Consider the following 72,089-nt stretch of genomic DNA (forward strand, 5'->3'; position numbering starts at 1 on the left):
AATTAAATAATTATTAAATAATTATAAATAACTAATGCAAAAATATTATAAAGATGTAGCTAATGCAAAAATATTATAAAGATGTAGCTAAAATATGAGTGTAAAATGCTCATATCAGGAAGACAAGGATGGAATCAAGAGGCAATGTCTGATAACTATTCATTTTATAATGGCTCAAAACTCTAGGAGAATCAACAATGATTGGTGGAGGGCAAAATGGTAATTTGGTGGTTGTTCTAAAAGTAGCAGACAAGGGTGGAGTCTTGTGGTTCACCAAGCTACATGGACAAGGTCTAGAATTATAGTTTTAAATGGTTTTGGAGTCAAAATACATTTTTCCAAAAATACTTTCTAGATAACCAACCACTTAGTTTAGGTTTCTCATATTTCTCCCGATTTTACCCAGATTGACTTTTGGACCAAAAACTTGGTACGCAATGTACCCGAGAATTTAGGATCTTAGAATTAAAATAAGTCACGATATTGAATTCATTTAAAATATCACTCAAAATAGTTTATTCAACCACCGTTTTCTCATAAAAATTTTGGAAGGATGAAAAATGGCTATTTTGGAATTCCTTAAAACCGAATTTATAAAATTAAATTTTGGGTTGTCACAACTTCATTACTAAATATCCTATATACAGAATGGCTAATATATCTTCTATCACAGAAACACGTTTGTTTTTTTTTTTTTAAATTTATTGAATGATAAGAGAATCTTGTAGCCACTATTTGAGGATGTAAATTAGATAAATCCTGGCTCGCTCTCGTGTAATAGTTCAAAAGTCACACATAAAAGGTAAATTATGTTTTAAAAAAAAAAACATAAAATGACATTTTAAGTGTTTGTGGTACAAATATATGTGGGACCACTTTCAATTTGGGTTGTATCAAAGTGGATTCGGGTTCTTCATAGTGAGATAAAGAAATTGATATATTGTACGCTCAAAACAGATAATAGGTGAATGAGAAATTGAGTTTCAACATAAACCCATTTGAATTGAAAAATAAAGGTGGAAAAGGCTTTGAAGAAGCATTTGTCCCACTGCACATTTGAAAAAAAAAAGAAGTAGGCTTGCACAACTATATATACAATACCCTTTTAAAAGAGTTTTATTTGTATTGCTTATGGGCTCTTTTTAAGCTTGACTTGTCTGAAAAATTTCGTGTACATACTTTGGACTGACAAGCTAAGAGACATGACTCGATTTTAAAGAAAGTGTTAATGTTATTCACATGTACGTCAAAAATGTTATTTTTCAACATACATTAGTAGATTCACAATCATATAGGAACTCATCTTTAGGTAGGAACCTAAGAAGTCATCTTAGTATGATCAATGGATTAAATTTAAAGTTGATTTATTAAAATTATTGTATTTTTAAGAAACTAAGGGTGTTTTAGTCTTTATAGTTGAGCAATATCTTCTCTCCTAGGCGTTTCTCTCTTATTTTCCTTCTTCTTCTTCGAAGGTTCTTTTTTCTCTTGTTTTCCTCTTTATCGGCGCCACCACCAATCGCTAGCCCAGCTTTTTTGACATTTGGAGAGCAGTGGAGTCTTCCACGAAATCTCTCTCCTTTTTGACATGGATAATTATTGCAAATTGAATTTCCAGTGAAACTGAATCTTTTATGTTCTTGATGTTTCAGGAACGCCATTGGACTTCTCCTGCCATGGCTGCAACATTGCATGTAGTAATTAATGCTCCCTAGTCTGATAGATTGAAACAGGCTCTCAGAATTGCACCTAGGCTTCTTGATGTCTATTTTGCTATACCAATCCATGATGTCAATGATTGTATGCTCTGGGAATTTCAGTAATTAATATTTGCATAAAGATATGTTTTCCTCTACAATTAATGAAGTAGTTTTAGTAAGTGCTTATATCTGAATGTGATATTGATATTTGACTCATGTACCATATCTTTGCAGCGCTCTTATGTGCTTTTCGTTTGGTTGGTTCTCGCTTTTACTGTTATTGAACTTCTCCCAAAACTAGCAACTTCGAATCTCCCTATGGTGCTCATTGGAGGAAATTCTAGTTCTACACCAAAAACCAACCTGAGGATTATGAGTAGACTAGAAGAGATGATGAGAAGAGCCAGACTCGCTTCTAAGTGCACACACAGCACAATCTAAGTGTGACACCCCAAAAATTTATTCTAACTTCCGAACCAATTCCTACGAATATTTTTCTAAGGGAGAATTTATCCTTTTTTTTTTATTTAAAAACCCAAATTCTGCTATTTAAAATAATCTTAGCCTAGCATTTTCCTTAAGCCCAAATATTTTTAAGTCTCATATATATATATATATATATATATATATATATATATATATATATATATATATATATATATATATATATATATATATAGGGAAGGGATCAAGTGCATTTGTTGCTTCCCGTGCGGTTGTGCGGTGGATTAATGTGCATGGGGTTTATACTTAATGTGCGTGAGTGTTGTGCTTAATGTGCCTGAGATTTGTACTTAATGTGCGTGATGTTAATATGCGTGAGTTTTGTACTTAATGTGCCTGAGTATTGTGCTTAATATGCGTGAGATTTGTGCTTAATGTGCGTGAGTAGTTCAGAATTACGATCTCAGAAAGAAGCATAACAGAAAACTCACGCACATTAACGACCAAGCTTCTTGTTACTTCTTCCTTCAATTTGTCCATGGATTCTGGATTATCAGCTACCTTCAGTACAGTTAAATGTTTATATATATGACTCACGCACAGCAAAATTTGCACACTAGCTAAATGTGAATTTCCGTTGTATTATCATCATAATTCTTAATCACCATAGCTCGCCTCTGCATCATCATCATCAGGGAAGGGGGCAATGGCTACTGGGGATGGGGAAGAAGCTGATATCCATATTTTCTGCTACATTTTACACATTCACGCACATTAAGTACAAATCTCAGGCACATTAGACACAACACTCACGCACATTGAGTACAAATCTCACGCACATTAATCAACCGCACGGGAAGCATTCACCCGCACGGGAACCTTTCACTATATATATATATATATATATATATATATATATATATATATATATATATATATATATATATATATATATATATATATATATATATATATATATATATATATATATATATATATATATATATATTTTTTTTTTTGGATCTTTCTAAGACTATTCTAAAATATGTCTTTCTTGCATAGATATATTTAATCCTTCTAGCCAAGCTCATGTAAATATTAATAAATCTATAATGAATCCAACCATATAATGAAAGCCCATTATCCTAGCCTTGCATTCCTTATTATATACACATGAATACATATACATATTACTCCTTATCTACAAGACTTATTACCCTAGATATTTCCTTACACACACCCACTCTCCCTCTCACTACTCCCACATGCCATTTTCCCCTTCCCCAATAATACAAAACTATCTTCCATTTTTCCTACTCAAGAACACAAGCAAAGACATTATCTTTCTACTCTACAAAGCTTAAGAATGGTAAGGTCTAACTCCCTACACCTTTTCTATTCAAGATCTCTTCATCTTTCTAAATCTTTATTCTCTTTATGTGTTGGGTTTTGGGGTTTTAAAATATGATCAAGTTGAGGATGACTTGCTAGGGTGATCTTGAGGAGCTTGTGGTGTTTTGCTAGTTAGAAGGTAACCCTATATCCATGAAAACTATTTTAAACTCCATATTATGTATTCTTGACATTCTTGATGATATTGAGCATAATCTTGTGTTTATGCTTGTTTTAGAGCTTGTATCTTAGCTGTAATCTTGTGTTTGATGTGCTATTTCTTCCATTCCAAGTTATATTTGTTGTTAGTATGATTATTGTTGAGTTCTGTTGAGTTTGGAGTTGAAATATGCATTCTATTGTTTTTCTCAGAACCCTACTGTTTCTACAGGGCTTTTGGCGGACAGGGCACAACCGCTGAACCCACCCGCAAGGAGGGTGTGGGGATATTCAGCGGGGATGGGGTCTCGCCAACCCCCACCATGTTGTTCCTATGGGGGTGTTCGGCAGGACCTTTGCCCCCACTGAACCCACCCGCAAGTGTGTTTGAGTTTTGGCTTCTTGAGTTGTTTTGTTGCCTCTGTGTACTTTTTGACTATTTGTTGATGCTATTCCGGTCTAGAACTTTGTGTCATGAGTTCGTTGGTTAGGATTTGAGCCTTAATTTGTTGTAAAGATCCGATCTTTATATTCTATTGAATTATCATTGAATTCTAAGTTGTGAATCCTTCGTATTTCCTTCATGAGAATTCTTGAGAATATTCTATTGACTTGCGTGCTAGTGATGTTGATTCTTTGATGCCAGTATGATCCTCTTGATATCCTTTACCTTGATTCTTGTTGATTTGTTGACTTGAGCTTAATGTAATTGTTGTACTCTTACTTGGAAATCCATTGGTATTGAATCTATTGCTTGAGATTACATCCTTCTTATATCCTTCTTTGAAATCCGTTGGCATTGAGCTATTGATTTGATGTTATACCTTTGTTGTATCCTATCTTTGAAATTCGTTGATGTTGAGCTATTGTCTTGAGATTACTCATTGATGAATATCTTTCTTTTGGTATCTATTTCATTGCCTTTGCTTCTTGAGATTCCCTTGCTGAACTGAATCATTGTTGAGATTATTATGTTGGGACCATAGACAGTGTGGGGAACTTATTTGACTAATTTGAGATGATATTTGATTGCGGGGCAACCTAGTCGAAACGTATCATGGATTGTCGGATCTAGTTCTACTTATTGGGGCCTGAAGATCCCAATAGGGGTGTATACACTTAAGGATTTAGAGTTATCTCCATTGGTTAGTCCCCTGGGTGGACTTGGTTATTTGAGATTATGGTATTGTCCCCTGGGTAGACATGGTTGTTGTCTGGAAGCCTTCCACACTTGTTCCATGTTTTGATTATTGAAACTATGAGAATGTTGTCCCCCTAGGTGGACATGAGATCTGAGATTGAATATGTGATTGTGACGAGAATTGTTCTACACTTGAATTATGTGAATTGATCTACCTTTCTTGTTGTTCACATTTTGATATTGTTATTCCCTTGATTGAATTCAGTTGTTGGAATCCTTATCCTATGATGATTATGTTCTATCCCATATTTGAGTTGAGTTTGTTGCACTGAGTCATGTCTTGATTGATCTCCATTGAGTTGATTCTGAACTAACATTATCTCCACTGTTTTACTAAATTAGAGTTGAGTTGAGTATATATATATATATATATATATATATATATATATATATACACACACACACACATACATATATATACGTAGCATTTCTCGCTAATTCTTTTAAATGTTTTCGGGTATGGAGTAAAGACCCCATCCGAGAGCGCGATGCAGGATGATAGTTTACCCCACCTTAGCTAGTTTATGTTTTCGTTTACTAGATTTGAACTAGTTTATGCAGTTTCATGTTGGGATGTAGTTACACCCTTGATGCTAGAATTATGTTTTGAATTTAGTCGTTTTGGCGTTAGCACTTAGATAGGCTTGTTTAACCTAAGTGTGGCATAACACCCTGGTTTAAATTAATTAGCTTTCGTAGTTTTTATCTCAGTTAGACATTTATTATCTATCCTTAATAAGTTTAATGCTTAAAGTTATGATTAGAACCAAGGGTGTTACACTAAATGCACACCATAATGTTTGACATCTTTTCCTACACAAACTAGTTCTACAAATTTTGGCACACACAGTGTAACCTAAGTGCACACAGTCAACCCAAGGGCACACCCTAATCTATCAACCCAAGTGCACAACAACTTGTTTTGCGTCTTTTCATCGACATACTCATTATTAATGTTATGGCACACACAGTTTAACCCAAGCGTGTAAGTATTTTCCCTAAATACATTATATTATAATATATTGTATTATTGGGTGGTTGTGGTGCAAGTGGAAGATTAAGTCAGTTAGTGACTTAATCTGTTAGGCAACTCAGGATATTCAATTTAGGATTAACTGAATATCTGCCTACATTGATGGCATGTAGGTTTCTAAGCATAATGAGTCCTCCCACAGCTCCCGTGTTCAGTATACATGCACCATCAAGTATTCGGGAGAGAAGTGATAGACAAAACACTTTTTACAGGTTTACCATCCCAGAGGCAATTTCCACAACTATGACTAGGGAAGTTCAAAGGTCCTAAAGCTTCCGCTGTAACGAGTCAGGTTACTCGTTTACTTCAGTTTATGTTAGCCTTATTATTGTCTAACATTTGGTATCAGAGCCCATTAATCCCTGTCTAGTTCTTCATTTGCTTTAATCGACGTATAGTTTTTGTATATTTTTTTTATGGCTTGTTGAAGAATTTTTTCTTTTCGGCATTCATAATAATTAATTTCCATTGAAATTGTTGTTTTTGGAAACTAACCATTGCCGAAATCTCTTTTTTTTTTTCCCTTTTTTGGTCTCTGTTTCCGTCGCACAAGAACGGCCCCAAATGATCGCCGGTGTTCTGGATTTTCCGGCGATCTCCATTGACGGCGTAGCACGAGTCAGCGCCATGGGGCGCTATTTGTGGGAGACCGACTCTTAATCATCAAGTAACGTTGGCCGTTGAATTCGCGGCTACAAGAGGAGGAATAAAGGTACTGCGACACAGATTTGAGTAAAGAGGGAGGCACATGTTGCCATGGAGAACGACGGTGGCGACGCAAGGCGAGGACGACGGCTAGCACAGTGCGTTGAAGCGAGATGTGATGGTGGAGACCGGATGGGATTTCCAGCGAACCATCGCTGCTCCCTCTCCTCCTTCGCGTTCTCCTCTACGTAAGGTTGTCGACGGTGGCACTGGTTTTCCGGAGATTTTACAGAAGAAGACAAACGGTGTTTCGGCTTTGGTTATTTGACCGTACATGTGGAGAATGGGCAATGGATTCAGTGGGTATCGCTCATCGTACGGCGGCAAGCTACGGCATCAATGGAGAAATTCGTCTGGTGGCTCCCTGCTTCTTCGCTGGTTTTCTGGCGATTCATGGAGGAAGACGTAGGAGTACTGTCGTACGGTACATTCTCTATTGAAGTGCAAGAGCAATTTTATTTTATTTACCATATATTTTATTTGCCTTATAATTAATAATTAGATATTAATTTTGGTAAATGGTAATTATATTAGAATTTAATATTACCATATTAAGCTTACCTCAATTAATATTGTACATTGTTCTGGCAAATGGTAAATATTATTAATGGCAAATAGTTTTAGTGCATGCACACATTCGTTAACATAAGTACACACGGTATTCCGTATACTTGTGCATGCACATATTCGTTAACTTAAGTGCACACTGTATTTCGTATATCAATTTTTTTGAGTAACATGGCACAAACCCGTTAACCTAAGTGCACATACAATTCTATCTGAGTGCACACCAAAATGTTTAACATCTTTTCATACACAAACTAATTCTGAAAATTATGGCACACACAATGTAACCCAAGTGCACACAGTTCAGCTCAAGTGCACACCAACCTGTTTTACGTCTTTTCATCTACACACTCATTATTTACGTTATTATGGGACACACAGTTTAACCCAAGTACACAACATAGTCTTTAACATCAATATGATTTTCGTGACTTCATTCTTTCAGTATTTTTTACACATTATGGCACATACAACACAATCCAAGTGCACACCAATATATATCTAATGTTACATTGGAATAATGCGACAATTGATATAATAATTAATATAAACCTGTAAGATTTTAGGCTTCATGTTTAAATCCAAACTCATAAACAATCCTAATTAAATCCAAACTCATAAACAATCCATCCTTCGTTATGTTGGCCACCTAAAATCAAGGAAAATAACAAGATTAAATATTTCCTTTTAAGTGGATGATGAATAAAATGACACCATTATCTCTTGTAATTAATTATGGTTAATTTGCTAATTAAATTGTAAAATGATCTTGATCATTGATTTCTAATTTTTTGATGACTTAGATTTGTTGAGCATACATATATATAAACATAAATGTGCAATCAACTATGAGCTTAGGTTTTTAGTTGATATAGAGCACACATGTTTCAATTTGGTATCAGAGCCATGTCAAAGGTTATGGGTTTGAATTTTTGCGTCACCCGATAAAAAAAGAGACTATGATCCACGTGTTGCTTGGAGCCCATTAAAAGTAATCGGCCGGATATGTTGAGCATATAATATATATAAACATAAATGTACAATTCAACTATAAACTTGGGCTTTTAGTTGAGATGGAACACATGCTTCAATTAGATTGATTCTTAGGTTCCTACGTAAGGATGAATTCATACTTGAATTCTCCCTAACTAATCCGGAAAAGTGTTTAGAAATATTCTTCATATCACCTTTGCAATCTTTTTCTTCCCCTCCTCCATCTATAAGTCATTATTCATTATCTCTAAATAAATCTCTATGTATGAAGTCTCTTCTTTTTTAGATGTACTTGAACATCAAATCCCTTTTTAAAATCTCATCAAACGTAAATGGACGTCGATAAAGACATTAAAAACCTTTTTAGTTTTTAAAATGTTCATTAATAAAATATTTTCTAACGAATATTCTGAGATGTCGAACATTTTAGTCATCGTTAAAAATACGTTATTTGAAATCACATATTTTCAACATAACCTCGGAGTGTCCGACTTGTATGTTTGCTAATGAATGAGCGTTTTTTAATTTTTATTTTTTAGTGCATATGGTGGGGCTAAAAGATTATACTCAAAATTATTATTTTTAAAATCAATTTCCTAATCCTACAATACTAATTACTGTTTATTATTATTGCATATTATTTTTACTTTTTGATCCCACAATTATTAAGTCAATTTTATATTTAGTCTCTAACCATTATATTTGTCATATTTAATTTGATACACAAGTTTCAATTTTTATATATTTAATTAGTTCATTATCCGACCAAAATTTTCAATATATAGAAAACAACCGAAATGCATAATGCATTTCAAGTTCAAAGTCATACCAACTTATACATACACATCAATACATTTTGAGAGAAAACATATGTTTCCAAACCAAAATCTAATGCATTTCGATAATTTTTCACAGAAAATTTGATCATAAAAATAAAATGTGACACAAATTTAAAATGGCGCACTAACTATGACATTTAATACCAAGGACCTTGTGGCCACTGGTACTAAGTTGTTACCTTATGTGGGAGATGATAGGTTCGAGCCTCGGTGGAGGTGATTATCTGATGTAGTAAAATATGACATTTAATAAAATTACCTAATTAATAATTAAAACCAATTTTGATCCCACGAGTATTAACAAAATGACAGTTTTGGTCCACATGTTTAATTCCTACCAATTTTCATCCATGACTATTATTTTAGTACCAATTTTCATCCACGACTATTGTTTTAGTGCCAAAATTCATCACATCGGTCATCCCTCCGTTTAAGTAGTGTCGGAATATGAAATTATGTCTTAAATGGAGGGGTGACCGACGTGATGAATTTTAGCACTAAAACAATAGTCGTGGATGAAAATTGATACTAAAATAATAGTCATTGAGAACAATTAGTAGAAATTAAACATGTGAATCAAAACTATCATTTTGTTAATACTCGTGAGACCAAAATTAGTTTTTGAAAATAATAATTCTTATTATTGCCATATCTAGTGATTATCGGAGGAGTGTGAGGGGAGGACATTGTAGGACTGACTAGAAATACAAAGACGGTCGGCTAATACAAAGACCGCAAGTCAACAATACTGTTGGGGTTTGTTGTAACCAAATGAAAAGAATGATTAAAACACACCTATTTAAGCATGCACCGCACTAACACAAAGCTGCCCACTCCTAAAGCGCAGCACTTTAATTTGTATTCATTTTGACCTTTTTAATTCCTCAACTTCATACTATATCTTGTATCCAGAGCAAATATCAACATTACTGAAACGAGTATTAGCAAAATGATAGTTTTAATCTATATATTTAATTTCTATCAATTTTTATCCACGGTTATTGTTTTAGTACCAATTTTCATCCACGGCTATTGTTTTAGTACCAATTTTCATCCATGATTATTGTTTTAGTGTCAAAATTCATCACGCCGGTCACCCTTTGTTTAAGACATGATGAAATATGAAATTATTAAGGATATTTTTGTCTTTTTTTTTTTTAAATTATGATCCCAATTTGAACATGAATAAAGGGATTTAAACTCTAAGATCAATCCCAATTTGTAATTCTTCTCCTCAAATTAAGGTAGGATAAGGAGGAAAACTGTAAATTGGGATCGATCTTAGGGCTTAAATCCCTTTATTCATGCTCAAATTGGGATTTTAAGTTGAAAATGACGAAAAATATGTACCCTTAAAAAATTTAAAATTTTGGCATGTCTTAAACGGAGGGATTACTACTTACTAGCGTGATGAATTTTGGCACCAATATAATAGTTGTGGATGAAAATTAGTACCAAAACAATAGTCGTGGATGAAAATTGGTAAGAATTAAACATGTCATTTTGCTAATACTTATGAAACTAAAATTGATATTTGCTCCTTGTATCCATGAACCCACTTTAAAGCTCATAAATTTTTCCATTTTTCAAATTTTGTTATCTGTGATTGTAGGCAGAACATCTATCTCTACATTTAATTTGCACATTAGCTACAACTTCATATGTTTGTGTTTCATTTGATTATATTGTTTGATATGCACCATACGCATGCTTGTTTAGATGGGAGCCTAGTATAAGTTTAATCACTTCGGGTTGAGTAGAGAGGTTATAGTATAGACCCATTCGTTATGTTGTGGAACTGTGTCCACCTTGCAAGGTGGACACGGTGCTATGTTCATAATTACTGAACTATATGTTCATAATTATAAAGTTATATATTCATAATTTTTGAACTTCATAGTCATAATTATTGAACTCTATTCACAATTACAGAACTCTATGTTTATAATTACTGAATTATATGTTCATAATTATAAAGGTATATATTCATAATTTTTGAACTTCATATTTACAATTATTGAATCTCTTTATTCATAATTACAGCACTATGTTCTAATGTTCATAATTATGGTCATAACTCTATGTTCATAATTATAGAACTATATATTCATAATTTTTGAACTATATATTCATAATTATGAACAGTTTTGGAACTGTGTCCACACGGTTCCACAACATAATTTGCCATATAGACGAGAGATCAATTTTTTTAAAAAATAGTTTTATAAATATGATAGATGGAGGAGAAATTGCCAGAAGATTTTAATTAAATGTGGTGTTATTAATGAATATGATGATTTTATAGTTTTAATCAACTGCTGTAACTCAGTCTCACATGCTATAAATATGTAGTGTTTAGGTACGGTAGATTATATGCAATGAAAAACAACTTAAACAAGACATGTGATCAATACAGGTTGTGCTTACATTTAAATTCTAATCAATGTCAAATATTTGCAAATTGGATCTCTAAACTTTAACTTTATAATATCAAGATTGAATTGGGTTACATTAATAATTGAATGTGAAAATCATCGCCAAAATGAACATTTTGATAAGCATTAAGCAAATTATGAAAAATTTTCGTGAACCAAATTTTATCTCAGAATAATAACAACAAAATTGAATTATATTCAATCTTAGAGATAACTACAAAATGCACATATATAAAAAATTAAACATATAGCAAATTGAAAATTGTATTTTAAGAAAAAATTAAGACTATACTACAGCCAATTCTCCAACTTCTTACCGTGAAGAATTCATTATTTTCGATTAATTACTTTGGCAGGATCTTATATACTTTGGTATATCTCTTATAGGGGACAGAGAAATCATTTTAGCTTAGGGTGCTAGCTAGCTCCAGCTCACGGCCGAAATGGGGAGTGGAACTATGCATAATATCAAATAGGATGAAGTGAGTGTGAAGTTGGTGTATTAGACATGAATATATACACACACACCAGAAGGTTTAGGTGAGATCTTGCTCTCATGTAAAAAAGTGAGGACTATTTGATCCATCCATATGAATATATAGATCAAGGGTTGAGGCTTGCTGCAATATTACCAATTTAAAAGTTTACAATAATTATAAAATTAACCATATATTTTCTTAACTAAAACTCTTAACCATTGTTTCTTCAAAAAAAAAAAAAAAAAAAAAAAAAAAAAAAAAAAAAAAAAAACTCTTAACCATTGATTAATCTTAATGTGCAATTAAGATCAGTCATCACTTTTTGTCAGAGGACTATGTTCTCATTTGCTTTGAACAAACTCCTAACTATAGAGTCTAGTCAAACTTACACTACAAAAAAAATAATAATAATAATAAATATACCCATTCTATCATACATTTTATGTGTCTGATTTGTTTAACAAGATTTCACTCAAGTTAAGTACATTTCAATTTTTCATAATATTTAGTTCAGCGTTTGATAGCGTAAATTAGATAGGGGGGCTAAGGTTATGCTAAGGTGAAACTGTTGGAATAGAGTAGATAAGGATCAGAGGTTGATCGTCCGTCGGGAATCTCATGATGCAATAGGGCAATACTATTCCGTTACAAGTGATTAGGAAAAGTGAGTACAAGATTATCTCTTTGTAGGGGATGAGTGAGCTATTTATACTATACATAAAGTTAACCTACAATAGGTTAGTCTACTAGCGCTTCTCCACGTGTCTTCCTCCGATTGGACTGCCAGGTCCGTTGGCCGGTACTGCAGTGCCTGACCTCAAGATGCGATCTTCTTCCTTTGACGCACACAACTTGCTACACCCCAGCTAGCTATACCCATAGGTCGAGCTTCTTGACCGGCGAAGTAGGTATAACATGTAAGTATTAATATAAAAAAAATTATATATTTTAGAAATTACATTAAAAGTACTATTAAATACAACAAATTAAATATTAAAATGATTAGAAAACATTAAAGAAAACAGTGAAAAGAGTCAAATAGGCCCTTGAACTTTACATGAAAAGTCAATTAGGCCGTAAACATTTTAAAGTTGTAATTATACTCATTAACATAGTATTTGGATGCAATGAAGCCAAAAGACAAGTTAGTGACCACCAATTACAAGTCACTAGGGTTCCTGTAAACCTCTAGTGACACTCCGACGCTATTTCTGACAACAAAACGACTAGCGACCAACGAATGGTCACCGATTGCCATTGAAGCGGAGAAGGAAGGTGACCTTGGTCGCCTTCTCTCACCGGAGCAGGTGAGAAGGCGACCAGTCGCCTTCCAAAGAAAAGGCGACCATCTGGGTCGCCTTCTCACTCCAGAAGGCAACCCAAAGTCACTTTCCTAGGTGGAGAAGGAAGGAGATCAGACCGGCCGCCTTCCAAAGAGAATGCAACCATCTCACCGGAGAAGGCCACCCTAGGTCAACCCAACGTCGCCTTCCAAAGTGAGAAGGCTACAAAGGTCACCTTCCTTCTCTGCTTCATTGGCGACCGGCGACCATTTGCAGGTCGCCGGTTGTTTTTTTGTCGAAAATAATGTCGTAGTGTTGCTGGAACCCTATTGATATGCAATAACAGGTCAACAGCTGGTTTTTGAGTTTCATTGCACAAAAAATAAATTGTTGATGTGTTTAATTACAATTTTAAAATATTTAGGGACCTAATTGACTTTTCAGATAAAGTTTGATGGCCTATTTGACACTTTTCTTAAGAAAAAAGAAAAAAAAAAAAGAAAAACACAAAGATTTAACTTGATTCATAAATAATAAATAAAACATGTAAAATGTGAAAGAAGTATAATATATATTATAGGATAAATGTGTTACATGGTGTTGGTTTATTTTTACCTAAGAATTGATACACAAATCTCATTCTTTGCTTTGGGTGTTTGCCGTGCCGACTGCTCAAAGCAAAACGCTTTTACAACACGTCGGCGCTGCACTATCTTTTTGTTGCGTACCAAAGACACGCGGTCGTCCGCATCATTAGCACTACTTGCACCTTACCCATCTTGTTCGCTGCAAATTTTCTTAGTTGGTGAGACTTGAAAAATATTCAAAAAACAAACACTTTTTGAAAAATTATATAAATCTAAATTTAGTGACATCAATATTAATCAGGCCGGTAATACCTCTTGCAGTATAAAAAACAATATGGATCACAGATTATTCACAGACCAAGTTACACTTGATTGTCATGTTCAATGTATAGCTCGTCATTTAGTCTATATGTATGAGTATTAGTTGTTGGAAATAATAGCATAAAATGACATTGTAAATGGCTATTTTTGTGGTACAAATATATGTGGAGTCCACTTTCAATTTGGATCGGGTCAAAATGGATTCGGGTTCTTCGTAGTTAGACGAAGAGATTGATATATTGTACGCTTAAAACGGATAATGGGTGAATGAGAAATTAATTCTCAAAGTAGACTCATTTGAGTTGGAAAATGAAGGTGGAAAGGCTTTAACTTAAAGCAGCTTTTGTCCCACATTGGTTTGGAAAGTGAGTTTGCACCACTATATATACAAGAGCCTTTTAATGACATGTTGAATTGTATAGCATTGAGGATTTCTCTTGTGTGTAGGGGTGGGGTCTAGATTAAATCCCAAAATGAATTTGAAAAGATTTGATGCGTGTATGCTGACATGACTTTTTCCAACATTTTTAGCCACCGCCCGAGTAGTAACCAAATCGTGACTTGTATACTCGGTTGGAGGACTTACCATTCGTTCAAACCCGTTTGACCGAATGGCTAACTCCTCGGCTGAAACCTTTCGAACTACTACTCGAAGGTACCATTCGAGCTACCGTTTTGGAGCATTAATTCTGATGTTATGAAATTAATTTCATATTAATTCCAACTAGTATTTTCACTTGTGCGTTGCACGAAATGAGTTTGTTATAATATTTTAAGAATATTTGGATCGATATACAATTGTATAAATTATAACATCGAATATTATATAGTGCAATTGAAGAATTGAGTTGGATCGATTATATTTTCTAATGTTATCATTGCTTGAATTCGAGCAAATAATTATCAAATTAATAGCTAACGTGTAGATATACGCATCCGGTACTGAAACTTTATAGATTTTATATATCAGTGTTTAGAATGTGTATCAATTGGGCTAATTAGCTCGTTGTCTAGCAACTCAGTTATATAAATTATTCGTATGGAAGATATATATTTTTTATGTAGATATATAGCAATTTTGTCATCTTTGTATAAAAAGAAAACATAATATCACTGGTTTGAATTACACATTATTGAAAACCTCTTTGTAGACGACATTGTTAGTAGTAACAAAATTTTGTCCATCCCCGTCTTGAGCTAAAATCTTCATACCATCAGGATGGGTAAGTCGGGAAAAAGTCATGTACACCTGAAGGGCAATTTCGTATCAGAAGGGGTGAGAGACATTTGCGGGATAAGAACTTTGGTTCCTTGATGTGTCTTATTAACTATTCTTGCTTCGACAATGTAATCTGCCAATCTTGTAACGATGAGGCGCGTACCGTTGCAAAAACCAAGAGAGTGGTATATGTTCCGCAATAACATAACAGCTATACCAAGAGTCACAACTTAAATATGTTCGATCTTCTGCAGTGGTCATGTTGCACATGTACTGATTAATTTGATCAACGACATCTAAAGTCGGTGAGAGGATCGCTCGGCCTTCTAGGTGCGACTCATCAAGGTGCAAATTTGTTACGAAAATGTCGAGTTCTGAATCGAATCCTATACTATTTTAATTTTCAAAGTCGAGTGTTGAATCAAATCGTATAATATTTTAATTTTTAAATGCTTTTTATTTTCTAAATTATAAATATTTAATAAAGCATTTTTCATTATGGGGATGTAGCTCATATGGTAGAGCGCTCGCTTTGCATGCAAGAGGTACGGGGATGGATACTTTGCATCTCTAATTCCAATGTAATTTGCAAGCTTTACATGGTGCAAATTTGTTATGAAAATGTTGAGTTCTGAATCGAATCTTATACTATTTTAATTTTCAAAGTCGAGTGTTGAATCAAATCGTATAATATTTTAATCTTTTAAATGAATTTTGTTTTCTAAATTATAGAAATTTAATGGGGCATTTATCATTATGGGGATGTAGCTTAGATGGTAGAGTACTCGCTTAGCATGCGAGAGGTATGGGCATTGATACCCCGCACCTCTAATCCTAATGTAATCTTATCTTCAAGCTTTATATGGTGAAAAATTGTTACAAAAATGTTGAATCAAATCGTATACTATTTTAATTGGCAAATGCTTTTTTATTTTCTAAATTATATATATTTAATGAAGCATTTTTAATTATGGGGATGTAGCTTAGATGGTAAAGCGCTCATTTAGCATGCGAGAGGTACGGTGATTGATACCCCGCATCATTACTATGTAATCTTCATGCTTTGCACGGTATTCGTTACAAAAATGTGTTGAATCAAATTGTATAATATTTTGATTTTCAAATGCTTTTTGTTTTTTAAATTATAGGTATTCAATGAAGTGTTTTTCATTATGGGGATGTAGCTCATATGGTAGAGCATTCACTTTGCATGCGAGAGGTATGGAGATGGATACCTCGCATGATGCTAGAGGTATGGAGATTGATCCCTCGCATCACTAATCCTAATATAATCTGCAAGCTTTACACGGTGCAAATTTGTCCCAAAAATCTTGAGTTCTGAATCGGATTGTATACTATTTTAATTTTCAAAGTCGAGTTTTGAATCGAATCGTATACTATTTTAATTTTCAAAGTTTTAAAAGTCGAGTGTTAAATCAAATCTTAGGTGCAAATTTGTTCTAAAAATCTCGAGTTCTAAATCGAATTGTATACTATTTTAATTTTCAAAGTCGAGTTCTGAATCAAATCGTATACTATTTTAATTTTAAAAGTCAAGTGTGTTGAATCAAATCTTATAATATTGTAATATTCAAATGTTTTTTGTTTTTTGTTTTTTTCTAAATTACAGATATTTAACGAAGCATTTACGATTATGCGGATGTAGGTCATATGGTAGAGCGTTCACTTAGCATGCGAGAGATATGGGGATTGATACCCGTATGTAGTCCGCAAGCTTTACAAGGTGTAAATTCGTTACAAAAATGTCGAGTTTTGAATCAACTTGTATAATATTTTAATTTTAAAATGCTTTTTGTTTTCTAAATTATAGATATTAAATGAAGCATTTTTCATTATGAGGATGTAGCTCATATGGTTGAGCGTTTGCTTTGCATGTGAGAGGTACGGGGATTGATGCCTCGCATCTCTAATCCGAATATAATCTGCAAGTTTTACATAGTGCAAATTTGTTTCGAAAATCTCGAGTTTTGAATCGAATCGTATGCTATTTTAATTTTCAAATTTGAGTGTTGAATCAAATCTTATAATATTTTAATTTTCAAAAGCTTTTTGTTTTCTAAATTATAGATATTTAATGAAGCTTTTACGATTATGGGGATGTCCCTCATATGGTAGAGCACTCGCTTAGCATGAAGGTCCAAATTAATCTTTTAGACAAAGCTCCCATTTTTAATAAAACGACCACGCATATATATATATATATATATATATATATATATATATATATATATATATATATATATATATATATATACATATATTATAATAAAATTAATTATAATAATTATATATAAAAAAAAAAGTCAACGACCCATGTATTATCATATTTTTACAATATTACGCAAACCTTAATAGTATAGGAGTCGTCGCAAGAAGTTAAAATGCAGTATTTTTTTTTATATATAATGTAGATAATAATAATAATAATAATAATAATAATAATAATAATAATAATAATTATTATTATTATTATTATTATTATTATTATTATTCATTTATATTATTATTTAATTTTTTATTATTGGTTTTGTTATTATTTTATAAAATTTATTTTATTATTGCATAATAATAATAATAATAATAATAATAATATTATTATTATTATTATTATTATTATTATTATTATTATTATTATTATTATTATTATTATTATTCTTTTATTCATTTTATTATTGTTTTGTTTTTGTTGTTGTTATTGTTGTCGTTATTATTATTATTATTATTATTATTATTATTATTATTATTATTATTATTATTATTATTATAAATTATAAATTTTATTTTATTATTGCATAATAATAATAATAATAATAATAATAATAATAATAATAATAATAATAATAATAATATTGTTGTTGTTGTTGTTGTCGTCGTCGTCGTCGTTGTTGTTGTTATTATGAATGCCATTATAACAATTCATTAGATTAAATTTCCATATAAAATTTTGTTACCGATTAAGCTTTATTAATTTTTTTATCAATTAATTAATATTCATATTAGTTTGAGCGGGGAAGTTAAAGATGATGATTTTACTTTTATTAATAGTATAGAGTATATGTTATTAATAGTATAGATGATGATGATTATTATTATTATTATTATTATTATTATTATTATTATTATTATTATTATTATTATTATTATGATTAATTAGTAATTTTAATCTACAATTGTATTAGGAATAGGAAAGTCGGAAAGAATATATTGTATTAGGAATTGTATTACCATATTTTAATGTACAATTGTAGTACGAATAGAAATTGTATTACCATATTTTTACAATATTATGCAAACCTTAATAGTATAGGAGTCTTTTGAGCGGGGAGTTAAAATGGAGAATTTTGTTTTTATATATAGTATAGATATATATTTTAAATTTTAGAATTAAGGGAAAATTTCACTTTTCGTCCCTAAGTTATAGGGTAATTGTAGAATTCATCCCTGAGTGTTAGTCATCCTCACTTTTCATCCCTAAGTTAACATTGGCGTTGCACTTTTCGTCATTTCGTGCTCACTTTCATCCCTTAGTTATACTAAAATTGCAAATTTCATCTCTAATGTTTTATTAGTAAAGGGACGAAACGCGCAACGTAAATGATAACTCGGGGACAAAAATGAGTATGACCAACACTTAGGGATGAATTCTATAATTATCCTATAACTTAGGAACGAAAAAAGTGCAATTTTCCCTAGAATTAATCTCCAGGTTAATGGTCGTCTGTTATGAAAGTTACACAAACTAATTTTATTATCAGTATAAATACTATTATAAATGCTATTTATCCTCCCTTCTCCAATATAAGTTGTAGTTGAGCAAATGATTTTACATACTGAAAAATTAGTTTCCTCCTCTCGAAATTCTGCTCAACTTTCTCTTGAAACCCTCATGTGTTCATCCGTGTTCTAGTTTGTTGGGCTCATTTGTTTGAGTGCTCAAACATTGAGTCATAGTACGTTTTATCCTATGAAACCTAGGCTACAACACTCCTAGCACCTTTGGGAGGTAGCAAATAAGGTTTTAAGACTAGGTATCGAACTTTGGGAGTGGTTCGGTTGAAAATCTAGAGAAGTTCAACGGATTGAACTTCAAGAGGTGACAGCAAAAGATTCTTGACCGAGAGGCTTGGCAAGGTTCTTGACCGAGAGGGTTCCTAAGTTAAAGGAACAGGATGTTTAATTCGTGATAGCGGTTGGCATGTGGAAGGATTCTGACTTCCTGTGCGCGTTTGCCGGTCGGGAAGTGGTAGTTGATGAGTTCGAAGTAATGCCTTGAAGGCGGGAAGAAGAGGAAGAGGGGTTATAGGTGGAAGACATTGAAATATAAGGGATGATGGCTAATCTTGAAAAGAAGTGAAGAGAGAAGGTGATTGGAAAGTTGGACGGAAATTGGACAGAGAGGATGACCGGAGGCTGAAGTTGTGGTCGTCGGAAGGGAAGGGAAAGTGGAGAAAACACCGGGAAGGTTGGAGAGCGGTGGAAGTGAAAGTGAAAAAAAAAAAAAAAAAAAAAAAAAAAAAAAAGGGGTGGGGGTGGGGGGGGGGGGGGGGATGAAAATGAAGGGGGTATTTATAGAGAAGGCCGGGTGCTTAGATTGTGAAACGTGACATTCATCTGACGGGTGGCAGACGGGTGATGCGACAGTTATATTAGGATAAATTTTCAAAAATGTAACCAGCCGAAAATGTGGAGGCGTATTTAATATGCATCATTTATGGTAACCCTTGCGGAACCAGTTAGGAAAATCGGAACCAGTCAGGATCCATAAGAAGTTAGTGTGATTATGGCTGCAACCTTGGCCTTAGCTACACTACAAGATTAATAAAGGAGTGGGGAATCCAACCTGCAGTCAGCACTCAGGTTCTTGGGTTCTGCACCCTCCGTAGGCTTACTTTTCCAAGTCGTCACCTTGCTAGATCTCAGATAAGTGAGGGACTAGTGATGGATACCCCCAGTAGGGTACCCAATCAGGTGTACCCCTAGGTGGTCGAAAGGTTACAATCTGATTACTCTGATTACTTGCTTGGAGGATGGGGAGCTTCAACATCCCGGCCTCGATCCACCTGAGTAGCTTATCGGCCGACCTGGTTGAGCGACTAGTGTAGGCAATCATAGGGGTCCCGACCAGTTGCCACTTCAAAGGTTGTGGAAGGATATTTGGTGGAGATTATATTCTTTCCAATTATGGCGCGGGACTCCTTTTTCAATATTAGGATGTGAACATAGCAGTTTGGAAGTTTTTCAAAGTTCAATTTTGTTAATTTCTTCCTTCTTTTTTTGTTTAAGGCCCATGAATCTTGTATAAATACCCCTTGGGGTCACATTATAAAGAGCTCTGAATTCAATACAAGTGCAATTATTCTGTCCCCATTCTCTATCAATTTTTACTTAGCATTTTTGCAGTAGTGTTAGCCTGCCGTCCGGCTACCCCGTGGCCGTAAAACCAACCGTCGCAGTACCAACAAAAACTAAATTAGTAAATAATTGAAGAGCCATATTGTGTTTGTAGATTAGACTAAAGTGCAGTGGCAAATTTCTTCAATTCATATTTCATTATAGATCATATCAGTGATGAAATGTGTATAACAGTATAAGTTTGTAACTTTATTTATTAAGTTCAATCATCATTTTTATGCAAACAGCAGGCATTACAGATTTAAAGAAAAATAAAGAAACAAAAGAAAATACTATAAAATTTGAGAAGCATCCAACTACATAATGTGTATCCATCAATACTGTATATATATTAGTGCTGAATACTATAAGTACATCATTATTTCCTTTAGTTTTCCAGGACTATATATAATGTCTGTAATAATTAACCCAAAACATGTATGGGAACATGTAAAGAAAAAAAAGAAGGAAATTAAAGATGTGAAAATTATATATATATAGTTTGATTAACACAAGTGATGCTTGCTCCAATTGTAGGTATGTATAAAAAGCATCAGTACAGTTTGGTAATCATACGATATATATGATGATGGGATCAAATTAAAGCATGGCAGGCAACAATGTCTGGGGTTGAAGAAGCAATCCCCATTTGCAACCACCCAGAAGCTGATCCTCCATCTAATTTCAAATCTTTTAGGTCACTTAGCTTTGGCGATTTCATCTTAGGTTTCTCATCAGCAAATTGAATGTTGTTTCGAGAATTTTGATGGTGATTGTGATGATTGGTGTTGGTCGTCCTCTTAGTATTAATACTACTGAATTCCTCGGTTCCCCATAGTTTGGAATTCATATAGCTTCTTGTTGGTGTCTCCGGCGGTTCAAATCTTGATTTTCCGGCGTTGGTTATGTCTCCGGCGGGTTTAGGTAGTAGAGGTGGGAAGTTGAGATCCAGCGGCGATGGGTGAGGAGGAGGAGTAGCCATGAACGCGGGGTTCTTGAAGATTAACGGCGGCGATTTGCTGTGATCGTATGCTGCGATTTCTTGGAAGTTTTGTATGAGAGTGGCCTCCGTCATCCCCGACGCTAGCCAATGGCAGCGTTTGTGGCCGCCCAGCGCCTGGCCGGAGGAGAAAATCCGGTGACAGATGGAACACTGATGCACCCTTGATCGCTTTCTGGAGAGCGCGGTGGCCGGCAGCGGCGGCGGAGGAGAGGGGAGAGAGTTATAATCGGAATGTTGGGGACCCACAGCCGCAGCACCACCGTCGTCTAAATAATATTCATTGTCGTTATTAACGTTGTCGAGCTTCGCAGCGTAGCAGCCTTTAACCTTCTTGTGACTCGCTCTATGTCCGCCCAATGCTTGGTGGGAATTGAACACTTTCTTACAAGCCTTACATTGGAACAACCCTTTGTTGTTGTTGTTCTTGTTGTTACTGTTATTGTTATTGTTATTGTTATTGATCTCCATTTCCTTAGCCTTGTTTCCCTCGTCCACCAAAACAAATGGTCCATTGGAGGACAACATGACCAGACAATTCGCCAGATCCTCCTCCTCTCGGGAGGGCATTGTCACTAGGCTCTTGTTATTATTATTATCATAATGACGATCTTGATCTCGATTACAGACAAACCGGTTAGTGTTGGTACGGAGGAAGTAAGAGTGCTTCTGCCCCTCCGCCGCCTTACTCCGGTAGCTCTTGACAACGTAATCATCTTCGAGGTGGTGCGGCTTGTCGGCGGCGGCGTGGTGGGAACGCATGTGGCCGCCGAGAGCTCCGGCGCAATGGAACCTCCGCTTGCACACCTTGCAGTAGTGGTGCGTGGCAGCCGAGGAGGACGAGGGGGTTTCGAATTCGTGTTGTTTTTGACTGTTTTCCACTTCCATTGTAATGATATGATGTTCAATCCACATAGAGGGCTGCAGGTAGCAGGAGATGAGACATTATGATATATAGATATAGTTAGTGAAATGAGCTTTTGGGTAGTCCTAGTTTTCAGTTGAAGTTTGCTGATTGTGGACGAGAGGGAGAGAGTGAGATAGATGCTGAGGATGAGTGCGTGCAAGACAGAGAGAGATCGGAATGGAGTGATGAGAGTGGGTGTATGACAAGTGTGAGGGTTAGTTAGATATGAGTAATGGTTGCCACACTATTTTGGCGCTCGTGCTTGTAGTATTGCCAATCGATTTTACCGACACGTTTAACATTACTAGGACAGACATAATGCAATGCTTGGACTAATTTGGAGCCAGCTGCCTTGTCTTAATTATATTGTCTTGCATTCCAAAATCTTTGTTAATTTGTGTTAATTAGTTCCACCCAAATTAAAGCATCACATCAGATAAGATCAGTAGGATGCATGCATGCAATGTAAGGACTTAATTAGATACATTATTTATTTTTACAAATTAATTTAAAGTTATTTTATGTTTCATATGGCATTAATTATATTGATAGGGGAAAGTTCGTTTTAATTAAACTTTATTAATATAGTGTAGCTAGTTTAAGAGAAAATGACCAAATAAGTCATTCAAGAGTCGTTATATCGTGGACCGCGGTGCACGGCGTCGTTTTTTTAAGTAAAAAAAGGGTGCGCCGTTACAGTTAATGGAGTGTGTATTTTTTGTGTATTAATTACCAACTGAAACTATAGTGTATCTAAACTGACACTGCTTCACGTACGTATTATTTTTATATTATCAAGTGAAACTGCAGTTGAAATGAAATGAAACTGTAGTTGTATTGAAATGAAACTGTTGTGTATACAAAATGAAATTGAATAACAATTTCACATATTTGAGTGTATATTACCTAGCGAAACTGTAGTTATCTCAAAATGATACTGTAGTTGTGTTGAAATGAAACTAGAGTGTATATAAAATGAAACTGAATAACATTTTGCATATTTGAGTATATATTGTGCAATAAAGTTGTAGTTATATCGAAATGATCATGTAGTTGTGTTTTAATGAAACTATAGTGTATATAAAATAAAATTAAATAACATTTTCACATATTTTAGTGTATAAATATCAAATGAAACTGTAGTTCCGTTGAACTGAAACTGCGGTGTATATATACAAAATAAAACTGAATAATAGAGTTACTTTTTGCGAAACGGCGGAAAACGAGTTTCGTTTCTTTCATTAAACAAAACGACGTTGTTTGAAGTTTGGTGCATAATCGATTATGCACCGTGGTGCACGATATAATTTGTCGTCATCCAACTACTGATATGATGAAATAACAATTTTATGCTTTCGACTTTAAAAAAAGTTCAAATAAATACTCAAAAATCACTCTCAATTAAATCCTTTTTTAAACCATTTTTTGCCCGTCACTTAATTGCACGCAACATCATCTTTATATTTATTAGTTTGGGATATAATAATATTTTGAAAATTTTGTCATCTTCTTCTTCCTATTTTGACAATTACAGCTAGCTCCTTCATCACCGTCACCATTATCAATCGATTTTACTGACAGACTAAGGTTCATGTTGATCGAGTTAATAATAAATACTATGACAAACATGGTTGGAGCTGACTTATTTTTTCTTGCATTGGAAAATGTTGTTGGAATTTAATTGTGTCAAAACCAGAGCATTGGTACAATGTAACAGAACTAAATTAGATTATTTATTCTTAAATTTTTTGATATTCCATATTACAGTGATAGAGCAAAGTTTTAATTAAATTTGACCAATATACAAAAAAATGGTCGAATTACCATTCAATTATTGATGAAGTTGTAATTAAACCATCAACTTTGTTTCAAATAAATACTCAAAATCAACAAAAAGTTCAGTTCAGTCATTTTTATTGTTGTTTTCTGTCACTTTCAGGTTAATTCACACATCATCTTTATATTTACTTATTTGGTATATAATAACTATTAATAATATTTTATTTTCATCTTTTCCCTTCTACTTATCATGCCACATCTCCTTCCCATTTTGCTAGTACCTACAAGCTTAGATCCTCAGTCACCGCCACCATTGCGAAGCCCGTTGCCTCTATTGTCAATTGTTATGCCGTGGAGTAGTGTATATCTTTACAAGGTGGACACGGTTCTATGTTTATAATTACTTAACTCTATATTTATAATTATAAAATTTTATGTTTATAATTTTTGAACTTCATATTCACAATTATTAAACTCTATCTTCACAATTACAGAAATTTATGTTCATAATTACTGAACTCTATGTTCATAATTATAAAACTCTATGTTCATAAATTTTGAACTTCATATTCAACTCTATATTTATAATTACAGAATTCTATGTTCATAATTTGTAAACTCTATATTCATAATTATGACAGTTTTAAAATTGTGTCTACCTTGCAAGGTAGACTCAATTCCATCATATAATTTGCCCTCTGCTGTTTTTGCTACCTAGTTGCCACTACCACTATCATTGCTCTTCATCTCCCTCTTCGTTTCCTGCCTTTTTCCAAACATGGAACAAGAAGGTGGTGGCTCGTCTGGGCGTCAGATTCTTAAACTGATTCATTTATTTTGTTATCTATTGTACCTCCTTGTATCCAATACTTGTCTCCTCTTTAATATATGAGTAAATATCCAAAATGATCTATCGACTATAGTTAAATTCACAAATTGGTTATCGACTTTTAATTTCAACCAATTAAGTCCTTAACTTTGCAATTTTAACACAATTTGGTCCTTTGTCTGTTTGACCGTTTGTTGACTGTGCTTTTTTAGGATATATATGTAACTTCATGGTCCATCGTCGGTTTTTTAAGGTTCCGATTGCATTTCTAGACCGCACTATTACATTTGAATCCACTGCCGGCGCTGCACCCCATGCCGGATAGATTATAGCTTTTGATAGATAGATCGCCGAAGTCCCTAGAGTGGCTCTTCGAGAAAGTCGTGACTCCAAGCCATGTAGGCAAGCTGAACCGGCTCGGAATCCCCAAGCAGCAAGCGGAGAAGCACTTCCCCCTCCGAAACGGCGCTGTCACTTCTAAGAGCGTTCTCTAAACTGAACCGGCTCGTGATCCCCAAGCAGCAAACGGAGAAGCACTTCCCCTCTTAAACAACGATGTCACCTCCAAGAGCGTTCTCTTGAGCTTTGCACGTGAAACTATATATATATCCTCAAAAATCGCAGTCAACAAACGGTCAAATAGATGGAGGACCAAATCGTGTCAAAATTGCAAAAGTTAAGGACTTAATTGGTTGAAATTGAAAGTCGATGACCAATTTGTGAGTTTAGTTATAGTCGAGGGACCATTTTGGGTATTTACTCTTAATATATTGATATGTTTTGGTTTAAAATAAAATAAAATAAAAAAATCAAAGTCAAACTTGATTACTTATGTTACTATTAGAAATCGTTCCAAACTTAGCTAAGTATTACATATCATGAGAAAACCTCAAGATTTCTTACTACAAGAATGTGATTAATTAGAAATTTAGTATTTCCTGTCGACAATAGCATTTTCAACTAACTTCTTGATCACTTTGATGATTCTAAAAACTTTTGTTATTACATACCATCACACATTTCTCTCCTCTCTATCTTTTATTTTCTTCTCCTCTTTTTACATAGAAGTAATTATTTTAAAAATTTTAAATTAACTATCAACATTTACTAACAACAAGAAAAATTGGTTAGAAATTATGTTTTTCTAAGATAATGAATTTTTTAACCATTTAAGGCTGTGGTTAAAATAGTTGAAAAATTCGCTAATCTATATTCATTTTTTTTTTTTTTTTTTTTTTTGGGTTTGGTTAGTAATTGGTAAATTTATAATGATATGTCACTGCTGGAAATCTCGCGTTTTCCGTCCAACAAATGTTGGACGGAAAACGCGGTATATTGGTCGGAAACGACGTTTCCATCCAACATACCGACCAAAAGGAACGTTCGGAAAAACCTCCGTGGGAAATTTCGTCCAACTACGACTTTTGGTCGGAAATAGCGTCCAACGAACAACAATTGGACGGAAATTCCGGCAAGTACCCCACCATTTTTAAAACGTGGGAATTTCCATCCAACCTTGTGCGTTGGTCGGAAATTCCGTCCAATTATGTGCGTTGGTCAGAAATTCCAACCAATGTTGGACAGAAAATTCACATATTATATTTTGTAATTTTCCTTCCAACTGTTGGTAGGAAAATCTTAAATCATATGGAATGTTTTTATTATTTTTATATTACCAAAATTTTATTTATATCTATTGTAAATAAATTATATGTCATCAACAAATTATTGGACACACTAAATTTCAAATTGAAAATATATTTAAACATCAAAATTCTTTACAACAAAAATTATTGTCATGTTCATAAAAAAAAAGTCATGAAAATATTACTACTTAATTGATACTACTTAAGTATGCTGCACCCAAATAAGCCTTCAAATCCGGCACTACTTCAATAGCTTTGATCAATGCAGCATCCACAACCTTCTTCTTCAATGACTTTGATCAAATGTAGACCTTCACCAAAATTAGACCATGATAGATTTCAAAATGCAAAAATCATACAGAAAACATAAACAACACTTGGAAAAACAAACTTAGAAGTATTTTCTCTCTTGCAACTGCAAATGATCCAGCATCAACAAAATCATCATAAGCAACCTGAGATAAACATTTCATCAAGTATTATTTGCAATGATAAGAGAACTAATGGATACAACATCAGCATAAGAGAACTAACTTGTATATATATATATATATATATATATATATATATATATATATATATATATTCTAATAATATTACATTCAATTCATTCATCAATAATAATATATCCTAATTAACTAATAACCATACATAATAATCCATAAATATAGATAAATAATGGTGATTTAGAAACAATTACTTATCCAAGCCTACTTACAGTTGAGGAATGTCACCCTGGTCTATCAGCAGGATCTAAGACAGCAGATTCTAACATCTTACTGCACATTAATATTGCTTATTCACCTAACACCCCTTCTATATAGGCAAATTAACCCCAGACTTATCCATGCATAATCACTTCAACAATAATGATAGAAAGTTACCTCTTGTGTACTAAATATGAAGGTTTGTCAAACTTTAGTAGTTTAGTATACAAGACCTACAAAGAGAAAGAAAGATGGATTATCATATGTATAGAATGATAAGACCACATAAATATATGCATATAGAGAGAGAAAGAGGAGGATATATAGAGAGATTAATCTTAGGAATGAAATTGTATGCAGAACTAAACAAAACTCTGTATGCAGTGGAAGAGAAAGCTACATAATGCATAAATTGTAATTATTTGTATTCCCCGTTTAAGTGCATCCTAACTTTAAATTTATTTTGTTGATGATGCTCAGCAAAAGCAAATGCATATGCAGTTGGGAGTGGTTTGCCCTGTAACTGCAAAATGCAATAGTAGGGACAGTCACTACAAATTAGATATTGTAACCTCCAACAGTAGAAAATTGTCAAAACCCAAAAAGAAAGGGCAAAAAAATCATGGAATGAAAAATATTTCTTGAATCCCTAAACTTCCCAATAAGAGTGGCTTGGTTTTTTCAAAATGAAAAATATACCTTTATAGGAGAAGAGGCTTTCAAGGGAAACAAGATAATGAGTAAAATACAGATGAACAGCTACCTTGAAAGTAACAATAAATCATTATGCAATATTGATTCCACATCTGCACATATAATCGTTAGCAGGTGAAAACCATTGAGTTCATTGCATTCTGCTACAATAGCCTGAGTCCACTTTGTTTCTATAATGCCCAAAAGAATACATATAACAAACATATAGAGGTAGATTTTCCTGATGTGTAGTCGAATTAGGAGGAAAGAATAACAGAAAGAAATAAGAAACTCTTTCTTATTGAATAGTGTGCCTGCAAACCATGACTAGAATCCAGGTTTAATATAATCATAATTAACATCAAGAAGTCCGCTTTCAAGTAAGGTGGGAATAACAACCTTCTAGAATAAAATCATCATTCTCTCTAATGCCAATCAATAAATAGCTCCACATTTGGACATTCATATTTAGACATATACGAAAAAGAACTTCCATTGCACCAATTACAACTCTTAGCCACAATAGGCAAAGTCAAAACTAGCAATTTAAACAACAATTTGGTCTATTTCCTCTCTACCTCTCACACCTATAATCACCAATCTCAAAATCAGCTCCACTAACAAGGAAACAGAGAAAGCAAACCTAAATTAGAGCCGATGGCGGCGGCGGAGGTTGGTGTGGCGGTGGGCTATGGCGGCTGTGGCTATGGCTGGGCAGCGGAGAAGGGGCGGTGTGACGGTGGTTGTGCTAAAAATGGTTAGAGCTCCTTCTCGATCTTCAATATGTAGTCTCGAACGGCATTGACATATATAAACTTTAAATTTAAAACTGAAATTACAATTTGAGTAGTTAAATAAATGAAAGACAGCAACCGCACATACCTGAGGAAGCGCAGCAACGCCGGAGCTGGTGCCGTCGCCGCTGCTCACGCCGCCAATATTTCCATCAAACACTGCCGCTGCTGATGCCACTTTCGTAGACTATAGAGAGAGGATTTCAAGCCGTCATCGTCATCGATCGCTGGAGTCTGGAGATACCCGCCTTCGTCGATGTGAGAGAGGAGTCCAACTTGCCGCCGTCGTCAATCGCCAGAGCTTAGAGATAGAGAAGAGCTTAGATCTGTGTTTGGAGGATACTATACGTCTAGGGTTTTATTTTTATTTATTTCCTAAATTTCCGTTCAATAATATGTTGGTCGGAAATTAAAATTCTTACCATTTTTAATTTCTACCTATTAATCAATTTGAGTTTACCAATCAACACTACAGGTTGAACAGAATTTTCTTCCAACATTGGATGTTGAACGGATTTTCCGTCCAACGCGCAAATGTTGGACGGAACTTTCGACCAACTTTCCGTCCATTCTTCTTTTGCGATAGAAAGTTGAATTTTTTATTAAAATACCGACCAATTTACGGTTGGACGGAAATGTTGGACGGAAATAGCGAGATTTCCAGCAGTGTGTACTCATCTCAAGCCTATTTAACAGTATCCAAATTCACTCCAAATTCAAGTTTAGAAAAATAAGATAAATAAATAAATAAAAATAATATTATTTTTGTAATTATTACAAACTCTGCTGGTGTTAGAAAATGTTTAATAATGCATTCACTCATAACTAAAAGAGAACATAAATACACTATCAATAATTTGCAGATGCACTATCAATCTTTTAGTAAAATTAGCTAAAATTATATACTTTTTTTTTTTCCTTTCTAGCAATAAGCTTATTACTTCCTCCGTCCTATTTTATGTGTTGGGATTCAGTTAACGAGTTTTGATATATAGAAGTTAATTACTCCGTACAATTTAATTTTTCATAATGTTAAGTTTAAAATTAATATGTAAAATTTTTATATTTAAAAATTACACTAAAAATATCATTAAACACGAAAAATTAAATTTAAAAATTATAAAATACTAATAGAAATAATCAAAAGAAGAAAGAGTTTATTGATCCATTAATAATAAGTATGACAACATAAAATGAGACAGATAGATAGAGTATTTATATATTGCTATCATGAGAGTATGATCTAATTATCATAGTTGCAAAGATATGCAAAGATCCGTTTACCTTGAATCAACCAAGAAACACCTTACTGCACTGGTAAACAGAGACCAGAATAGGCATCTCTTATCCAAGAACATTTGCAGCAGTAATATTCCCCTGGAAAATCACTTCAAATTATGGTCCAGAGTTATTCCTAGCCTGGCGCAAGGTGGGTTCGGATCTGAAACTGCCTTACTCGAAGCGTCTGAGATACAGAAATCTGGTTCCGAGCCTACTATTCATACCCTCGTGCACTTGATCCGAGGATGTGCCAACTTGGGTCGGTTTTCGCATGGAGAACAGCTTCATTGCCATGTTCTGAAATCTGGGTATGTTTCCGATGTCTTTGTTTCCACTTCCTTGATCAATCTCTATGTGAAGTTTGAGGCTGTCGGCGATGCTCACAAACTGTTTGTTGAAATTCCTGATCCAAGTGTAGTTTCTTGGAATACGTTGATTTCTGGGTATGTGCGTTGTGGGAAGTTTAATAAAGCTCTGAACTTTTTTGTTCAGCTAGAAAGATCTGGTGTTTGTGCAGATACCTATTCGTTTACAGCTGCTCTATCTGCTTGTGGGCAGCCGAGTTTGCTGCATTTTGGGGAGTCAATACATTCCAAGATCGTGAGACTAGGTGTGGAGTGTAGTGTAGTTGTTGGAAATTCTTTGATTGACATGTATGGAAAATGTGGGTGTGCAAAAGAGTCAATTAGGGTGTTCAATGGTATGATTGATAGGGATACAATTTCTTGGAATTCAGTTATAGCAGCGAATGCTCGAAATGGGAGACTAGAACAAGCCTTCAGGTTTCTGCATCAAATGCCTGATCCCGATACGATTTCATATAATGAGCTAATTAGTGGGATTGCACAGTTCGGTGAGATAGAATCTGCCATTGATCTTTTATCAAGAATCCCCAACCCAAACTCGTCTTCATGGAATTCCATAATAACATGGTATGTAAATCGAGGCAGAGCACGCGAAGCACTAGAGTTTTTCCGTAAAATGCATTTTAGTGGCATTCAAATGGATCAATTCACATTTTCAAGCATTTTGAGTGGCACTGCTAATGTTGCAGATATCACATGGGGAAGATTGATCCATTGTTGTACTGTGAAGCATGGGCTCGACAGAAGTATAGTCGTTGGAAGTGCTCTTATTGATATGTATTCAAAATGCGGAAAAGTGAACCAAGCCGAGGTGTTGTTTGAGACACTGTCTAGAAAGAATCTGGTGACATGGAATGCTATGATATCGGGACATGCCCACAATGGCAATTCAATTAAGGTGCTTAGGCTATTCGAGCAGCTGAAGATGGTAACAGATTTTCAGCCCGACGGAATCACCTTCCTCAATGTCTTGGCAGCATGTTGGCACAATAAGATGCCATTGCAGGTTGCAAATGGATACTTGGAGTCGATGATCAAGGACTATGGGATCTCTCCCACTGCCGAGCACTGTTCTTCTATGATAAGGCTCATGGGACAGGAAGGAGAGGTGAGTGGCGCAGAGAAGATGATAAAAGAGTTGGGATTTGAGAAGTGTGCATTGGTTTGGAGGGCTCTGCTGGGAGCTTGTGTCACTTGTGGGGATATAAAAGTTGCACAAGTGGCAGCTGAAAAGGTGATAGGATTGGAAGGCCACAACGTTGATTTTGTTTACGTATTGTTGTCTAACGTTTACGCCTCTCATGAAAAGTGGAAAGAAGTTAAGGGCACGAGAACACTGATGAAGGAAAGAGGAGTAATGAAAGCGTCCGGTCATAGTTGGATTGAGGTAAACTGAAAAGACTATTACTATTACTATTACACGACTGCTGGTCAGAATATAAAATTTTACATTCAATATCCATACAAATTTGAACAGCAGCAAGGTGCAGATCGAATTCTTTTAACTTGTATTTTGGTATTGCTTTAGAGTTTAGTCTAGTGGGAAGTTAACCAAATGATTTTGACATATATATCTGCTTGAATCATAAAAGAAAATTGTCATAGTAAGGTAACAGTCAAACCGAATTGGCGAATTATCTTAATTTGTAAATCAAGTTTAGGGTCCGTTTGGAAAGTAGGAAAATGACTTTTGGAAAATGTTTTTCGAAAAATAACTCATTTTTCAGAAAACATTTTCCTTTCCAGTGTTTGGTTGCATTCTGGAAAATATAGGAATGGATGGAAACGGAGGAATCGAAGGCAACGGTGGCAGCGAAGGCAACCATGTTTTGAGTGTTGGCGGAAAATGACTTACGCCCAAATTATGGCGTAAGTCATTTTTCGCAAAAATGCCTACATTTTTTGTTGACTGAGTTTTCCTACTGCATCCAAACACTGAAAACTCGGAAAACATTTTTCAGAAGTCATTTTCCAGTTGTTTGAACATATTTTGCCGGAATAATAGTGGGAATCCTGGCCGGCGCAGGGACATCAAACTTTCCGACGGAATAAAGTATTATGCTTTAAGAAGTATGCATTTGGTTTATGCTTTATCCATTACTGTATACGGAATCTGTTGTGGACGATCAAAACAAATGCAAATAACTAAATTTGTGTATTTCATTTGCCTATTATCAGTTTTATTAAGAATTCTGCTTGTTACCATTTTAGCATCTCATTCTATACTGTTGTCCTTTCGGACTAAAGATATTCTGCTATTCCTGCTTCCAACATCCATAATTAACGTGATTTATAAAAAAGTGAAAAAATTTCATTACTATGTAAAGAATGTATGTTGTTTTGTTTTGAGTATATATGTATGTATCTATACAGATTTCAATCAAACTAATTCCAGAAAACTATCCTAAGTGTGAAAAGAGAACCTAATTAAGAAGCCCATACAGTCTTAGCTCACTGGTTCAGTAGACAGTTTTTGAGAGAAGAGATCACTTGACAGCGACAGTGTGGGATCATGTTTAAAAGTTGACAGATCCATTGTGCACACTATCATTCATGTCTGTTGAGTCATTAAGTTAGGGCAAAGATCTTTTGAGATTGGAGATTTAATCCTTAAGAAATTATAAAAAGTAAGACGACCAAGATAGTGGTCCACTTTAAGGATTTTTGTGGAATGGCGTTACGCCAGGCGGAGGAAATATCGGACGACAATAAAGAACTGTACTTGAAATTGGGGTTGGAGCCGTATAAGGCTTGGATCCCTTCCACGTCATCAACCCGAAGACCCACTTTCTTAGTTCTGGGGCTCAAACTCGGGTACATGATGGCTTCTTTGACTGAGGAGTGGGCCAGCCCCAGAATATGTCCGATTTCATGCGTCGCCACCGATTCCAAGTCCACCGCCGCCTTTGCCTTTTGTTGATCGAAGTCAACTGCCCAGGTCTCGGCGGCGTCCAGGTGGAACCTCCCGTTCTCCGGCGAGAAGGCGTGGGCGAGTATCCCCAGAACCCCGTCGAACGGCTCCCCGTCGCCGTGGTTGCCGTTGTAGAACCCTATCTTGATGTCCGCCGAAGGGTAGTCGTCCGCCTCCGTGAAGTTCACCGGGATCGCCGCGGACCACCGCGAGAACGCCTTCCGGAACACCGACTTTATCTCCGGCATGGGTATGTAGTCGATCATGTTGTCCGGCGAGAACGCGTACGTCAGCAACCTCGCCGACGGCGACCCCCTCCACCGCGGTTTCCCGTAAAAGTAGGCGAAGTTCTTCGTGCCATTCAGCGTACGCGGCGCAGCGCGATCGTCGCTGTTGCCGCACCTCGGAAGCATGATTTCCTTCACGGTATCGGAGTCGAGCTTCCCCGTCGCCGTCAACCCAAGATTCTTCTGGAAGCGGAGAACCGCAGACTCCAACTCCTCGTCAAATAAATCGGTGAAATTCAGTTTCCTCTCCGAAAGGTATCCAAAACGATTAAAGTACTTCTTGAGCTCCGACATGCCAGCAACCTCGCTCCCCTTTCCGAGGTCGAGGAAGTTGATGAATCCCCGCCAGTTGTCGTCATGGATGTCGACGACGGTTAATTCAGTTGACGGGTCGGGGATTTTTCTGGCGGGAAATAAGCAAGGGAGTTGAAGGAGGAGAAAGAAGATGGCCAAAAAGGTGTCAATATATCTGACAAAACGAAGCATTTGGTTATGTTAGTTAATGAGTTTGAAATAAGATTCGAATTGAAGCTTTTGGGACGACTAGGGGCCGGGGTGCTAATTAATAGGGTAAAAAACAAAAATTAATTTCATTAATAAAATATGGGATGGGATGGGATGGGATGTATTTATAAAAGAGGCATGATTAGATTCGAAACAGAAACTCCTAGCTAGGTTTAAAGATAAGATGTATGTACAAGAAAAACTAAGATTGGGGAAGGTTAAGAAGATTCTGGTGTTGCGTGTGTGCATTTTCTTTTGAGATTCTGACTTTTGTTTGGTGCAAATATCATGGTGGGTGAACCACTGACTGAGGTTTCAATAACACAAAAAACAAAACCATTTTTAATTTGGCATTTATATTTCACACACTTTCAATAGTTCTGTATATATTTCATATTAAGGAATTTTTATAATACAATTATGGAGCAAATACGAATTTTGATCCCACGAATATTAGCAAAATGACAGTTTTGGTCAATATGTTTAATTCCTACCAATTTTGATCCACGGATATTTTTTTATTATCAATTTTCATCCACAACTATTTTTTTTAGTGCCAAAATTAATCACGCCGGTCACCCCTCCGTTTAAGACATGTCAAAATTTAAAAATTTTAAGGGTATTTTCGTTATTTTCAAATTTAGATTCTAATTTGAGCGTGAATAAAAAGAATTTAAACCCTAAGATCGATTTCAATTTGCAGTTCTCCTCCTCATCTTGCCGTAATTTGAGGAGGAGAACTGCGAATAGGAATCAATCTTAGGACTTAAACCATTTATTCATACCCAAATTGGAATCATAATTTCAAAAGGACGAAAATACCCTTAATAATTTCATATTTCAGTATGTCTTAAATGAAGGGGTGACTAGCGTGATGAATTTTGACACTAAAATAATAGTCGTGGATGAAAATTGATAGAAATTAAACATGTGGACCAAAACTGTCATTTTGCTAATACTCGTAGGACCAAAATTGATATTATGGTAAAAATTAAAATGTTGATCGTCCTATTTTGATTGTGCGTAATAATTTCATTGACAAACTTGTTGATCGTCCTATTTTGCACTCAGTGAATGTGATGAAATTCTATCATTCATCGCCGATTTAAGATCCGAGATTATGAAACTAAATATTTCATAAATGATGGTTTTATGGTAAAAATTAAATGTTCGGACATGTTGAATTATACTCTGCCTTGTAGTTTAGTTTGCATTCATTTGTTGACCCAATTAACTTTTAGGTGATCTTGACTTTGACATTTTTTGCATACTTTCAATTTTCTAAGTTGCAAGACGGTTAAGTTGATCAACAAAAATTAAAGAGTGGTTGGGCTACAATTGATCGTTAAACTACATGCTATCTCACCACTGCTTTAGTTCTTAATTAAACTGGAATTCCATCGATATGATGTTCAACGAATGTTTGGCAATTGGATTTTTTTTTTTTTTTTTTTTTTAAGAGCAAATAACAATTTTGATTTCACGAGTATTAGCAAAATAACAGTTTTGGTCCACGTGTTAATTCTTACAAATTTTCATCCACAACTATTGTTTTAGTATCAATTTTCATTCATGACTATTATTTTAGTGCCAAATTTTATTACGTCAATCAATCTCTCATTTAAGACATGTCGAAATATGAAATTATTAATGGCATTTTCGTCATTTTCAAATTAAGATTCCAATTTGAGTATGAATAAAGAGATTTAAGTCTTAAGATGGATCTCAATTCGCAGTTCTCCTCCTCAAATTAAGGTAAGACGAGAAGGAGAACTGCGAATTGGGATTGATCTTAAGGCTTAAATCCCTTTATTCATACTCAAATTGGGATCTTAAGTTGAAAATGACAAAAATACCCTTAAAAAATTTAGATTTCAGCATGTCTTAAACGGAATGGTGATCGGCGTGATGTTTTTTGACACTAAAACAATAGCCGTGGATGAAAATTGGTACTAAAAGAATAGTCTTGGATGAGAATTAGTAGGAATTAAATATGTGGATCAAAACTGTCATTTTGTTAATATTCGTGGGACCAAAATTAGTATTTGCTTTTTTTTTTTTTTTTTCCTTTTTTTTTTTAAAAAAAAAAATTTAAAGTTGTACCAAATTATATCTACTTAAAATAAAATTCTAAATTTAAATATTGTAAATAGAGTATAGAGAATTGAAAATAAAAAACAATCATCTACAAAATTTTAATAAATAAATAAATAATATCGGAGACTTAAAGAATTTATAAAGAAATTAAGAAAGTTTGTCAAACAGATTAGGCATCATTTACCCAAGCCTAGTCAGCTAGTCTCATATAGGGAAGTTTCCAACTCTATTTAGGTATATTAGTTTCAACCAATTATTGTTGAAAGTGAGTTTTAAAAAGGAAATATTATTTTAATTCGTATAAGTGCTACTTCTATTATATATTTTGATCGGTTTTGTTAAAAAAAGAAAAACAAATGAAAAATAAGTTGTGATCTTTTCGTAGCCAATTGATGTATGTATCTCACATCAGTCGAAAGTTTAAAAATTACTCTGTACAAAATAAAAATAGAGACTAAAGTTGCATTATTTTAATTATTTGTCTCTTTTTTAATTTTTTTTTTCATTTTCATTCTCTATTTTTTATTTTTAAATTTAAAAAAAATATGCTTATCAACACTCATTTTTTCTTTCTTAAAAAAAAAAAAAGAGAAAAATTTATTTGACTAATAAACATATTTAAGTATAAAAATGCCTACCTTAGCCATGGCCCATGGATGATGTTTAGATGAGGGAAGATATATTAAATGGAGCGGAATAGACTTCAATTCATAATTTCGCTTTCAACCATAGTGAAAGCTATGGGATGACGAAAGTGTTTGATACAATAATAATGCAACATTTCTCTAATCCAATTGGCCATTCATTTTCCAAGGGGCCTTTAGCTTTTCCGGTTCCACCATATCCTATAATCAATCATAATTCATAATTCATAAAAGATTATATTTCAACCATTTTAACTACTTTAACATTTCATGACAGTCCTCTGACCTCATAGTTATGTTATTATTTATTAACCGTCTCAAGTTGCTAAATTAATCAAGTATATAGTCAAAACATTTTAACTTTTGATTCATTATATTAACTTATTAGTATTTAGCCCACGTGGACAGCTCATTTAGTCACATAGGTGAAGTTTGGAAACAATGATTCGGGATTAACTCTCACTAGCAGCCGTGTAAGAGCAACCTTTCAAAGTAAGAGGGACTCCTTGTGCTCAATACATCATCCTAGATGCTCTGTCGGGCCCTTGAAGTTAGGGATTCAACATTTTGAGAACAACTTATTAATATTTACTTTTACTTTTTGCTCTATATTTTTTTTTTTTTATATTCCTCCACTAATATGGCATGTTTATGGTTGATTCAAAACAACAAATGAATCAAGTTTATATTTCTTCTTATTCCTTCAATAAAAAACATTTTGAGAACAACTTATTAGTATTTACTTTTACTTTTTGCTCTCTCTAACTCTCTCTCTCTCTCTCTCTCTCTCTCTCTCTCTCTCTATTTATATATATATATATATATATATATATATATATATATATATATATATATGACGGATATATTGGGAATCGACCCGACACGACCCGAGGACGCGAAGCAAGAACGGGTCCCGGGGCGGCGCCACGTACCCGCCCCGACCGAGGCCTCGCCACGTGGCCCCCGCACAGGCCACGTTGGAGGCCGGGCCGGCCTCTCCAGGAGGTCGGACCGACCTCCACATGGGCCCGGTCCGAGCTCATGATGGGCTCGGCCCGGCCCCCGCAGCGCGGCCCGGTCGCGAGACTGGGCGCGGTCAACGCCAGATCCAACTAACCCCCCGTTTTAGGCGGAGGCGGTTGGGGGCTTGGCTTGTATAAAAGCCCCCCTCCTTGTCCTAACAAGGGACATGCTATCTACGATCTACTTTACTTACACACTTTGTCCTGAAATACTATTGTAATAGCCAATTCTATGGCATTTAATACAATCTACGGTCTCACGGCCTTTGCTATATCGTTCGTATTACTTATTTATTATTCATATTCTTATCCGGATTTAGTGATTCGGGTCCCCCCGGGTTAATTAAATCCATCATTGGTGCTCTTGTTGAGAGCTGCTGTACAAGCTTAAGCGCTCTCCCCACTATCGTTCATCCACAGTGATGGCAAGATCAAGATCCAGCTCTCGTTGGGCGATCACGTGTCGGAGAGGTTGGGTGATCACGTGTCGGCCCGGGACAGGCTGGGTCCGAGGCCAGCTAACGGTTCCCGCAGCACCCAGCTCGTCGCGAACGGGAACGGTCCCAACGGGGCCCCCGCCCCCAGCATCCAACCAGCCGCCTCCACCAAGTCGGGGGAAGATCTGAGGGCCCAAATCACTAACCACCGTAGCAGTGGTGCACTGCCACCACCCCCTGTCGCCCCGCTCCGGCTCGCGCACTCATCCAGGAAGGGGTGGCGGTCTTTGAACAAGCCTCCACGGCGCTGGCGCGCGTCGCGGCGGGCCTTCGGGAAGAGGAACAAGCCGACCTAGGCACCACCCGAGGGGCGCCGGCGTCACCTCCACCTCCTCCCACCCGGGGGCGCAGCGGTCCAAGCACCCGGCCACCCTAGGCACCTATCACCCAAGGGGAGGTCAACTCGCCTCGACCATCGGAGAGGCGGGGAGGAGGGGACTCCCGCCGAGGCCGCCAGCGCGACGGCGATGGAAGGGCACCAACCCAAACCAGGCCCGCCCTGGAGAGGTTGGGCGATCACGTATCGGCCCGGGACAGGCTGGGTCCGAGGCCAGCCAACGGGCCACCGGCGGAGGAATCATGCTCCCGCCGGCCACTGCGACAAGAATCGGTCACTCGGAGGTCGCCGAGCCATGGGCCACGCCCCCAGCCGCGACACGAGGTAGCCTCGCGTGGGTCCGCAGGGCGGGTCCCCCGACCCCACCCGCGACGTGAGCAGGCCTCCCGGGTTGAACGATCCGGTGAAACGAATGGTAGAGCTCCGAGCTCCCATCAGGTAGAGGTCGAGCAGCTGCGGAGGAGGATGGACGAGCTCCAGAAGAAGATCGATGAGAGGGACGGATCTCCAGAGCCCCAGGATGTGTTGTCCTCCCCGTTCGCAAACGCCATCATGGAGGAGCCCTTACCTCGAGATTTTCGTTTTCCCACCATTAAAGCGTACTCGGGGACCACGGACCCGCGGGCACACCTGACCTGGTACAGGGCCGCCATGATGATCACCGAGGCAACAGACGCCATCCTATATAGGGGGTTCTTCGCCACCCTGGACGGGCAGGCGCATGATTGGTTCGGATCCCTCCCAGCGGGGTCCATCTCCACCTTTGCGGACCTCACCCGGCAGTTCCTATCCCATTTCGCCACCAGCATACAACGGAAGAAGCAAATTGCCGACCTGTGTGATTTGAAGCAGGGGAGCTCGGAGTCACTAGCCGAGTACCTCAGCAAGTGGAAGAAAGAGGCCATGGGGGTCGCCGACTTTGATGGGAAGTCGGCCATGGTGATTTTCCGAAACAACTTGAGGTCAGGCGCTTTTTACCAGGACCTCATCAGGTACCCCCCCAGGACCTATACCGACCTGATGGACAAGGCAGCAAGGTACGCTGACGCCGAGGCTGCCGAGAAAAGGAAGAAGGAACAGGAGGAAGGAAGAGGTCGAAAAGACAAGGCGCCCCAGGAGGGGCGCAAGGCGCCGCGGCCACACCGACGTGAGTACGCTGAGGGGCCCAGGCTGAACCCCACACGCTATCTCACCCCGCTGACACAACCTGTGGGTACCATCTTGGCGCACGCGGAGGACCAGGGAATCGTGGTATTCCCGAAGGAGGAGTGCATGAAGATATCGGCAATGGGGGACCCCAACAAGTACTGCAGGTTCTACCGGCAGAAAGGACACGATACAGACGAATGCATCCTCCTAAAGAGATAAATCGAGGAGCTCATCCAAATGGGCTACCTCGGCCAATTCATTAAGAAGCCCGGCCAGGCGCAAGGCCAGAAGCAAGGCAGTGTATGGAGGAAGGGGGGTGGCCAAGCGTTATCCACCTCGGCTCCCCGTAAGAAGGACCACCACGACAACAGCTCCGAGGAGGAGGAGAAGACAACAGAGGACTCCCAGCCCCCGAGGAAACGTACCATCTACGTCATCTTCGGGGGGCCCGAGGAAGGGGACTCGCCAGCCGAGCGGAAGAGGTGGGCGAGAAGCTTGTACGTGGGGGAGGTCACACGAACACCCCACGAGAAGAAACCAAAGAGAGAGCCCATCACGTTCACCGACGCCGACCTACCTGACGGGCCCCTCCCCCACCGGGACGCCTTGGTGGTCAAGCTGGACATCAACAACGTGATGGTGCACCGGGTGCTCGTGGACACGGGTAGCTCGGTCAACGTCATGTACCACGACACATTCACCCAGCTGGGACTCTCAAGAGGGCAGCTGGAGCAGGCACGAACCCCTCTATCCGGGTTCACGGGGGACTCAATCTAGACAGAGGGGTCGATCACTTTGGAGGTGGAGATAGGCGCCCCACCTCACACCAGGAGGTGGGAGATCGAGTTCGTAGTCGTCAAAATCAACTGCGCCCACTAGAGCTGTCGAAACGGGCCGGCGGGTGGGAGTCCGCCAAAGCCCGCCAAAATACGGGCCTAGGGGAGGTCGGCCAGGCCCGCCCCGCCTTAAGCCCGCGGGCCTTGGCGGGGGCCCGCTAAATCTTAAAAATTTTAATATTAAATAAAAATTATATTAATATAAAAAATATAATAAGTGTATACTAAAATAATTTGGATAGTTTAAACATATATTAATGCATTTATAATTTTTTTAAATACAAAAATAATTAACAAATAATCAAATACATAATGTGTTAATCTATAAATCAATAACGAATCATTTATACAATGTAATAATTTTTTTAAACTTGATTATATATATATATATATATATATATATATATATATATATATATATATATATATATATATATATATTGAAAGGTTCCCGTGCGGTTGAATGCTTCCCGTGCGGATGTGCGGTGGAATAATGTGCGTGAGATTTGTACTAAATGTGCGTGAGTATTGTGCTTAATGTGTCTGAGATTTGTACTTAATGTGCGTGAATGTGTAAAATGCAGCTGAAAATATTGATGTCAGCTTCTTCCCCATCCCAAGTAGCCATTGCCCCCTCCCTGATGATGATGATGCGGAGGCGGGCTATGGTGATTAAGAATTATGAGAATAATACAACAGAAATCCACACTTAGCTGCTGTGCAAATTTTACTGTGCTTGCGTCATCTATATAAACATTCAACTGCACTGAAGGTAGCTGATAATCCAGAATCCATGGCCAAATTGAAGGAAGAAGTAACAAGAAGCTTGGGCGTTAATGTGCGTGAGTTTTTGTTCTGCTTCCTTCTGAGCTCGTAATTCTGAAATACTCACGCACATTAAGCACAAATCTCACGCACATTAAACACAATACGCAGGCACATTAAGTACAAACGCATATTAACATGACGCACATTAAGTACAAATCTCAGGCACATTGAGTACAAATCTCACGCACATTAAGTATAAACCTCACGCACATTAATCCACCGCACAACCGCACGGGAAGCCACAAATGCACATGATCCATTCCCTCTCTCTCTCTCTCTCTCTCTCTCTATATATATATATATATATATATATATATATATATATATATATATATATATATATATATATATATATATATATATATATATATATATATGTTGGAGAATACATTCAAGGATGTTGGAGTTTTGGAGTTTTTGCCTTGCTACTTGTCCCACATTGGTTTCTTAGGGACTACTTTCCCATCATTTAAATGCCACTCATTTTGGAGTCTTTGAAATCTTTTCAAGGGAGGGAAAGGAGGAGTCCCCGCGCGCGCCGCCGCCGCCGCCCGCACGCGCGGTGGGGTGGGGTCGAAGTTTTACGCTACAATTATATTTTGTCCGACTTTTTCGCTACTCCACAGAATTATTCTTAGTCTACGCACTAATAATAAAGTCAGAGAGAAATGTGCGCGTTAGTGGGCAATTACGAATGCAATTAGCGTTCCTCTCTTTGCGTTTTTTCGTCTATTTTTTCGATTGATTGTGGCTGATACTGGGAAGTCAAGTATTCTCACTACTATAAATACCTGCCTTCCCAGACCTCTCGAATTACACTGGAAAAATAAGCTTTATCGCTCAATTGCTACGTATCTCTCAAAGTGCAAAGAATACGTGAGCTCTTCTGTGTTAGCCAGTCGAAAGCGTCCGGGAAAAAGACCGCACAGTCTCCGACATTAAGCTTTTAAGGCAGTGTCCTGCACACGTCACAGAATATTCCTATATTTTCTATACAGCCTATAAAAAACGTAGTATCCACAAATCTCTACGACATTTTCCAAATTTCCAACAGTTAAAAGCTTAATCATGAAAATGTCGTCCCTCCTATCCAAGCCCGCTGCTGAACTTACAAAAATTGAACCACTGAACGGTATCAATTACCGCAGGTGGGCAGTGAAGATGATGGTGCACTTCGAGACACACGAGGTTGATTTTGTACCCACCAACGATGCAATTCCTGCTGCGGCAACTCCAACTACACCTGCTACAGATGACCTCGAGACCACATCGACGGGAGAAGCAACTCCAGATCCGAAAGCCTCTACGACTGCGTCGGCATCTGCTGCGTCGGCGTCTGCAAAATCTTCTGAAACAACTCAAGACAGTCGAAGCAAATTCGAGCGAGATAACAAAATGGTAAGGGGCATTCTACTTCAATATATGTCTGACTCACTTCTAGACATCTATGCGCCTCACAAGTCCGCGAAGGCAATCTGGGACTTGCTACAAAAGAAGTACGGGTCAGATGATGCAGGAAGGAAGAAGTACGCTGTCGCCAGTTGGTTAAACTACAAAATGGTTGATGGTAAGCCTATTATTGCTCAAGTACATGAGTTCGAAAATTTAGTTGGGGATCTGATCACTGAGGGGATTCCGGTAAGTGATACTTTACAAACTTATTCTTTGGTTGAGAAGTTGCCTGAATCCTGGTCAGAATTTCAAAATAAAATGAAACATGAACCTAAACTAAGCACATGGGAAGAAATGGTGAATCACATCAACATTGAAGAGGCATTTCGCCTAAGGCAAAAATCGAATTCATTTCCTGAAAATTTAAAGGCTAATGTAATCGAAACAAGTGACAGGTCAAAACCTGCACACAATGGTCAAAATAAAAGTTGGCAGAAAGGAATGAAGGCAAACAACACCAAACGATTCAAGGCGAACAAGAATCAAAAACCAGGAAAACCAGGTGGCTGCTATGTCTGTGGCAAGCTTGGCCATCGTGCAACACAGTGCTACCATAAGAAGGGTGGATTTGAACAAAAGGAGAACCAGGGAGGCTCAAAAAGTCAAGCAAATGTGGTGGAAGACCAAGAAGTGGTGGCAGCAGTTGTAACACTAGAAGCCAATGTGATAGAAGACTCCGAAGAGTGGATCGTGGACACTGGAGCATCGCGCCACTTCTGCTCAAATAAGAATCTTTTCAAAAGTTTTCAAGCAATTGCACGAGGACAAGGTGAACAAGTTTTTATGGGCAATGATAGCATGGCTGAGGTAAGAGGTAGTGGTACCATAGAAATAAATCTATGTTCAGGAAAAAAATTGTTCTTAAACAATGTAATGTATGTACCCTCCCTGCGAAGGAACTTAGTCTCGGGACCTTTATTAGTGAGGGCCGGGATTAAGTTAGTGTTTGAGTCTGATAAAATGATAATGACTCGTAGGGGGGATTATTTGGGGAAAGGTTACATGCGTGGGGGTCTTCTTGTGTTACCTTTTATTTCAAACAAAAACACTGCAATCAACATGAATAATGTGGCCAGTGGTTCTGGCAGTTCTGCGTATATTGCGGTTTCGTTTGACATGTGGCATGCTAGACTAGGACATATTGGTGTTAAATGCATGAATAGACTAAAGAATATGAACTTGCTATCTAATGTGTCAAATGAAACCATAACACAATGTGAGACTTGTGCTGAAGCAAAGTTCATTAAGAAACCATTTTCTTTAGTCAAGCATAACACAACATGTGCCTTAGAATTAATTCATTCTGACTTAGCAGACTTTAGAAACACAGAATCTAAAGGTGGGAAAAGATACTACATATCTTTTATTGATGATTTTACTCGCTTTTGTAAAATATATCTGCTAAGAACTAAGGATGAAGCCGAAGATAAATTTGTGATTTTCAAAAATGAAGTAGAAAATCAACTGAGTATGAGAATAAAAAGATTGCGTTCAGATAGGGGAGGTGAATATGAATCTGCATCTTTTAAATCGTTATGTGAAAAACATGGAATAATCCATGAAGTTACAGCCCCTTATACGCCACAACAGAATGGCGTAGCCGAGAGAAAAAATCGAACTATCAAAGAAATGATAAGTGCAATTCTGGTAAGTTCAGGTGCTCCTAATGCACTTTGGGGAGAAGCTGCACTTACAGCTAATCATATTCTAAATAGAATACCCCACAATGGGTATGACAATACTCCGTATGAGATGTGGAAAGGATACTCCCCGAATCTGAAATACTTCAGAGTGTGGGGGTGCCTAGCAAAAGTGGGGCTACCCTCATTCAAAAGACCCAGTGTTGGGTCTAAGACTGTAGATGCAGTCTTTGTTGGGTATGCAGAGAATAGTGCATCCTATCGGTTCATGCAGTTAGAAAACCGGGCTATATGTGAAGCCAGGGAAGCTGAGTTCTTTGAAACTATCTTTCCTTTAAAGACCCCTAATGTGAATGAATCACTTTCGCTTCCTTACTCACAAGTGGAGAGTGAGCCTGAACAACTCAGGAGAAGAAAAAGACAACGAACTGAAACAACGTTTGGGTCGGATTTTATAACGTACATAACTGAGCTGAAAGACGTAAATGAACTTTCTGAACAGTTCGTGTGTCAGCTGGTTCTAGAAGAAGAACCAAAGACCTACGATGCGGCCATGCGCTCAGTTGATGCGGTATTTTGGAAAGAAGCCGTTCAAAGTGAACTAGACTCAATAAAGTCTAACCACACTTGGGAAATAGTAGAACTTCCCAAAGGAGCCAAGCCGATTGGTTGCAAGTGGATCTTTAAAAGGAAATTAAGACCCGATGGGTCAATAGAAAGGTTTAAGGCGAGACTAGTAGCCAAGGGCTACAGACAGAAGTTTGAGGAAGACTACTTCTGTACCTACTCACCTGTGACAAAAATAGCAACAATAAGAGTGATATTTGCGCTAGCCGCAGCGCACAAGTGGACAGTCCATCAAATGGATGTCAAAACGGCCTTCCTAAATGGAGACCTAGAAGAAGAAATCTACATGGACCAACCTCCTGGGTGTGTAGAACCAGGACAAGAAAGAAAGGTCTGTAGATTAGTGAAATCCCTCTACGGATTAAAACAAGCTCCAAAACAGTGGTATGAAAAATTTCACACCACACTACTGGATCTGGGTTACGTGGTAAACAGATCAGATGCTTGTCTATACTCAAAAGAAGTTGAGTCTAGCGCGGTACTCATCTGCATCTATGTAGATGACATGCTAATCTTCAGCCCCAATGTCGAAGCGATAGAGAAGACCAAGAGGTCACTTTCTGAAAAATTTGACATGAAAGACTTGGGGAAGGCTGATGTAATACTTGGAGTAAAAGTCATACAAAGTGAAAATAACTACAAATTATCACAAAGTCACTATACAGAAAAACTGTTAAAGAAGTTTGACAGTTATGAAGTGAACCCGGCTCCAACGCCGTATGACTCCAGTGTCAAATTACAAAAACACACTGGAGCAGGAGTGGCACAAGAAAATTATGCGAAATTAATAGGAAGTCTGATGTTCTTAATGAACTATACCAGACCCGACATCGCTCTTGCAGTCAATAGACTCAGTCGGTACACTCACAATCCAAGTGAGGTTCACTGGCATGCCCTGAAACGAGTACTACGCTATTTGAGAGGCACCATTGAGTGGGGCCTACAGTACAGTGGGTTTCCGAATGTCCTGGAGGGATATTGTGATGCAAACTGGGTCAATGACAGTGATGACGTAAGCTCCACCAGTGGGTATGTGTTTACCATGGGAGGAGCTGCTGTGTCGTGGAAATCCACGAAGCAATCATGTATAGCCAGGTCAACAATGGAAGCTGAGTTCATAGCCCTTGACCTGGCTGGGCAAGAGGCTGAATGGCTGAGAAACCTACTGGCAGACGTGCCGTTGTGGGGGAATTCTACTCCATCAGTATCTGTTCATTGTGACTCACAAACTGCCATATGTGTAGCAAAAAACAGTTCCTACAATGGAAAGAGAAGACACATAAGAGTCAGACACGAGTCTGTAAGACAGTTAATTGTGAATGGAGTACTCACACTAGAGTATGTGAAGTCCGAGAGGAATATTGCAGATCCTCTAACAAAAGGACTAAACCGAAAAGCTATCTTTGACACGTCAAGGGAAATGGGCTTAAAATAAGAGATAAGGAATTCAAGGTGGACACCACTGTAGTGGTCAAACGAAGCCGTGAAAAGACTTATGTACCTACATGGAGGATATCCTGAAGTGTTGATGTGTGAACCAGAGTTCAAAACTACCCACTTCTCAAAGAGTTCAAGACTTAGTTCACTCTTGGGAAGTAAGTTACTCAGGTCACTACGTGTCAGTTCAAGTTTACACACTGATATTAAGTTCAGCCTTCGGGATTGTACTAAAACATCTTTCTTCCACACCTCTTGAATGTGTGGGGGATTGTTGGAGAATACATTCAAGGATGTTGGAGTTTTGGAGTTTTTGCCTTGCTACTTGTCCCACATTGGTTTCTTAGGGACTACTTTCCCATCATTTAAATGCCACTCCTTTTGGAGTCTTTGAAATCTTTACAAGGGAGGGAAAGGAGGAGTCCCCGCGCGCGCCGCTCGGCTCGGTTCGCACGCGCGTCGCGGTGTGGTGTGGTCGAAGTTTTACGCGGCAATTATATTTTGTCCGACTTTTTCGCTACTCCACAGAATTATTCTTAGTCTCGCTCAATTGCTACGTATCTCTCAAAGTGCAAAGAATACGTGAGCTCTTCTGTGTTAGCCAGTCGAAAGCGTCCGGGAAAAAGACCGCACAGTCTCCGGCATTTTTCGCTACTCCACAGAATTATTCTTAGTCTCGCTCAATTGCTACGTATCTCTCAAAGTGCAAAGAATACGTGAGCTCTTCTGTGTTAGCCAGTCGAAAGCGTCCGGGAAAAAGACCGCACAGTCTCCGGCATTAAGCTTTTAAGGCAGTATCCTGCACACGTCACAGAATATTCCTATATTTTCTATACAGCCTATAAAAAATGTAGTATCCACAAATCTCTACGACATTTTCCAAATTTCCAACAATATATATATATATATATATATATATATATATATATATATATATATATATATATATATATATATATATATATATATATATATATATATATATATATATATATATAGGGTGAGGTTCAAGTGAGGCTAGTTTGTTAGGTGAGGTCTGTGGACTATTTTCAACCTTACAATATTGAAGATCTACGGCTGAGATTGGACGCTGGGAAGAGTTAAAGTTGCACATCAGCGCGGTAATGGAAAAAATTAATTGTGCACAGGGGTAAAAAAGTCAAAATCACTCTATCATGCAACTATTCTCGATGGAAACTCCGAGAAATCTGAACCCATTATCTTTAATTCCCTTCCGCTTCTTCGATTGTCTTTTTTGTTATGTAGCTAGAAGAACTCCAACCCAAAATAAGTAATCCAAAGTGCAAACGTCTGAACCCCCACTACGAATCCATGGCCGGCGCATCCCCAAGATGTAACATGCGGAGAGCATTGTTGGAGGCAGCGAGGAAAATAGGTATGCATATTACCCATTTTCTTGTGTGTGCTTAATGAGAATAAGCCGCCATGTTTATAGTTAAAATTGAGAATAAATCAAACTGGGTGGGTGTGGGTGGGGGAGGGGGGATGGGGGCAAAGTAGGATTTAGAAGTAAAGGGTTGAGAAACACCCTTTAAGAGCAAGTCTGAGGTTATGGTTTTGCGGCGGTGCATCGATGTGGGTGTGCGACGTAGAAATTGGAATTGCAATTATGCGAAAAGGGGAATTCAACTGGTGTTTAGAATTAAATTTCCGACTAGGAACTCCATTAAGGTTTAATAACGAAGTACAATCTAGGGAAAGGGGTTAGCGGACACTGCTTAAAAATTGCAAGCGTGATGAAGTGGTACACAGGGAAAGGGGTTAGGACAAATTGTTTGGAAATGTGATTGTGACAGCAAGTTTTTGCTAGCATTGATGGGTGCATCTATTTATGTAATTGTCATGTGCATAAGTGCAAATATAATGTGTGCATTTGTGATTTGATCAATGTGCATTTGTAGCCACTGAATTTTTAAATGTTTAGTGCATATGAGCTTGATTATAAAGTCAATTGGTGTGTTTTTGTTAAGTGGCGCATATAGGATAGTTGTGGCCACACTGTGAGCACTCTGTGGGTGTGACAATGTGAATTTCTTGTCAAAGTTGTAGCAAATATGATTTTTGACAGTGATATTTTGGCATTAACGTGTGCATATGTTTGTATAATTGGCATGTGCAGAAATGGAAGTATTATTTGTGCATTTGTGCTAACAATATTTTTTGTGCATCACACAGAAGAACCTATTCTCAACTTTCGGGCAACGACAATGCAACTCCTTGAGCCCAAACGTATGCAGATGTGATGGGGGGTACCAAAAATAACTGCGGAGTGTTCGCCATGAGATACATGGAGACCTACCTAGGGGAGGGAGCTGTGAATTGGGACTGCGGTCTCCAAAAGGGAGATAAAAAAGCAATACAAGATCTAGGCCTCAACTACATGCGGGAAGTTGGAAAATGTTAGTTTCAAACCTGTGATCATTTTAGAATCTAGAAAATGTTAATTGCAAACTTGTGTGCATGTTTTGTATTGCTGGGTATGCTTTTTAGGTCTTAGGCAGTGTGCATTTTACCAATTATACAATGAGCTTATTGCTCTTAGACAGTGCAATTTACAGTGTGCACTTTGAGCAATTGGAAAATATTAACTTCAAACGTGTTATAATTTTATTAGAATCTATAAAAAGTTAATATCAAACTTGTGTGCATGGTTTGTATTGTTAAAATGTTAATTTCAAACTTGTTGCATTGTAGGAAAATTAAATAAGCACTATAGTTGCACTGCAAGTTGCAATCCACATCAAAAAATAAGCGCCACACATTAGAAACTAAACCAATGATATTTGTGTCCCGAAACGTACATACCAAAGTGACAAAAAAAAAAAAAAACATTAAATCACCAAGTCAAAAGCCTTGCCAAATACTTGAGTCCTATGGTGTAACGAAAATAAAAAGTACTCCGTAACAATTTATTCCAAAAGCACATCAGGGTAATTGCGACTATCATGATGGTAAAGCTGGTTACATGTCCTACATTGCCGCTTGGGACGTGAAACCTTCTCCACAGCCGTGCATCTCCCGTGAGCTTTATCATACTGCCCTACATGCACAAATAACAAAAAAAAAATAGCATGATGAAACTACAACGATACCCAACCACACCAACGATCACAATCATTGCTAAAAAAGCATACCACCCTAAAATAATTAAAACTATGCATGGAAAATAAAACAAAATTACTAAAAAGACCTCATAAAACCCAATTGTGTAATTTAATTTTAAAAAAGAAAACATATCACAACCACATATTAATCCAAATCAACAACCAAGATTAATCCATATTCCTCATGTGGGAGAGTGTCCTCATTTGATCCTTAATTTAAAAAAAAAAAAAAAAAAAAAACCGATAATAACCTTTAAAAAAAAAAGCGAAATAGGTACAAAACAAAACTACAAACATGTAACATAAACGCACACCATATCAGAAAAATAACCAAACTGCCTGCACAAAGACAACTCCCATGCATGCACACTGCGTACCCAATCCCCCCAACACCAAATGCAAAAAAAAAAAAAAAAAAGAAAAAAAAAAGAGGAAAATGATAATAACCTAAATAAAAACTAAAGCCATCAGGTACAAAACAATAGTACAACCACGAAACAACAAACCAAAATAATAATAATAATAATAATAATAATAATAACCTAATGTCTGCACAATGAAAACTCCCATAGAAGCATAGTGCGTAAACAAACCCCTACAGCACCAAATGCAAAAAAAAAAAAAAAAAAAAAAAAAAAAAGTAAAAATGAAAATGAGAAAAACGTAATTTAAAACTAAATCTCACACCACCACCCCCGCCACACGAAACAGAACTTTCAATATACAAAGCAATATCAAACACAATATATGTATTTAACAAGAAAAAAGAAAAACAAAACGCAAATGAATACTAACAACCATCGAAATTGTACAAAGCAACAACCCAGTAATAAAAAATTGCAAAAAGATCAAAATGAAAAAATGAAAAGAAAAAAGAAAAACATACACAACCACCGCAAACGAAAAACATATTTACCCCAAAAAAAAATACACCCACCGTATATGTATATAAGAAACAATTTCCAAACGCAAAAAAAAAAAAAAAAAAAAAAAAAAGCATAATAATAAATACATTAAAAAACATCAACAATATTATACAACACGATGAACTTAAATACTGCAAGCATACAAACACCAAACCCAAATGAACCCACAACACCCACACGGCCACACCTAACAACTACAAAGGAACTACATAACTACGCACAAAAATAAAAAACAACGATGCACAAACAATATATATTGAAACAAGTCGACACCTACACCGGATGGTCAGTAACATCCACTCGTACGAAAATGAATAAAAAAAAAATGAAGAGTCAGCACCCATATCAACCCCAACAATAACACACCAAAATAACTAATACAGGAATACAAAAAGATACACAACAACAACATTAAACGGTGCACAACGAAAATATATTGGAGACAAATAAAATACGCACCTGGAGAATCCATAGCCACCACCGCGAAAAAAAATACAGAGATACGGAAGAGACAATAGGGACTGATAAAACACAAAGCAACACAACTGAAACCAGAGAACTAGGCCAACAATATATAAAGACACGGTACAAAAATGATGGAATCAATAAAAATCTTAATTGCCATATTTAAGCCAACTACAAACATGCAATCACCCAAAATAAAATAAATAACTAAAGGAAGGAAAAAAATAAAAAAAACAAAAAACACCCCACCTAAAGTGGCGGCAACAATCAAATAAAATCCTCCTAAAAATAAACCAAAAAATAATAGCCATAGATCTAACTAAAATCAAGAGTCAATATTTGACCACAAACCTCATATAGCAATATGACCTCATTTGATCCTCTACCTATATATATATATATATATATATATATATATATATATATATATATATATATATTATTCCTCCACTAATATGGCATGTTTATGGTTGATTCGAAACAACAAATGAATCAAGTTTATATTTCTTCTCGTTCCTTCAATAAAATTAGGATAGGAGGCCAGGTGATTTAATCATTACGTGTATTAGTTGCTTGTACAAATATGTATAAATTACTTTTTAATCGTTTAAAAATATAATATAAGAGTATACTTTGTGTTAAAAAAAAAATATAATACTTTTACATTTTGATTTAAAAGTATTAAATTTTTCCATATAACAAACACCTGGCAACATTACTTATAAAAGAAAGTGTAATACCTTTGATGTAAAAGTATTATATTTTCCCTCAAAAGTATTACATTTTCCCTTATAAGTAACAAAAACTTTATTTCTTATTAGTATTACATTTTTCAGTATAGGTATTACATTTCAATATTGGTCTGACCTTGTTAGGAAAATAATCCTACGAAAAAAATTATTTCCAAAAAAGAACAAGCACAAGAAAACAAGATGTTAAGGGTTAGTATGAGTCGAGTGAAACATTCGATATTTTCGTAAAACCGTATTTATTTGCTACCTCCCTTTGATGCTAGGAACATTTTAGTATAGGTTTTCCAAGATAAAACGTATTACATTTCTATGTTTAAGCACTCAAAAAAAAAAAAAAACAACATGGCGATCGAACTAGAACAAGTTATGAACGCAGAAATTTTAAGGAATAGGAGTTTTCTGGAGAGAAAAACATAGGATTGCTAAACATAGGATTGCTGATTTTTCCTTAGTACTCTAATCTGCTGCTCAACCATGCTTATATAGGAGATAATTTACACTGATATTTTAAATCAGCATGTGTAACCTTCATAACTAACAAACATTAATATGGAAATTGATTGTAAAATTTAAATTTGGAGTTAATTCCATAGTTTGATAACTACGCACACGTGTTTCTATGCTATACAATTTAACTTTCTTTTAAAAGGATCTTGTGTATATAGTGGTACAAATTCATTCTTTTTTCAATGTGAGACAAGTGCTTCTGCTAAGCTTTTTCACCTTCATTTTCCAACTCAAATGAGCATATTTTGAAAATCAATTTCTCATTCACCCATTATTCGTTTTGAACGTACAATATATCAATCTGTTCGTATTGCTATGAAGAATCCGAATCCACTTTAACTTGACCCAATTCAGAAGTGGACCCACATAATCTACATATATTTGTACCACAAAATAGCCACTTACAATGCCATTTTATGTTTGTTTTTTCAACAAACTCGACCCGATCTGTGTCACAGATAAAGATCCGTGAGACGGTCGCACATAAGTGTGACCATAGATTGAAGATCTACTCAAACTTATTGACATGGAAACAACAAAGTACACACTTAACCTCATAATATTTATTTCAACCAGTACTATTTAGTAAACATGGAAACCAAAACAATTTTGAGGTTTTAGCTACACTCTAATTGCAAAAAATTGGTCTATGAACCTCAACGATTAATTAATACAAAATGATATAAATAAAAAATAGGTAATATCTCCTTTAATAATTTGAAATTTTAAAATGCATTGTTAATATTGACATAATTTGTTAGTGGTGGATTAAAAATGCTACTTTACACATAATTAAAAGAAAAATTTTGTATATGATAATAATTCATGAATTGAGTGTATAATATGAGTATAATTAATAAACTAAAATTCTTATTTTTCCAATATGAAATTAACAAATGTTAGTCACTTAGGTTAAATATGAACAAATTTATATATTCACTATCGATATAATTAAAACGGGAATTTTCGCATCTATAATAACTTTTCCTTAAAATTGTAAATTAAAGGCAGATGTTTTAATTTGCTAAACAAAATTTAATGTTGCGTTAAACATAATTTAATGTTACATTAATATATATATATATATATATATATATATATATATATATATATATATATATATATATATATATATATATATAAAATAAGGTTGGCTTTCTCAGGTGCGCTTATGCAGTTGCTTAGGTGCATGGTTTTCCTTCTTACGGTGCGTTGTTTTTCTTTTTAAGGTCCGTGATTTGTATGCTTAAGGTGCATCAGTTATTGAAACTTAAGGTCCACCATTTTAAACCCTTAATGTGCTTTGTTTGTGTGATTAAGGTGCTTGTTTTGTGTACTTAAGGTGCGGGGTTTATGTTCTTAAGGTGCTTTGTTTGTGTGGTTAGGGGTGTGTGGTTTGTGTACTTAAGGTGTGCCATTTTAAAGCTTAAGGTTTGTCTTTTTTAGTTAACCGCACAACCGCACGGGAAATTATACCCGCACCTGAACCCTTCCCTATATATATATATATATATATATATATATATATATATATATATATATATATATATATATATATATATATATATATATATATATATATATATATATATATATGCCCGAGTTCACATGAGGACACTAATATATAGAGGACTATGAGGACAAATCATACTCATTCAATCTAATAGATTTAATGTCTGAGATCTTGTTCATATAATGGTGTGATTTATGCCTAAAATCATTAAAAGACGGCAAAGAAGACATTTAAGAGCATGTATAATTATAGAAGGATTGCAATTAACATAAATATCATTGGAGAAGAAGTTTAATAATGGCAGAGAATCAAATACACACAAGGAACGTGACTCCTTATTGACTTCTGAAAACTATAGACGACGAGAGTGAGAGACTTCCACGCAAATCAATGAACACAACTGCAACCTATGTTACAAACTTGGGCACACAACAAATTACTATCATGCACACAATTTAATAACAATAACACAGTAGGCGTACATTTAAACATCAGATTTCGAACCCAGGCTCTATTAGTTACTAAACATATGCACACGACATACAAACTATGTCACACGACATACAAACTAATGGCGCACAAAACTCCACCCATTACCAAACATCAAATTAATATAGTAAATTCAAAAGGTTAGCGTCTAAGAAAAAAGGGGTGCAACATTAAATACAATTGAGCAAAAATTACCGAAATACCCCCACAATACTAACACCACACACACTACTGACTAAAAATGCCTAGATAATTAAATAAATCACATTAATCTAAACCATCCATTAATACAATCCAATGCACCATATTTGTCATCATAGTCTTCTATAATATAGTTGTCCTCACTCCTCATTTGATTATTTGAATATATATATATATATATATATATATATATATATATATATATATATATATATATATATATATATATATATATATATATATATATATATATATAGGGTTGAGTTCACATGAGGACCACAATATATAGAGGACTGTGTGAACTGATTACGGCCACACAACAAATTAGTATCATGCACACAATTTAATACACAATGGCACACAAGAATACATGTAAACATCAGATTTCGAACCCAAACTCTATTAATTAACAAACCTATGCACACGACATACAAACTGTGACACACGACTACATTAGGCCAGGCACACGACTACACCAGTCTGCACGGTCCTCTATAACATAGTGGTCCTCATTTGAACTCAACTATATATATATAGAATAAAGTTCAAATGCGGCGGGGTCTTCCCGTGCGGCGGTGCGGCGGAATTCCAGAATACACCAACAGTGTTAACAATATGCACCAACAGTGTAATAAAAACACACCACAATGAAATGCAATAAAACATCACAAAATACACAACAGACTCAAAAAAATACACCATATAACTCACTACCCCCAATGGTGTATTTCCGAACAGTGTATGGTGATGCAGGGCTCTGTTTACTCTGTTTTGTGTGGTGCATTTTCCTAACGTTGATGGTGCATATTTGTTGAACTATTGGTGTTGCCGCACCATAAGAAATCGCCGCACCGTAAGACACTGCCGCACCTGAACTCGCCTATATATATATATATATATATATATATATATATATATATATATATATATATGGCTCAAATGCGGTTGATGTGCCCAGGTGCGGTTGTGTGGTTAAATCTGAGCCATTGATATTGCTTAAATCAACGTTTAGAATTAGCAAAAAATAATGCAGTGGTAATTTGGTAATTTTTTCATCTATGTCAAATTTAAGGTGCGTGGTTTTTGTGCCTATGGTGCGTAGGTTTTGTGCTTAAGGTGCGTGGGTTTGTGATTAATGTGCCTGAGTTGTGTGCTTAATGTGAGTATTTGTTGAAACTCAAGGTGCGTGATTTTCCTTCTTAAGGTGTGTGGCTTTTGTGCTTAAGGTGCGTGGGTATTGTGCTTAAGGTGTGTGTGTTTTGTGTTTAATGTGAGTAGTTGTTGTTGAAACTTAAGGTGCGTGGTTTACTTCTTAAGGTGCGTTGTTTTCCTTCTTAAGGTGTGTCAGTTGTGTGAAACTTAAGGAGAGTCATTTTAAAACCTTAAGTGCGTGGTTTGTATTCTTAAGGTGCTTTGTTGTGTGCTTAAGGTGCGTGGTTTGTGTACTTAAGGTGAGTGGTTTTGTTTCTGTACATAAGGTGCGCTAGTTTAATGCTTAAGGTGTGTCAACCTCACAACCGCACCGGAAGCCTATACCCGCATCTGAGTCCTTCCATATATATATATATATATATATATATATATATATATATATATATATATATATATATATATATATATATATATATATATATATAGGGGTATGCTCTAATGCGAACGACCGCCCAGAAGAGAAATAATAACCATTTACAGCTGTCCACGTGTCAAGATCAACGAATCAAATGTAATTTTAAAAAAATAGCGCAGTGACATTTTCGTAAATAACTCAAACTTTGTTGCAAGTGAATGTGTTATAAGTGCAAGTAGCTGGTGCACTTTTGCAAGTAAAAAGTGCAAGTAAAATAACTTACAAGTGCACATACTTTCACTTACAAATGCACATATTTTCACTTACAAGTGCAAGTAATTTACCTTGTTAACATTCGTGCACCTAGGTGCAACAAATTATAACGTTAGGTGCAACTAGTTATAAAATTATGTGCATTTTGTACTGATGCTCTGTGTTAATTTTATTTGCACCTATAAAATTTGTCACCGTTGTCTATTGAGTGTTGTTGAAACCGGTGTTGTTAAAAGTCACGCACATAGACAACGATTTTTAACCGTTGTCTTTTCTAAAAAAGACAACAGTTTTTGAACCGTTGTTTATTGAGTGTTGTTGAAACCGGTGTTGTTAAAAGTCACGCACATAGACAACGGTTTTTAACCGTTGTCTTTTCTAAAAAAAGACAACAGTTTTTGAACCGTTGTCTATTGAGTGTTGTTGAAACCAGTGTTGTTAAAAGTCACGCACATAGACAACGGTTTTTAACCATTGTCTATTGAGTGTTGTTGAAACCACTGTTGTTAAAAGTTACGCCCATAGACAACGGTTTTAAACGGTTGTCTTTTGTAGAAAAGACAACCATTTTTAACCGTTGTCTATTGTGTGTTGTCGAAACTTGCTGCATTCTCAATAATTTGAAGAATAGACAACCGTTATGTTAGAGATCTTAGGTTCAATCCTTGTTAGTAACATCTTAACTTATTTTATAAAACTGTTGTCTTTGTAGTTTTAATATAAAATGTAGGATAAATATTAGGTGTTAGTAAGAGTTGATGTAGCTTGGTGGGTTTAGCTTTGCATGTTATGTTGGAGGTTTTAAGTTTGACTTTTGATAGAATCATTTTTAACTTATTTTATAAAACCGTTGTCTTTGTGCATTATTAGGATAAATATTAAGTGTCGCGCCTTAGCATACAAGAGTTGGTGTGGTTTAGTGGGTTGAGCTTTGCGTGCTATGTTGGAGGTTTTGGTTTAACCCTGGCTGGCAACATTTTTAACCTATTTTATAATTGTTGTCCCACAACAACGGTTTTATAAAATCGTTGTCTTTGTAGTGTTGTGTATTCAAGTGCTATTAAAGACAACATACAAATGACAACGGTTAAATAAAATCGTTGTCTTTTAAAAAATAATAATGCCCAAAGACAACGATTTTTTATAACCGTTTTCTTTGTAGTGTTGTGTATTCAAGTACGCTTATAGACAACACACCAAAGACAACGGTTAAATAAAACCGTTGTCTTTAAAAAAATTAAGGAACGTGCAACGAGAACGGTTTTATAAAACTGTTGTCGTTGTAGTGTTGTGTATTCAAGTGCGTTTAAGAGCAACACACCAACGACAACGGTTAAATAAAACCGTTGTCTTTTTAAAAAAAAAAGAGCGCACAAAGACAACGATTTTAAAAAATCGTTATCTTTCTAGTGTTGTGTATTCCATGCGCTTAAACACAACACACCAACGACAACGGTTAAAAAACCGTTGTCTTTTTTTTTTTTTTTTTTTTTTTAAACGCACATAGACAACGGTTTTAAGAAACCGTTGTCGTTGTGGTGTTGTCTTTTAAGAAAAGACAACCATTTTTAACCGTTGTCTATTGTGTGTTGTCGAAACTTGCTGCATTCTCAATAATTTGAAGAATAGACAACCGTTATGTTAGAGATCTTAGGTTCAATCCTTGTTAGTAACATCTTAACTTATTTTATAAAACTGTTGTCTTTGTAGTTTTAATATAAAATGTAGGATAAATATTAGGTGTTAGTAAGAGTTGATGTAGCTTGGTGGGTTTAGCTTTGCATGTTATGTTGGAGGTTTTAAGTTTGACTTTTGATAGAATCATTTTTAACTTATTTTATAAAACCGTTGTCTTTGTGCATTATTAGGATAAATAAAATGTAGGATAAATATTAAGTGTCGCGCCTTAGCATACAAGAGTTGGTGTGGTTTAGTGGGTTGAGCTTTGCGTGCTATGTTGGAGGTTTTGGTTTAACCCTGGCTGGCAACATTTTTAACCTATTTTATAATTGTTGTCCCACAACAACGGTTTTATAAAATCGTTGTCTTTGTAGTGTTGTGTATTCAAGTGCTATTAAAGACAACATACAAATGACAACGGTTAAATAAAATCGTTGTCTTTTAAAAAATAATAATGCCCAAAGACAACGATTTTTTATAACCGTTTTCTTTGTAGTGTTGTGTATTCAAGTACGCTTATAGACAACACACCAAAGACAACGGTTAAATAAAACCGTTGTCTTAAAAAAAATTAAGGAACGTGCAACGAGAACGGTTTTATAAAACTGTTGTCGTTGTAGTGTTGTGTATTCAAGTGCGTTTAAGAGCAACACACCAACGACAACGGTTAAATAAAACCGTTGTCTTTTTAAAAAAAAAAGAGCGCACAAAGACAACGATTTTAAAAAATCGTTATCTTTCTAGTGTTGTGTATTCCATGCGCTTAAACACAACACACCAACGACAACGGTTAAAAAACCGTTGTCTTTTTTTTTTTTTTTTTTTTAAACGCACATAGACAACGGTTTTAAGAAACCGTTGTCGTTGTGGTGTTGTCTTTTAAGAAAAGACAACCATTTTTAACCGTTGTCTATTGTGTGTTGTCGAAACTTGCTGCATTCTCAATAATTTGAAGAATAGACAACCGTTATGTTAGAGATCTTAGGTTCAATCCTTGTTAGTAACATCTTAACTTATTTTATAAAACTGTTGTCTTTGTAGTTTTAATATAAAATGTAGGATAAATATTAGGTGTTAGTAAGAGTTGATGTAGCTTGGTGGGTTTAGCTTTGCATGTTATGTTGGAGGTTTTAAGTTTGACTTTTGATAGAATCATTTTTAACTTATTTTATAAAACCGTTGTCTTTGTGCATTATTAGGATAAATAAAATGTAGGATAAATATTAAGTGTCGCGCCTTAGCATACAAGAGTTGGTGTGGTTTAGTGGGTTGAGCTTTGCGTGCTATGTTGGAGGTTTTGGTTTAACCCTGGCTGGCAACATTTTTAACCTATTTTATAATTGTTGTCCCACAACAACGGTTTTATAAAATCGTTGTCTTTGTAGTGTTGTGTATTCAAGTGCTATTAAAGACAACATACAAATGACAACGGTTAAATAAAATCGTTGTCTTTTAAAAAATAATAATGCCCAAAGACAACGATTTTTTATAACCGTTTTCTTTGTAGTGTTGTGTATTCAAGTACGCTTATAGACAACACACCAAAGACAACGGTTAAATAAAACCGTTGTCTTAAAAAAAATTAAGGAACGTGCAACGAGAACGGTTTTATAAAACTGTTGTCGTTGTAGTGTTGTGTATTCAAGTGCGTTTAAGAGCAACACACCAACGACAACGGTTAAATAAAACCGTTGTCTTTTTAAAAAAAAAGAGCGCACAAAGACAACGATTTTAAAAAATCGTTATCTTTCTAGTGTTGTGTATTCCATGCGCTTAAACACAACACACCAACGACAACGGTTAAAAAACCGTTGTCTTTTTTTTTTTTTTTTTTTTAAACGCACATAGACAACGGTTTTAAGAAACCGTTGTCGTTGTGGTGTTGTCTTTTCACAAAATGCATAAAGACAAAACACTTATAACAACGGTTAAGTAAAAACCGTTGTCTTTAACAAAAGTGTTGCATCAAAGACAACGGTTTTGGACAAAACTGTTGTCTTTTATACAAAAGACAACACTTTTCTTAAAAACTGTTGTCTTTCTAGTGTTGTCTATGTGCATTTTTCTTGTAGTGGTTGTTAGCTGTTAGCTGTTAGCTGATTGGGTTAATTAGAGGGTATAACTAGTTAATAACATTATCTGATTGTAGAAAGGTGTTTGGTAAATTAGCTGTTAGCTGATAGCTGTTTGGTATAATTTCTTTTCTCAAAAAGCTAATTAAAAAAGTTGCTTTGAGTAGCTTTGTGAATTTAGCATTTTGGAATACAAAAAAAAGCTAATTAATCGAACATTTATATTGATTTTTAAACCAATTCAAACAATTAATAGTGGTGAAATAAGTTAAAATTAGCCTACAGATTAATTATTTTACCAAAGAGAGCCTTTGTTTGTTACATTATTTTCTTTATATTCTATGCAAATTATCCTTTAGTTTGCGGTCAACTTTAAATTACTATTTTTTTAAAATTTTAATCATATGTGCAATGAAGAACTTAATTGATGGAAATTATCAAACCTGAGCCTAATTGCAAGAGAAAAGGAAAATATATTGAAAAAGTTTTTAAAATTATCAGGGTAGATGTGGTCATTTTTATAAAATAATATGGATGAAGATAGAAAGAAAATGTTAAAAGTTAGGAGCTTAATTTAAATTATATTGTATTTACTAAACAGATAAGAGTTTATAGTTTATTTATATTTTAAAATAAGTTATAAGCTCTAAATAAACGTATTTTAAAGAGATTGCCGATTTATTGAATTTTAGGCACGACTATTCTCGCTCTCAGCTTGTTATGCTAGATTGTTGAGAGTTGCATTAGCAGGCTTAGCATGAATTGGAATATTGAGATCGTGTACGTGCTCTGAAAGCAAAATACGATGACTGATATTTTTGAATATACCGCACTTCATTTGAGCAGTGAGTGAATATTGTTTGGGCATTCCCAGGCTTCACAGGATTACAAAGAGGAACCTTTAATGTTTCGCTTGGAATAACGCCCTCTTTCAACAACAAAATAAAATAAAAGAGCCATTGACTATTAAGTTTTGAATATTTTAGATGAAAAGCTCAGATAACTTTTGGAATTGTATTTATTTAGATCTCTATTAATACATTTTGGACACTTTCAAAAAGTAAATGTTTTTTTAATAATCATAATGATAATAAATTGTATTACAAATAGAATCAGTTATTCAATCGACTATACAAATTATTTTTTATACATAAGCAAAATATAATCATTTGATTATAAGATGCATGAATAATTAATGTATGAACATCATTATTATTTATTAATTTTAAACGTAATAAATTAATTATAATAAATATTATATTTAATAAAAATAATACAAAATATTATTAAAGTATCATTTGAAACTCCACTGTAAACAGAACCACATAAAATCACGTTATTTATTTATGTATTTATCCTTATTTTCAACCATTTCATTTCCCTACTCAAGTTATGGGTGTAAATTGGATGTCGTAAATCCGACAAGGTTTTGTGGGCGCCACTTACGATGGGATTTAAGTTGTCTTTAATTATAAAAGAAAATGGATAATTCTCAAAGAGCTGTCACTTTGATTGAACATTTCTTGAGTGTCTCACTTCTTGACATTTTTGTCCACCCCACCACACATGCACAAAAATACAATTAGTTATATGAGTTAAACATAATTCTCGTACTTAAAGATCACAAGTTTAATTTTTTATCTTATAACATTCTCTTAGTCGAACATGTTACACGAGAAATTTTAGTATAATTTACTTTTTGTATGTAATTTGTGGACTATTACATAAGAATGAAATTTACCCAATACACATATTCGGATAGTGTTAGCGAATTTTTTTATTACCTAATTTTATTTTTTTATTTTTTAAATACAAATAGTGTGTGAAAGAGAAATATGACCTTTGATGACCTTGGAACTTTCGTTAAGGATTTTTTAAGAAAATAATTTTGAAGAAATGCCAATAAACTTGCACAAGGAAGAAGCAAAATTAATTTAAGAAAGACCAAATTAATTTCAACAAACATATATGGTTAAAAGTATAGACAATTTCAATGATTTTTATTGATAGTCATGATTTAATGGGGTTCATTGATGGACGAACCCAAGTCCGCCGGATTTTCTTTCCGGCGGTGAAGACGGAACGGTCGCTGACGCTCGAGAAGCAGAATCTAAACGTCCTCAGAGGGTTACGGCCTAAATTCCGGGGGTTCACGTCGTCCCTCGATCAATGTTCGCAGTCAGCCCGTAATGCTCAAGATCTCGCTGATATTCTTGGTGTGGAGGAGTTCAAGATGAGTTGTGGTTCAGGGGATGGCTCGCCGGCAGCCTTTATGGCGCAGCGTGGAGGATAGCAAAGAGGACGCGGCTCCTATTATCGTAGTGGAGGCGGTCGTTGTTCCAGCCAGTCGCGCGATGGTGGCGGAGGCCGGAATCGAGGCGGTGGACGACGCGGCGGAGGCAAGAACGGTAAATGGCAGCATAAATGTCAAATGTGTGCGGTGATTAGTTACACTACGATCACATGTCATCTCCGATATGCCAAAGATCCCCAGGCTAATATAATATATCAAGAATCTCCTTGGGATTCTTAGGGGTCTCATACTTGGTTTCCAAACACGGGTGCAACCAATCATGTAACAAATCATGCTCTTTCAATCTCGGAGGAGTATAACGGTAATGACACGTTACGTGTCAGTGATGGTATGGGCTTACCTGTTAGTTGTGTTGGTCATGCTACTTTTAATACCCCTTCTAGATCCTTTCAATTATCTAATATACTTCATGTTCCTAGTTTGTCTACATCTTTATTATCAGTCAAAAAATTTGCGTCAAGTGTTTTTTGAGTTTCACCCGTCTTTTTTTTGTTGTGAAGGATATCATCACAAAGAAAACTCTTCTATGGGGCAATAGCTCTGGGGGGGGGGGGGGGGGGGGGGGGGGCTTTACAAGCTTCCCATTCCAAGTTCGTCTCCTACTACGTTTCTTTCAGCTCGAGCCTCCGTGTTCTTAGTCAAATTATTTTGTCTTGTTCGGTTAGTGGGTCTAAAAATAATATTCGTTGTACTTCGGTCTATGTAATGCATGTCAACTAGGGAAATCTGCAAGTTTTTCCTTACCGCGTGTTGATTCTTCTAGTTCATGTATTCATGATTTGGTTTACACAGACATTTGGGGACCAACTCCCATTTTCTCTAATAATGACTATTGTTACTTCGTTATTTTTGTTGATATTCAGGAAGAATATTTTAATCCAATCAATCAGTCAAGACTCCCACACTTGAACATTTGTAACAAAAGCTGCTTTTTGGCACAACTCCATAAAAACTCTTCTTATAGGAATAATAAAGATAAAAGTTACATTCTCTCAAATGGGGGAAGGGAAAGCATTTGGCTAAGGGTTAAGGGTTATAATAATGGAGGTAAATCAAAGAAAAACAATAAAAATGGGGAATAAGTACTTAGCACTTATTTAAACAAACGAGAGGCACAATAGAAACACAAAGGATAAAAACATATGTAAGGATAGGTTTAAAGGCTATGGCAAAAAAAAAAAAAAAAAAAAATAGACTAACTCACTTCCAAACATGCAATACCTAGACTTCACTTAGGGAGTAATGAGGCAAGTTCTAGCAAAGCACCCATGACCGGAATCTCACATAAGCCTTCACTAGCAATGCATAACACACAAGATCAAGAATTAATCCAATTATTAAGTGGTTAACAAAGCTATTGGCAAGGGAATAGATCAATTATATGTTACACCTCAAATCATCAATCACAAATTGAATTGCAACAAGTACCACTAAAACAAATCACAAACCAACAAGAGAGAGTAATTGCAATTGCATGCTGAGAGAAGTAACTTATTCACCAAAAATAACATATGAGTCATCCAAGCAAAAACACAAATTTTAAAAATTATCGCCAAATAACATATGAGTCATCCAAGCAAACGCACAAATTTTAAAAATTATCCCCAAATTATTGACTCCTCCCCCACACTAAAAAAATTGCATCGTCCCTGATGCAAAACAAAGGAAAATGAGAACAAGAGACAAGAGAAAATTAAAAAGCAATAAAATAATCACGAAATAGAAAGCAATAAAACTAAATAATACGAAACTAGAAAGCAATAAATAGGAAAGCAATGAAAGATAACATGGGGTGCCTCCTATGAAGCGCTAAGTTTAACGTTGCTAGCTCGACGTTACCCCTTCAAGTTCAACCATCAAGGGATTGGAGAAGGAAAATCCTATTTTCCTATTCACTTTGAATTCAAGATATTTCTCCAAGTGATAGCCATTGATAAATTCCTTCAAGCTCAAATCTACCACTCCAAAATTCATGATTTCACATCTCTTAGAATCATGCTCCATGCTCATTATTTCCACAAATTCATTCTTGACCCATATATCAAACACGTATTTCTTTTTAAACTTTGGATCTAGATAGTATTCATGAACTCGATCATTTTCTTGATCTCCACTTCTTTTCTCATCTTCATTTTCCTTTCCATTGGCAAGTATGGGGAATCTTGGATCCTCTTCATGAACCAATAAGAAGGAAGAATCTTTGGACATGAAAATTGGCCAATGTGGGCCTCTACTTTCAAGAACATTGACACCTCCCGATTCCCAAATTATTCTAAAGTCCTTATTAATGAGAGTGTCATCCAATGAAGGACATACCTCATTTGTGCCACAAATTTCATCATTCTTGAGCTCTTCTTTACTTGGACCATCTTCAAGTTGTTCCTTATCACCATCCCCTTGCAACTCTACACTTTCTCCCCAACTTGGTGTCTCCATCTCAATGCACTCATCAATAACCTCATCCTCTTCATTTTCAAGGTTCTCACCATCCTCTTTATTTCTCTCAACCTCATGACCTTCATTTGGCAAAAGCAACTCTTCTAGAACCTCTCCATTAAAAAATGAATCTTGAACTAGCTCTTGAATTGTCAAATCTTGCCATTGAGCAACCTTGTGATCCACTTGAGCTTGTATCTCAATTAATTGAGATGCCAATTGCACAAGTGATGTCTTCTTTCTCATCTATTCGGTCGTTTGCATTCGAAAATGTTTTTTATGCCTCACGGTAATCAAAGGTTTTGGGATGACTCTCGGATTTTATCGTTCTCAAGTGATGGCCGTTCGGAGAAGCTTCGTGTTGGCAATAGTAAGAAGAAAATTTGCATTTGATTGAGGAAATGTCACGCATTAATTTGTGGAGTCGTGTAGGTTTCAAACAACAAACAATGAAAATTGAAATAACAAGAAAAGGAAACAAGGGTTGAATTGCTTAGTGATGATCATGATGCACCTAGGATCATTTGACATAGGGAATAGAACATTGCATATGCTAAGTCTAGGGAGGAAGCTATTCTCCTTTCGTCTTTCAACTACTAGGATTTGCCTAAGAGACACAAGAAATCCCCACGTCGGGTTCTTGGAGTCTTCTAAACCATTCCTCGAACACCTTGCCTACACTACCTTTCCAACCCAACCCTATAGGGTTATGAGTTTAGAAAATGTCAAGGATCTAGCTCCAAGTGATCTAGCAATCTCTTGCCTAGATCACTTGCTTAGCACAACCCTGGGAGGTGGCCTAGCTCCATAGGATGCTTACAAATCAAACCCTAACAACAAGACTTCAACCATAGCAAGTATTCAATCCCCAATTCAATAATTAAGTCACATAGTCATCATAATCCATCACTTCACAATTCAATCCCTAACTAATCTAGCAAAGCATAGCAATTAACATTGAAAGCATGAAATCAAACATATTAAAGCAATTAGAAATGTAGAAATAGAAGTATACCAATGTAGATTACAAGCTTTGCTAAGATCTCTTGATTAGGAGGTTGTCAAATTCCTTAATCAATTGATCTTCAAAAGAAACCCTAAAGAGCTATCTAAAATCTAGAGGTTTTTGGTGTTTCTCTCTCTAAAATACTCCCTACTAATATGAAAATATGAAAGTTTTCTCTCTACCCTCTAACTCTTTCCAAGAAAAATGAATTTACAAGACATAAATAACTTCCCCCTTCATTAATCTCGCAGGCAACTCACGACAAATTCACAACGCACGTCACAACGTGCGTTGTCCTATTAAGTTCTCGATCTATGAATCTTGCGACGTCCATTGTGCCGTTCGTGGAACTCTCTGTTTTTCCACAACGTACGTCACAACGTGCGTTGTGCCTCTTCGTAGAACTTCCTGTTTTTCCACAACAAATGCCACAACATGAGTTGTGCCTCCTGTCTTGGCCTCGGTTTCTCTCATTTTCCCTCTTTGTTCCTGCCTATGCCACTTTGCCTTGTTTTTAGCCAAATTATCCTACAAAAACATAAAATACAAAGTGTGGTAACATTTTATAACATAAGGCACAATCATAGCTTAAATGGCCTAAACATGGTACACAAAGGATCATAATTAGCTCAAAATACACCTAAATGAGACCCTAAAACTAGGTGTCTTTGACACTTATCAATAAGCTCGTTAGCCTTTATGGACTTCATCTCAAATGTTGGGTCAAGTGGTTGGCATTCTTGTTGAAACTCTTGGTACGGAGACTCTTGAACATGCCCTTGATATCGGTAATTGGGATCCAAGATGAAACAATTTTCCGCCTCATGAGATCCTCCACATAAGATACATCAACGGTTGTGGAGTCGATGGTGTGCATCCTTGATAAGTGGCTCGACTCATGTTGGCACAAAATCCTTGAGTAGGTTGTTGAGGAACATGGTTGGTGGGGTTGAACATATAACAATTTTCCACAAAGTGATTCCCACCACAAAATGAGCACCATTGGGGTTGTGATATGAATGCTTGAGATGAGCTTTGTTGAACATATTCTTGACTTGAGTTGGCAAAATTTGGGAAAGGTACTTGTGGTTCCATTCCTCCATAGACTTGGTTCATATTCCAACTCATCTCATAATCATGGGAAGAAGAGTAGAATGGTGGCATAGCTCCTTGAAATTCATATCCATCAATAAACTAAAGAAAATTGTTAATAAAAATAAAAACAAATTAAAAAAAAAAACCGATGGATTAGACTCCTAGAATAAAAATTTCACTAATGTTAATACTAAACGCCACTTTCCCGGCAACGGCGCCAATTTGATTGCAGTATATTTTCAAACGAATAATACCCGGAGTATCGGATAATCGATGCACAAGAAAGTGTGGTATTAAGCACTAGCTACTAAATTATTCACGAGAAGCTAATCCTAATGATTATGATGGAAGGATGAAAATAAATATATAAAGCAAAGTAATGATTCAGGGATTTGAAAACAATAGAGAGAGAATGAGATTCCTGGGATTCAAGTGTTTAATCCCCCGGTGCCTAACTTAATGCAATATTAAATCTGGGTTTAAACTAGTGTGAGAATGCAAAGATGGTATAGAGTTACTCTCGTAATCTCTAACCCTAGTGAATATCCACTCCCGTGATATAAACACCCAATAAGAACAAGAACAAGCATTCATAATTAATTCCTAACTAGTATCATCTCCCGATGTGCAATAATCAAGAATTAAACTCCGTAAAAAAAAATGCCCTCTCCCAAGGTGCAAAAGTTAAGTGCAATTGTGTGTGCCCTAAATTATGCCCAACTCCCATTGTGACACAAAGAAAGCTATGAAACAAATAATTACGGCTATTAACTACGAGCAACAACAATATAAAACACAATTGTCAACACAAGTTTAAAATCCAAATAAAAATATATTAAAGAATCTGAGAGCGCAGGCACATAGGTTCATAATCACTTTTTACCCAAGAATCTCTAATGGAATTTAGTCAAACATGGCTAAATTGAACATAGCAAAGTATAATAAAGAAATTACAAATTATCAAAAGAATACAAAATTGAACCAGGCAATTTACTCAAATCTCCCTAGCTTTCTTCTTGCTTCCTAAGACAACTTGTGGCTCTTGATCTCTCTCGTTCTCGTCTCCAAAGATCTCCCCGAATGAATATTAGGGTTGAGGAAGGTGAAATATATAGCTGATGCAAAGCAGGGGCGAAATTAGAATTTTCTTTCTATTTATTATGGAGACTACCGCCCTTTTTATTTCGTTTGTGATTATCGCCCTTTTGATTTTTTTCTTTAATTAGCTCCTTTCCCCTTTTATTTGTTGTAAAATCTTTGTTGCCCTTTTGATAATTCGGGGCGCCTCCTGTAATTAGTGCTAATTCCCTTTCTTTTGTAATGTTCGGTTTCTCGACGCGTTGAGCTCGCAAAGTGCGAAATTAAAAGGCTCACTGTCTTTTTTTTTTACCAATCTTTGGGCTCCAATTTGCCATTTTTTGCTCCAAACTCGCCCTAGAATTTTCTTTACTCTCGTACTTGACCTATATTGGTTCCAAAACACTAACAAACACCATAAAACATTCAAAATAAGTGTGAACCATAACTCAACGATAAAACAAAGGGATTAAGTAATTAAATTACTAAAATCATGAACTCAATCCTAACAAATATAATCAAATAATACTAGAAATATGCACAATTAGGCTCACATCACATGGCACAATCTGCGCTTGTACCGGTCCCGCCCACTGCTACGATTCAGCTCACACAGCCTGAATCGGCCCCGGCTCTCACTGACCAGCCGGAACCGGCCCAGGGCAAGCGCGTTGAACTCGTCGAAACCGCTGCTACCACCCGACCTCGAGGCCGGTCGAGGGGGCGGTCTACACGGCCAACGGTTCGGACGCACACCATGGCTACTCGGAGTCGTTCTGAGGCTCCCCTTTTAGCTCTCTATGCTTAGGTTTGCCCTACTGAACCTACTTGTTATACACAGACAGTAAAACATGGTGAGTGGTGCAAGGTAATGGATGAAGAGTTTAATGCACTTCTTCATAATGAAACTTAATTGGTGTCGCGTTCCATCAGAGTCAGCTATGTATTTTATTAGGTGCAAATGGGTTTTTTCGCACAAAAAGAAAAGCTGATGGATCAATTGAACGATACAAAGCAAGGTTAGTAGCCAAAAGATTTAATCAAGTACCTGGACAGGATTTTTTTGACACATTCAGCCCAATAGTCAAACCCACAATTGATAGGTTACTTCTATCTCTAGCCATATCCTCTAGTTGGTTTGTTAAACAGCTTGATATGCACAATGCCTTTTTGAATGGAAAATTATATGAAATTGTTTATATGAAGCAACCACCTGGATATATTGATAAACAGTTTCCTAATCATGTTTGCCTGTTAAAACGCTCTCTATATGGATTAAATCAAGCTCCTAGAGCTTGGTTTAATCGCTTGCATGCGTTTCTGATGTCAGCAGGGTTTAAAGCTTTAAAAACAAATGTATCTTTATTTTACTACTCGCAAGATTCAGGCTTCATTTATGTTCTAAGTGTATGTTTATGATATTCTTGTAATGGGCAATGATTAGAATCTTTTTACTACTTTACTAGCAGAATTGTCATCTGATTCAAGATTAGGGATCTTGGTGAACCTGGTTTTTTTCTTGGGATTGAAACTGTTAAGTGTGATGATGAAATTTTGTTTTCTCAACAAAGATACATGACACATATTTTAAAACGTGCTAGCATGACAGACTGTAAATCTTTAGCCACCCCTATATCTGTTTCGAAATCCAATGCATTTAACGCAGACTTATATGATGATGATACACAATATAGGAGTTTGGCTGGAGCTTTACAGTATCTTTCGGTTACTCATCCAGATCTGTCCTTTGCGGTCAACCAACTCTGTCAACACATGCATGCTCCTACGATCTCTCATTGAGAGCAATTGAAACGTGTACTGGGGTATGTAAATGGAACTATTACTTATGGTCTGCGAATAAAGAAGTCAGTGTCTAGAAAATTACTCCCTCCGTCCTATTTTATGTGTCTGGTTCAGTTAACAAGGCTTGACTGAAGTTATTTTTAATCCAATTTTTTATAATATTAAGTTTAGTATTTAGTATACAAAATTTATATATTTAGAAACTACACTAAAAGTACTATTAAGCACAAAAAATCAAATTTAAAAATATGTAAAAAATATTAAAGAAAATAAACAAAGAAGAAAGAGTTGGTTTGACAAATGAATAGAAAGTATGACAGATAAAATGGGACAGAGGGAGTACATGCTTTTTTGGATTCTGATTGGGCTGGCTGTTCTGAGGATTGTAAGTCAACTAGTGATTATGCTGTTTTTTCTTGGTTCCAATCTTATATCATGAGTATGTAAGAAACAAAGAACTGTTGCTAGATCATCTACTGAGGCTGAATATAAAGCTCTAGCATATGTCTGTGTTAAGGTAATTTGGATTCTCTCTCTGCTGCGTGAAATTGGCGTAACCGGTGTATTACTCCCAAGCTGTGGTGTGATAATCTTGGTGCTACATACATGTGTGCAAATCCTATTTTTCATGCTCGGACTAAGCATGACAAATTGATTCATCAATTTATTAGAGACATAGTTGCAAATGGAGATATACAGGTTAATCTTATTTCAACTAAGGATCAACTAGCAAATATCTTTACTAAAGCTCTACCTGGTCATAGATTTTATGTTCTTAGAGACAAGCTACAAGTCACTATTATACATTGTTTGAGGGAGAGTATTAAGACTATATATTTGAGTCAGCTTATGATTCCCTATCACAGTCTCCCTAAGACTCTCTTTTTGTAATTCTATCGGTTCTCATCCTAGTAACCACAAACTTTCAAGTTTCAACTCCTCATGAAAGTTATCTATTAGCCTTCTTAATTAATTTGAATGGGCTAATTATGAACAACCTAAGTTGGTTCACTTCACCCAAAGCGTACATTTGGGTAACAACGGTCGGTTAACTTTTCTTCCAGTAAATCAAAGGAGGTTTATAACTTTTTAGTTGAAGCAGACATGCAGTCTCGTTAGTTGAAATTGCAAGCCTCCCAAAGCATACAGAAAACTTCAACAACCATAAAATGGAAAACCTGTATACTCAATCATATTTACTTAACAGTAGTTGAATATCAGTTTTGAGTGAACATATAGAAAGCAACCAAAACCTCTTATTGAACCTTTATCTTGTTAAATCTGTACAAAAGGGACTCTAATGAATAAGCTTTCTCACTTTGCCTCACTGCCTGAGATGCCTCATGCAACCTTTGAATTCCCCGACCCAATCTGGCAATTGAAGGAGCTGCAGGAAATGATTCAACAGCACACTCGATTCCATCTCCATACACAAGTAAGCCCGTGCAGGTAGCGATACTGCACCCAAATGTTGCCCATGGCAAATATCCAATTCGTCGGATGTGTCGTTTCCTCATAATTTCATAGAATGCGCTTCTCATAGCTGATAAACTGGTTTTCTCGGCTGAGGCTATAATGCTATGAGCCACAGCGCGAATTTTCTCAGTCGAAGCAGCTGCCTTGAGAACGGATGATGATTTCAGACCGGAACTTGCCATTCCCGGGGACTTGCCGAGCAGAATAGCTGCAGCCTTTTGGGTCTGAGTCATCATGAGTTTTAAGGAGGCGGGGAGTTTAAAGGTAACTACCT

General features: G+C 36.1%; 5 protein-coding genes and 1 long non-coding RNA gene across 9 annotated transcripts in view; 2 read left to right on the forward strand and 4 right to left on the reverse strand.

Moving 5' to 3' along the window:
• Window positions 1-21,364: 21,364 nt before the first annotated feature.
• Window positions 21,365-22,657, reverse strand: LOC109152030. The gene is made up of 2 exons (XM_019299613.1): window positions 22,235-22,657; window positions 21,365-22,183 (listed from the first exon to the last, which is right to left on the reverse strand). Exons 1-2 carry the CDS (start codon window positions 22,655-22,657, stop codon window positions 21,365-21,367), a joined length of 1,242 nt encoding a protein of 413 aa, XP_019155158.1.
• Window positions 22,658-27,065: 4,408 nt separating this feature from the next.
• On the reverse strand, window positions 27,066-29,527 carry LOC109152083. Of its 3 annotated transcripts, XR_002049345.1 has the most exons (4): window positions 29,213-29,527; window positions 28,401-29,145; window positions 27,815-27,870; window positions 27,066-27,385 (listed from the first exon to the last, which is right to left on the reverse strand). It is a non-coding gene; the product is annotated as an uncharacterized LOC109152083 (long non-coding RNA). The 3 variants fall into 3 exon arrangements; XR_002049343.1 differs by having other exon boundaries at window positions 28,401-29,527; XR_002049344.1 differs by having other exon boundaries at window positions 28,974-29,514.
• An 839-nt stretch (window positions 29,528-30,366) lies between these two features.
• Window positions 30,367-32,941, forward strand: LOC109152081 (putative pentatricopeptide repeat-containing protein At5g47460). Its single transcript, XM_019299660.1, has 2 exons — window positions 30,367-32,157; window positions 32,517-32,941. The coding sequence occupies exons 1-2, from the start codon at window positions 30,391-30,393 to the stop codon at window positions 32,541-32,543; spliced, it is 1,794 nt and encodes a 597-aa protein (XP_019155205.1). The 5' UTR covers window positions 30,367-30,390; the 3' UTR covers window positions 32,544-32,941.
• A 118-nt stretch (window positions 32,942-33,059) lies between these two features.
• Window positions 33,060-34,561, reverse strand: LOC109152082 (metalloendoproteinase 4-MMP). Its single transcript, XM_019299661.1, has 2 exons — window positions 33,381-34,561; window positions 33,060-33,346 (listed from the first exon to the last, which is right to left on the reverse strand). The coding sequence occupies exon 1, from the start codon at window positions 34,452-34,454 to the stop codon at window positions 33,381-33,383; it is 1,074 nt and encodes a 357-aa protein (XP_019155206.1). The 5' UTR covers window positions 34,455-34,561; the 3' UTR covers window positions 33,060-33,346.
• Window positions 34,562-39,534: 4,973 nt separating this feature from the next.
• Window positions 39,535-40,437, forward strand: LOC109152031. The gene has a single exon (XM_019299614.1). It carries the CDS (start codon window positions 39,535-39,537, stop codon window positions 40,435-40,437), a length of 903 nt encoding a protein of 300 aa, XP_019155159.1.
• A 31,056-nt stretch (window positions 40,438-71,493) lies between these two features.
• LOC109152017 overlaps window positions 71,494-72,089 on the reverse strand; it is a 6,309-nt gene continuing 5,713 nt past the window's right edge. For both annotated transcript variants that reach the window (XM_019299601.1, XM_019299602.1), the window contains one exon: window positions 71,494-72,089. This exon is cut by the window's right edge and continues 1,419 nt beyond it. In XM_019299601.1, coding sequence (XP_019155146.1) covers window positions 71,596-72,089 — 494 coding nt within the window. In that variant the 3' untranslated portion in view covers window positions 71,494-71,595.

Source organism: Ipomoea nil, unplaced genomic scaffold (assembly GCF_001879475.1).
Source record: "Ipomoea nil cultivar Tokyo-kokei standard unplaced genomic scaffold, Asagao_1.1 scaffold2360, whole genome shotgun sequence".
Classification (NCBI taxonomy): domain Eukaryota; kingdom Viridiplantae; phylum Streptophyta; class Magnoliopsida; order Solanales; family Convolvulaceae; genus Ipomoea; species Ipomoea nil.

What these genes read in the sequence shown, in the direction of transcription:
- LOC109152030 (XM_019299613.1), bottom strand. Translation starts at nt 22,657, where the DNA reads ATGGAAGTGGAAAACAGTCAAAAACAACACGAATTCGAAACCCCCTCG. An exon ending in ACAAGGCTAAGGAAATGGAG is followed by an intron (nt 22,184 to 22,234) that starts ATCAATAACAAT and finishes AACAACAACAAC; the next exon opens with AAAGGGTTGTTCCAATGTAA.
- LOC109152081 (XM_019299660.1), top strand. Translation starts at nt 30,391, where the DNA reads ATGCAAAGATCCGTTTACCTTGAATCAACCAAGAAACACCTTACTGCA. An exon ending in CCGGTCATAGTTGGATTGAG is followed by an intron (nt 32,158 to 32,516) that starts GTAAACTGAAAA and finishes TTTCCTTTCCAG; the next exon opens with TGTTTGGTTGCATTCTGGAA.
- LOC109152082 (XM_019299661.1), bottom strand. Translation starts at nt 34,454, where the DNA reads ATGCTTCGTTTTGTCAGATATATTGACACCTTTTTGGCCATCTTCTTT.
- LOC109152031 (XM_019299614.1), top strand. Translation starts at nt 39,535, where the DNA reads ATGGACGAGCTCCAGAAGAAGATCGATGAGAGGGACGGATCTCCAGAG.